Source organism: Diabrotica undecimpunctata, chromosome 9 (assembly GCF_040954645.1).
Source record: "Diabrotica undecimpunctata isolate CICGRU chromosome 9, icDiaUnde3, whole genome shotgun sequence".
Classification (NCBI taxonomy): Eukaryota; Metazoa; Arthropoda; class Insecta; order Coleoptera; family Chrysomelidae; genus Diabrotica; species Diabrotica undecimpunctata.
Window position 1 is genome coordinate 43334457 of NC_092811.1, and position 72089 is coordinate 43406545.

The 72089-nt window shown below is 32.6% G+C and overlaps 3 protein-coding genes across 3 annotated transcripts in view; 1 reads left to right on the forward strand and 2 right to left on the reverse strand.

Moving 5' to 3' along the window:
- Positions 1-21787: 21787 nt before the first annotated feature.
- Positions 21788-46718, forward strand: LOC140450009 (venom serine carboxypeptidase-like). Its single transcript, XM_072543432.1, has 3 exons — positions 21788-22240; positions 27780-28196; positions 46065-46718. The coding sequence occupies exons 1-3, from the start codon at positions 21829-21831 to the stop codon at positions 46637-46639; spliced, it is 1404 nt and encodes a 467-aa protein (XP_072399533.1). The 5' UTR covers positions 21788-21828; the 3' UTR covers positions 46640-46718.
- A 23275-nt stretch (positions 46719-69993) lies between these two features.
- Positions 69994-70869, reverse strand: LOC140450575 (ATP-dependent DNA helicase pif1-like). The gene has a single exon (XM_072544229.1). It carries the CDS (start codon positions 70867-70869, stop codon positions 69994-69996), a length of 876 nt encoding a protein of 291 aa, XP_072400330.1.
- A 30-nt stretch (positions 70870-70899) lies between these two features.
- LOC140450576 (uncharacterized) overlaps positions 70900-72089 on the reverse strand; it is a 3552-nt gene continuing 2362 nt past the window's right edge. The window contains exon 3 of the mRNA XM_072544230.1: positions 70900-72089. This exon is cut by the window's right edge and continues 1164 nt beyond it. Within this exon, the coding sequence (XP_072400331.1) occupies positions 70900-72089 (1190 nt within the window).

Below are 72089 nucleotides of genomic sequence, written 5' to 3' on the forward strand. Positions count from 1 at the left end.
GTTTTATTTGTTCTGCATCTAATAGCTTCAACAGTTCTACAGGAATTTTGTCAAGTCCCGGTGCCTTTCCATCCTTCATTTTTCTGACGGCTGCCGTTATTTCTTCTGGTAGGATTTCGGGACCTGAATTTTCTTCAATGGTGGGCTCTTGTATTGTTCTAAGGTCATAGAAAAGTTTCTCCAAGTATTCTTTCCAAGCTTTCGTTTTATCTTCTTTGGTTATGGCAAGATAATTATCATCTGTAATTTTCCGCTGTTGCGTTTTCGGAACTTTCCAGCTATTTCCTTCATTTTTCGATGAACATTGAAGCTATCATATTGACTCTGATGCTCCTCTGTTTCTTGACATTGTTCTGTTTTTTGCTTCTCTTATTTTTCTTCTAACAATGGTATGTATTTTCTTATAGTTTTGGAGATTTTCTTTGTTTTTTTTTCTCTGATTCATAAGTTCAAGTATTTCATCGGTCATCCACGATTTACGTTTCTTGGTATCTTTCTTCAGGTGTTGTTCTTTTTTTTTTCTCTCACTGTTTTTTGTATGATGGTCAGACTTTCCTCCATAGTTCCTGCATTTTTGCATTGTAGCACCTTTGTATTGAAATCTTGACTCACCTTCAGTCGAACATTGGGATCTTTAAGTTTTCTAACATCATACTTATTCATCGACTTACTTGTAACCCTCTTTATTTTGACTTTGAAATTACCTACAACTGGTACATGGCAGAATTTATGTCTGCCCCCGGGTATGTTTTGACAGATGTACAGCTGCTCCTATACCTCTTATTTACTAGCATGTAATCAATCTAATTACTGACAATCCTTCTCACAGAATCTTGTGGAGATTTTCAGATGTACAGTTTCCTTGGGTGTAGCTTAAACCAGTTGTTTATTATAACTAATTGATTTGCTTTCACAAAAATCTCCAACGTATCTCCCCGATTGTTCCGGTTTCCTAGACCAAATGGTCCAACTGCAGATGATGTTTTGCTTACTTCAACTTTGGCGTTGAATTTAGCTACGACAATTATTAGGTCTTGCTTTTTTGTCTTTTTCACGATATGATTAATGCTATGGTATAGTTCTTCTATCTCGTCTTCTTTTCCTTCTGTTGTAGGTGCATACACTTGGGATGAAGTTGTCAACAGATTTTGCCACTTCTTTTGTCAATATAATGCCGACACCCAATTCATATTTGCTGTTATCTGTTCCAGAATAGTAAACGCGGTGTTCCCCGATATTTGCGGTTCCTGAACCTGGATAAACGCATTTCGCTTATTTCCAGAATATTTAATTTCATGTGTGCCATTTCTTGTATTTCATTATTGATTTTACCTTCCTGTGCTATGGTTTTTACGTTCCATATGCCTATTCTAATGTCTTCTTTGCATTTTAATCTTTTTGTTATAATTGCAACTGCTCCTCCCGGAGATCCGATTGAGGAGCTTACTCCGGAATTGAATTTCTTCCTCATCTCTATGCCGTTAACCGCTTTCACGGTTCTTCCGCCTTTGAAGCCAGTTTCTTTACTCCAGGACAAAGGGGTGCCCTACCCTTTACTAGCACCTCTACCCGAAGCTGTTGGCCAGTAAACGAGGGATTGCTTATACCGGCAATCGCTCGGTGGAATTTTCGCCATATCTGGTTTACCGGAGTGTGGCACGTGGTCATAAGTGAGAGTTAATTGTCTTATGAGGACCAGTTATCAAGAACAATCTCCCGTCTATGACGCTCGATAAAAGGTGCTACCTCTATAACACAACTCTACACCCCAAAAGTCCTTAATTATGTTAAAAAAGCGCTGGTTAGCTAAACTTCTTCCTTTGGTCTGCTTACGCCGAATCAAACATCCTCCTTTTCGATCCTCGAACGTCCTTTCGATCTGTATTGACTACCAAAAATCTCCTTTTCTATTATTCTCCCATTTAGTAATAACTGGGTTGTAATTATAATAAATACTGTAAAAACTTAGTCTGCAGTTTTTTCCAATCAGCATTCATAGATTACAACTGCTATTACTTTTAACTTTTGTTCACTAATTTCTCATTCAACCGTTCATACCTACGGGTACTCAAATACCTCTCAGGATGTTATTCCTTCTAAAACAGATAATCTATCCTTCTTCGTTTTCATAATTCGTCATCATCCAATATCTCTTTCTTCCCCTTTCTTTTTAGCCAACTATCTTTCCGTATTTCGAAAACAAGACAAACTTTTTAGTTTTTCAAGAAATCACTTGATCTATCTATCTATGATGAAATCTATCTTATTTTTTGTTTTCGGTAAAAAAATATTCAATGGACCTCATAACTCTTATCATATAATAACTACCTTTCTACAAATTTCCAGTCACAAAAAGAACAATATCACCCAGTAATCGCTTATATCCCGTTTTACTACGAAGAAAACGTAATTTTAAACATATTTGTAAAATGATAAGTTGAAAAAGGATCACTACAGGAGCAATGCGACCAATTTGTGGTATTAGAGTTAGAAGACCCTGATAGTTTCCAGGTCAACAACTTACACTAACTACGTAGAAAACTACAGTTACCTGAAGAAAGGAATGCCAAACGTTAAAACGTTTACAACAAAGTTTTTTTTGCTGGTATTGCTTGGTACGCTAACTGACACAAGTTCAAATTCTCCTATACAAAAAAAAATTAATTTGATTCCAAAGCTAGTATATTATGGCATTTGTGGCATCTTCTCCACTTAGAAAGAGAAAAGTACCACATAATTTAGGGAGAATATAAGCATAAAATGTGAAGAAAAGAAGAAAGCCTTACAATATAAAACACAACAAACAGGCATACAACTACCATAAACGAATCCGAAATGAGATGAATAGATTAATTAGACAAATAATAGGGAAACAGTGGCAGAACATCTCAAAACAGTCGGAACGCGACTTCTACGGAACACAAAGAGAAATATGAAGAAAGTTCAGCTTATAAAAAAAAGATGAACGAAATAATAAACATTAAACACATTGATGACGGGCCCGGACATACTTAAATCCGAGGTAGAAGAAGCAATAAAACGGATGAAAAGCAGGAAAGCTGTAGGGCCTGATAATATCGAAGCTGAATTTTTAAAACTCTTGGAGGAAGAAGAAATAAATTGGATTACGGCTGTCTTCAATAAAATATACAATACAGGAATTATCCCTAATAAATGGCTAAAATCAGAATTCATAGCGATACCTAAAAAACAGGGGTCTAAAAAGTGCGAAGAATATCGCACAATCAGCCTAATGAGCCACATGTTTAAACTGTTTCTTAGAGTCATCCATCGAAGAATTTATAAGAAGTGCGAGGAACAAATATCGGACAGACAGTTCGGCTTCATTAACGCAGTGGGTACCAGAGAGGCATTTTTTAGGAGTACAGGTACTGATTCAAAGATGCAGGGACGTTAACTGCGACGTATACGTGTGCTTGATAGACTATGAAAAGGTATTTGACAGAGTTCAACATCAAAAGATGATAAACATTTTAAAAGAAGCAGACCTGGATGACAAAGACCTCAGAATAATTTTAGAACTATACTGGAATCAGACCCCATACATGAAAATTAACGGAGAAGAAACAGATCACAAAAAAATACTACGCGGAGTTAGACAGGGATATATCCTATCGCCGTTGATATTTAATATGTACTCAGAGAAAATTTTTAACGAGGCTCTTTACGGAATAGACGAAGGCATCCTTCTAAATGGTGAAAGAGTAAACAATGTTAGATATGCCGACGACACCATGGTGATAGCAGATAATTTAGAGGGACTTCAGAGGCTAATGGACAGAATAAACGAGTACAGTCAACAGTACGGACTAAACATTAATACCCACAAAACGAAACAAATGATTATCAGCAAGGAGAATATATGTAAATGGGGCTCATCTTTACATTAATGGGACGCAGATAGAGCGAGTAAAACAGTATTGCTACCTGGGAACTATTATAAAGGAACAGTGGAGCAATGTATAGGAAATAAAGTGCCGCATAGGAAAGGCAAGAACGGTCTTCAACAAAATGAGCGCCATCTTCAAAAGTCACAACATATCCCTAGATACAAAAATGAGACATTTGAGATGCTATGTTTTCTCTGTGTTGTTGTACGGGGCGGAGGCATGAACGCTTACAGACACCACTATTAAAAAACTTGAAGCATTTGAGATGTGGCTTTATAGAAGAATGCTGAGAATATCATGGACAGCAAGTATCACGAACAAGGAAGTTCTAGAAAAAATGAAGAAGGAACCAGAGATTGTGTTTACAATCAAACGCATACAATTGCAATATCTGGGACACTTTATGAGAAATCAGCACCGTTACTCCCTGCTGCAGTCTATATTGCAAGGTAAAGTCAAAGGTAAGCGAGGACCCGATAGAAGGAGAATATCATGGCTGCGGAATTTAAGAACATGGTTTAAGAAAACCTCAACGGAGCTGTTTCGAGCCACAGCGAGCAAGGTCATGATTGCCAATATGATTTCCAACATCCGAAACGGATAGGAACCAGAAGAAGAAGAAGAAACACATTGAGAAGAAAATATGAGCAGATTCCTTTCGATTTCTATTTAGTAACGGCGACGATAATATACTACTAACACCAGAAGTGGCGAGAAACGAAGAAATAGACATTGAGGAGGGAGAGGTAAAGGAAGCATGAGGGAAATAAAAAAAAAGAAAATTACCAGGAAAGGAGAGAATATCGAATGAACTCCTAAAGTACGGAGGACCAAATTTAAATATACAACTATTAAAACTAATCCAAAAAAAAAAATAGAACAAAACAGAATACCACAAGAATGGAGATCAAGCATCCTAATACCCCTCTTCAAAAAGCAAGACAAATCGGACCCGGAGAATTACAGAGAAATTAATTTATTAAACACAATACTAAAATTAACAAGTAGTAAGTTTATTGACATAAGTTAATATAATTTGACAATGCATAAGTTTATTCACGTTTCAATTTCCACTTCAGAAATCGTTCTCAAAATATAAAACATTAATAAATTTGTTACTTAGTGAAAAATTCTTCTAATAATTTTATTTTATCTATCTTATTCATATTGACAATTCAGACATATATTATACATTTTAAAGTAGACAACTTTAAAATGATATTGCCAATAGGCAAATTGGACATTATCTTTTTACGCATAAATTTTATCAAAAATATGTGCAAATACATGTTGCGTATTTGGTTGTGCTAATAATAGCAAAAATAGTAAGTGTAGTTTTTATAGGTTCCCAAAGATTACATATAAATTAGAGAAAAGAAAAAGATGGATCCGTGCTATTAATATGAAAAAGGAAATATCACGTAACCTCATTTTTATGCAATTGAAATATTTAAATAATTTACCTTAAATGATATTTTATAAGGCTTCAAGCTAACTGCAGAGTGCCTGATGACTTTAGCTTTTATATCATAACTTTTACTATTACTGTTTTTAATTATATGCTCTTTCACGTGAAAAACTTGATTTGCCAGTACTAGATTTTTAACTTTTCTTTTCCGTTTGGGCTTAAAAAGATATATTATGATGAATTTTGAGAAACCCAGTTTTTAGTACTACTTTTATTTTGTACATAAACTGAAAAAATATAACTAAAAAGTTAATTATTAATAATTATCAATTTCGCCTGTATTCCATATAATATATTATATGGATAATTTTTATAATAGTGTTCCATTGTGTAAAAAACTACTTTCGGTTAAAACTTATCTTACAGGAACATTGAGAACAGGAAGAGCGGAAAATCCACACGAAGTAGTTTCTCGAAAATTAAAACAAAATGAACTGGTGAATGCTTACAATAATAAAGGGATATGTGTGTGTAAATTGAAAGATATTTTAATGATCTCTTCCGAGTATGGTCATGAAATGGTTCCAACAATATCTAGGAAAGGAATTGATAAAGAAAAGCCCCGTTTAGTCGCTGAATATAACAAAAACAAAGGTGGCATTGACTTAGGCGACCAGATGTTAAATTATTATAGTTGCGAACATAAAACTATGAGGTGGTACAAAAAGTAGACATACATATTTTTTAAATTATGCTAATCAACGCATACTATTTCTATAATAATTCGAATACAAAAATATCATTGTACGACATTTGATTATCGGTGATTGATAGTCTTTTGGGACCAAACCCAAAAACCCCTTAAGTCAAGAAATAACGTTTCATTTGCCATCCCATTACCCTAAATCAGCTAATGTTATTACAAAACGACGACGGTGTAAATATTGCTGGCAAACTAAAAAAGAAAGAAAGGACTCACTGTTTTATTGTGCGGAGTGCCCTGAACATCCGGGATTGTGCTTAGAAAATTGAAAATTGACGTTTTCATGGAGAAATTGAAAATTAGGTAATTAGTTTGTTTTCTTGATGTTGTTGCCATTTAATAATTACTTAGTTATGTAAAATATGTTAGTTCATACTTATATTTTTTCTCAATCAGATTATTATTATTTTTTTTAAGTTCAACCGATACATTTTCTGCCCTGTGGTTACCAACGCGACTCACGCAGTGAGTTTTTTTTGTGACCAAATTAATTTTTTTTATACCCATATTTATTATAAATGACTTTTTAAAGTGTACCTTAAAAATTAATTAGTTTACACGACTCAGTGGCCTACTGTTTTTCCTTAAAAAAAGGGACGGAGCTGAACGTGTTAAAAAGTTCGATAAAATAAAAAGAATTTTTGACGAAGAATGAAGCATTTTCGGTGAGGGGTTGTAGAGTTTTGACTAAGTACTTGATCAGTGGTTGTGTAGGACAGTTGTATGCACTGATAATGCCTTGTGTCCTACACATACAAGTATGGCGACAACTGCTTTCTAAAAACTTTAGAATAATTACCAAAAATAAATAGACGCACGAAGACGGCCACCATTTATAAATTATTGAAACCTTACAGAAAAGAATAATAATATAATTATTTAATATCCAATTAATTTTTCAATCTGATTCTATCTTCTTATTGTTAAAAGATATTTAGAACATAAGTAAAATGAGTGTGTTGTGTTTATTAATATCAAGTGCATTTAAATTAGGTTTTAAGATATCGTTTTTGTAAATACTTTTAAAGAACACTTAAAAGTTATTATTAAAAATTTATATATAGTTTAAAGAGATTTTCTTTATCTAAATTAATGTGTCTTGACTACAATGACTTTTGACACAAACAATATTTGATATAAATCATTAGATCGAGTACTTATAACTAACTGCCTTTTACAGTTAATCTCTAAATATTAAACAACTAAAAACGATTGTAAAACAAATAAGTCTTATTGTGTTAGATAACTGAATGATTTTCAGAAAACCAATTAGATTATGAACTTAAATGGATGACACCATTATTGGATAAGCAATCATTACCATAATGACTTCTTAACATACTTAGGCATATGTAAAAAAAGTGAAAAATATGCACATAAATATGCATTTCTTTTAGAAAATATGCATTATGTATGCAATTTTTTTAGAAACTATGCATACTGCCAATGGAAACATATCTATAATAATGGTGTATTAACAGATATTTAAAAATTAGAAAACAGTATAAATAAATTTAAAAATTAAGTAGGTACAGTCGTTTGATGGAGTAGATCGACAAAAAAAGTTAGAGCAACTATCTATGTTAGGGATACCCAATAAGTTGTTTATTAAACTTATACGAATGGCTCAAAAGGGTTCCAAAGCTATTGTGAAAATAGATGGAGATATAACGCAGGCCTTTGATATTAAAAATGGAGTTAGATAAGGTGATTCCTTATCAACAACATTTTTTAATCTAACTTTAGAAGAAGTTGTTAGAAAACTGGATATAAACGGCTGTATTAATACAAGATCAATGCAAATATACACATATGCGGATAATGTTCCCATAATAAGCAGCAACAAAAGGGAATTATGCGAAAAATTATATAACTGAATAGAATAGAACAGTTAATCTCTAAATATTAAACAACTAAAAACGATTGTAAAACAAATAAGTCTTATTCTGTTAGATAACTGAATGATTTTCAGAAAATCAATTAGATTATGAACTTAAATGGATGACACCATTATTGGATAAGCAATCATTGCCATAATGACTTCTTACCATACTTAGGCATATATGTAAAAAAAGTGAAAAATATGCACATAAATATGCATTTCTTTTAGAAAATATGCATTATGTATGCAATTTTTTTAGAAACTATGCACACTGCCAATGGAAACATATCTATAATAATGGTGCATTAATAGATATTTAAAAATTAGAAAACCATATAAATAAATTTAAAAATTAAGTAAGTACAGTAGACGCCAAATCTGACGAACCAGTGCACAAACTGGATTTCGTTTACTTAAAAGTCGAAAAAACGATAATAATTCGAAAGTTACAATATTTCGGTCATGTAATGAGACATCCAGAGATGTATAACCTTCTACACCTCATAATACAGGGCAAGATCGCCGGAAAGAGAGGCCCAGGACGACGAAGAACATCCTGGCTCAGAAATCTCTGAGAATGGTATTAAGAGACCACCGCTAATTTATTTAGAGCCGCCGTAAACAAAGTTATTATTGCCAATATGATCGCCAACGTTCGATACTCGGACAGGGTACTGAAAGAAGAAGAAGAAAAGTCGACACGCCCAGTTACATTTAAATCTTATTCTGGCTTACTGTCAGTAGCGTAACGATTGTACATTGTACATGTATAGATATAATTATGTAATATAAAGTGACTTTGATTTGGACAATGTCTACCATCGTGGAACATTTTCTTCTTCTTCTTCCTTTTTGTTTGTAGACTTTAGAGTCTGTTTTTTCTTTAATATTAGCCTCCTAAATTGTTTAAATTATAGTACCATCTTTTTCTTGGTCTGATAATACTTTTTTGTATATTTGGTGAATTATCTCGTGCTATTCGTACTATCCTATCCTTTGCCATTCTACTAATGTGTTCGTTACACACCTGTTTCCGTTTTGTTAACTATCCATTTATGTCTTCTATATCGCATGCTCTTCTTATGTTTTCGCTTCTCTCCCTATCCAACAGACTCTTTTTCCTGATATTCGTCTAAGTATTTTCATCTCTGTTGTTTCTAGTAGTCGTTTTTTTTTTCGATCTGTCAGGTCTTGTCTCCGTGTATGTTAATATGGGTCTAATTGCTGCTTTATGTATTCTTGTTTTTGTGTCTTGTCTTAAGTGATTGTTCTTTCAGAAGAGTCATTAAGAGGTCCCTCCGCTTGCTTTTAAGCTTTGTTGTCGTACTTCTTCTTCAACATCTCCGTAACTAGTTATATATATTCCCAGATATTTAAACGTTGCTTCCTGCTTTATTATTTTCCCATCAATTTCGATTTTAAATTGTAGTGGGTATTTAGATGTTGTCATACATTTAGTTTTTCTGCTGATATTATCATATTGTATCTATTAGCTGTTGTTATGAAGATATGTGTTAATCTTTGGAGCTCGTCATCTGTCTCGGTGATTAATGCGGCGTCGTCTGTATAACATAATTATTTGGAATTCTTTGTTCCACATTCTGTAAACGTCACCTTTACGTGCTGCTTGTATTATTTCGTCCATTATTATATTAAAGAGAAGAGGGCTTAACAAGTCGCCCTGTCTGACTACGCATTGAACTGGTATTTAGTTTTTCATTTATCTTTGCCTGTATTCGATTATGGAAGTAGATGTTTTCGATGGTTTGTATAATACGGATAGGTATGTTTCTTTTGTGGTATGTAATTCTTTTAGATAATATTGAAGGTTTCCAAATTCTGCTTGATCGTATTCACGAGGTAGGAGAGGAAATGGGCATAAAAATAAACTCAAACAAAACCAAATTTTTAGTGTTTAGTCGTGACCCACATCCCGATGCAAAGTTTCAATTAAACGAAGTCCAAGTTGAGAAAGTCAACAAAATGACATATTTGGGAACTGAGCTAACGGACCAACTAGATCCAGACATAGAAATAAAACGTAGAATAGCAATGACTAAAACTACTTTTATAAAAATGAAGTTATTGCTTTGCAATAATCATCTCAGTTTAGAACTAAGGCAAAGAATGGTTAAGTGTTATGTTTGGTCCGTACTTTTGTATAGTACAGAAGTGTGGACGCTAAAAGTATCGAACAAAATAGAAGCATTGGAAATGTGGGTTTATAGACGAATGCTGAAGATACCTTGGACAGCAAGGAAAACTAATGAGAAAGTACTAAAGAGCGTCAACAAAGCGTTATTCCATATTGCAGAAGATCGAAAAGCCTTCGCAATGGTGATCACCAACGTCGGATAATTCTGATATGGCACGCGAAGAAGAAGATGTTTCTTTTATACAATAGGTGTAAGACGTCTTCGACTTGGATGGAATTGAAAGCATTTGTCAGGTCTATAAAATACAGATATGCTGGTTTATTGTACTCGATGGCCTTTTCTGTGATTTGTCTTAGTACAAATACGGCGTCTACTCAGGATCTTCTGGATGGGAAACCTTGTTGTTCATCTGATAAAGTTGTTAGTTTATTGATTTTGTTGGTTAGGTCTTTTGTGGTAAGATTAAGTGCGGTGTTCAGTAGATTTATACCTCCATAATTATTGGGGTCTTCTTTATCTTCTTTCTTGGCATTGCTATGATTATTCAGTCTCTTAATGCGTCTGTATCTTGCAGTGAAATATTAGTTTTGTATAAGTTTTATCATCTCTAGATATACTTTTTCTTCCGTATTTTAGAAGCTCGTTGGTTATTCCGTCTAGTCCTGGTGACTTTCTATTTTGAAGTAAATTTATGACTATCTCTAAGTCCTGAAAACTGATTTCTATTTCGTGTCTTAATTCAGGTACGTTATTGTATTGATTATTATTTTCCTGTCCTTTCAAAAGAGTAGTAAGGCGCAATACAAGGTGTTGCTTCCAGATAACACCTCTAGCATATCGTTCTGAAGCTATTTTCTTGTGACATTTTAAAGTAATTACTAATTTAATGGGAATAAGCCACAATTAAAGATTAAAGTACGTTTATTGACGTTTCAATTTCCACTTCGGAAATCGTTCTCAAAATACAAACATTAGTAAATTAAACAAATTTTGTTTTTTTTTTTTGTTACTTAGTGAAAAATTCTTCTAATAATTTAATTCGATCTGACTCATCTATATTGACAATTCCGACATACATTATACATTTTAAAGTAGACGACTTTAAAATAATATTGCCAATATTGTTGAGTTGCGTTCCTGGGACTACTTTACTTATAAGATAGTTCATTCGATTACATGAAATCAACTTTAACTTGAGAATATCCGTCAGAAAAGATCATAGCATGTAATTCGTCTATGTTTGTCTTTAAAAAGACAAACACATGCCATGATGACAGTAAAATTCTCCTTTAAGTGATTCCATAGTAAATTATGAGGGAAAAAACCAGGAAAAAACCTCATAATACTATCCCGACATGGTAAGTATTTGGTCGTGCATTTAATGTACCTTCAATAAACACCAAATTCTGATTTTATATGTTTGTTATTTAAAAAACATAAATGATTTATCCTCTATATGTTACTGACTTACTAATACTGGTATTTTCCTCTTAATAACTTCCTCTTTCAAAAGGGTAACCAGATCCTACTACATTCTGCCGAGGAATTCGCGACACAATTGGTCTCATTTAGCATAATTAGAGCCGCTTCTTTGATTTTTTTATCTTTACCATCCGTTTCTTTTAGGACTACATTTGAATCATTCCATTGAACCCTATGTAATCAAATGAACTATCTTATAAGTAAAGTCGTCCCAGGAACTCAACTCAACAATATTGGCAATATTATTTTAAAGTCGTCTACTTTAAAATGTATAATGTATGTCGGAATTGTCAATATAGATGAGTCAGATCAAATTAATATATTAGAAGAATTTTTCACTAAGTAACAAAAAAACAAAATTTGTTAAATCTACTAATGTTTGTATTGTAAGAACAATTTTCGAAGTGGAAATTGAAACGTCAATAAACGTACTTTAACCTTTAATTGTGGCTTATTGCCATTTAAATACTAACACCTCTAGCCTCTCCTACTAAATTCCTATCCTCATCTCCAAGAAGTGTGATCTTGATCATATGGGTGAATCCCGGTAAACCTGAGCAACCCTATTGGAGACTGGGTAACCAACCCCAATGGAAGGTAGGGTCATGGCGGACGAGGAAGTCAGGAAGTCAGCAGCCCTGGCACTAAACTCGGGTGCAATAGGCCGATAACCTGTTTACCTAAACTTAGCTATGACGAATGCTACGAACAATGATCTAACCGGACGGACCAACGGACAACGACCAAAGCTACGGAATAAGGACTTCATGATGGATTTGCGATTGGGAACCTGAAATGTCCAAACCATGCTGCAGGCAGGCAAAATCCAAAGTATTGCATAGGAACTACTGAAGTACGAAATAGCAGCCCTCCAAGAAATCAGATTAAAAGGGCATGGTTGCATAAATAAAAAAAAATACAGTATGTACTACTGTGTAGCAGAAAGACAAGGCGACTTTGGAGTGAGTTTTATGGTGAACCATAAATGCCGCAGGTCAGTATTGGGTTTCACTCCAGTAAATGAAATAATATGCAAAATACGTCTAAGGGGAAAATTTCATATTATTACAATTATTAATATGCATGCCCCAACAGAAGCAGCAGATGAGCTAGTAACCGATCAATTCTATGACCAACTACAAGTAGAATGTGAAAACGCACAGAAGAGAGATGCAGATATAGTCCTGGGTGATATGAACTCGAAGCTGGAAAAAGAGCCAATATATGCAGAATCCTTTGATAAGCATAGTTAACATGATATTACCAGCAACAACAATGTAAGAGTGGCACAGTTGGCAATGGCAAACAAACTAAGAGTTGTTAGTACGTGTTTCCATCATAAAAATATTCATAAAGGAACCTGGATAATACCTGTACTAACAAATTTAATCAAATAATTGATCACATATTAATATCTAAGCGGTGGGCAACCTCCGTAACTGATGTTAAAACTTATAAAGGCGCAAATTGCGTTTCGGACCATTTCTTGGTTATATCGAAGATAAAACAAAGAATATAAATGGTAAGAAAAGTGAAAGGTGCCAAACAAAGAAAATGGAACACATATATGTTTAAAAATCCTAAAAAGAAGAATGAGTACCAGCAGAAAATAAAAGTAATATTAAATAAAAGAGGAAAACAGAACAACATTGAAGAAGAATGGAATGTCATCCAAACGACAATTACAAATATGGAAAAGGAAACATTAGATGAAACTTAAGCAAAAGAAACGAGGAATGGTTTGACCAAGATTACCAACAAGTAATAAATAGCAAACATATAGCTAGACAGAAATGTCTACAAAGGGATACCCGATTGAATAGAAGAGAATATAAATAACTCAGAAAAGATGCAAAGAAAATATGTAGAAGGAAAAAGAGAAAAATGTTAAATATAAAAATACAACAAATAACAGATTATAATAACAGAAGAGAGACAAGAAAATTTTACAAGAAAACCAAGCAATACACCCAAGGATACATGACAAGATCAGAAGTTTGCAAGAAAAAAAAATGGGGCAATTATCAGAGAGAAAGAGGAAATATTGAAAAGGTATAGGGGGCAATTTTAGGAGCTGTTAAACCCAGAAAAAGAACAAAACGAAGATGAAGAAATAATTTACCACACAGCAGAATAACTACTTGAGCAACCAACAGTGGAAGAAACGATAAACGTCATAAAACATCATAAAAATAACAAAGCACCTAGCACAGATGGAATAACTGCAGAACTAATAAAGAATGGTGGACATGCGCTATGAAGGCGTATCCATAAACTAATCGACCGCATATGGACACTAGAAGTCTTCCCAGAAGATTGGAAAGTAGGAATCATACTTCCTATGTACAAAGGGGGAGACAAACGACTCTACATGTCATCTACAAGATATTTTCAGTAATTATATACAGCCGCCTGGAATCGTTTTCGGAGGAGATGATTGGTAAATACCCATGTGACTTCAGACCAAAGAAGTCAACTATAGACCAAATACATATGTTAAGAGGTATACATGAAAAATGTGTGAATCTAACATACCTATTTACAACTTGTATATCGATTTCAAACAGGCGTTTGATGAAGTAGATCGACAAAAAATGTTAGAGCAACTATCTATGTTAGGGATACCCAATAAGTTGTTTAAACTTATACGAATGACTCAAAAGGGTTCCAAAACTATTGTGAAAATAGATGGAGATATGACGCAGGCCTTTGATATTAAAAAATGAGTTAGATAAGGTGATTCCTTATCAACAACATTTTTTAATCTAACTTTAGAAGCCGTTGTTATAAAACTGGATATAAACGGCTGTATTAATACAAGATCAATGCAAATATACACATATGCGGATAATGTTACCATAATAAGCAGCAACAAAAGGGTATTAAGCGAAAAATTATAGAACTGAAACGAGAAGCTGCTACGTTTGGTCTATATGTAAATGAAAGCAAAACAAAACATAAGGAGTGCATAAAATCGAACCAACATGAGAATCTAAAGGTAGGCAACCATACCTACAAGTATGCCTCTACTGTTCCCTACCTAGGCTCAATAATAAATGACAACAACAACACCAGTCAAGAAATACCAGCACTGAATCGTGAGTCTAAGCTTAGCATCTACAAAACAGTAATTAGACCAGTGGTCACATATGGATGTAAAACTCAACCACTGATAAAAATCAACTGAGCATATTTGAGCACAAAATACTAAGGAAGATATTTGGACAAACCCAATGCAGCGATGGTTCGTGGAGAATTAAAATGAACCACGAGCTAGATGAACTAATGCAGAGCGAAGATATTGTTAGATTTGTAAAGTCACAAAGACTTAACTGGCTTGGTCACCTAGAAAAAATGCCAGATAATCGAGCTGTAAAAGTAGTCCAGAGATGGAAGCCCCAAGGAAACAAAACAAGAGGAAGGCCCCGTAAAAGATGGATAGACGACGTAGAGCGGGATATTAATACCATGAACGTCAGGCAGTGGCGAAGGAAAGTATCTGACAGGCCAGAATGGGTCAAGACTGAGAAAGGGTTGTAGCGCCATTAGAAGAAGAAGGGTTATACTTTCTCCTCTGTGTTTTAGAAGCTCGTTGGTTATTCCGTCTGATCCTAGTGACTTTCTATTTTTGAGTAAATTTATGGCTCTCTCTACTTCCTGAAAACTAATTTCGTGTCCCTATTCAGGTACGTTATTGTGTTGATTATTTTCCTGTCCTTTAAAAAGTTCCGTCAGGTATCTGTGCCATTCGTTCAGTGGCTCCACTGTCACTGAAATAAAATATTTGGGTAGTATGGTTTAAATTTATTAAAATCTAATAAAAAAATAAATTCACCGACCGTTAAAGTAAAGGGATATTAGAGTTTAGATTCAAATATTTGAATAAGTAATGGCTTTTCTAATTAAGTAGAAAGTAGGTAAATAGGAGAATAAATATTTGTACGATAATATATTATAACAATAGAGGCATTGCAATAGCAACAGAAATGGACTTCTGGCGCCGCTCGGCGGGAATTTCCAGACGCGACAGAATAACAAACGAGAGAGTCCGAGAAATCATGGGGGTTACACATAATATTGTTGATGACATCAAAACGACACAACTCAGATGGTACGGACACGTAAGGAGAATGTCGGAGAATAGAATACCAAGACAAATTCTTGAATGGCAACCAAGAGGTAGACGAAGACCAGGAAGGCCTAGAAGAAGTTGAAGAGAAGGAGTTGATAAAGAAATCAGAGAAAGAGAACTGGAGGACGATCTATGGAACGATAGAATGAGATGGAGATTGGAAATCGGAAGACGTCGAAGAACGTTGTAAACCGAAATTATATATATAGAGGCATTCTCATAAACGATTAATGTTAATGTCCCAAAAAATAGCAACTTTAGAATATAAGGTTTAAGTCTTTTGTTTAAAGAGAAATTGGACAAAGTATTAGAAAGTTTTGTGGTCATGCATAAGTATACAATAACCGAAGTAGTCTTAGCTGCATTGTCTTTAGAAACTTGGAAACAAAGAGAAGTTGTTATTTATGTAAAATTTGGCAATACCAAGGTTATGTGATATCATAATAGCATTGAGCTTGTGTTTGACAAGTCACAGAATTTAATTCGTCGACAATTATGTAGGATATGTGTGTCTGATTGGTAAAAAGGAGAAGAAGGAATTAAAGTAAAGGAAGTCATGGTTTGCTCAGGAAAAGGAAGATTACTGTGATTTGAACGTCGGAATAAGCAAGTTGTGTTTGTTGCATAACTTGCAGTAAAAGTTAGCAGAATTCTTGTTAAATAATAATTGTGACAGAAGTTTTGTGTATATATGGAACGAACCCCAAGGATTGGACGCAGTAGATAACGAAAGTACTTTCTGTAATAAACAAACAGGTATATAGTGTATTTGGTACTAGTCGATTAAGTGAAAATCCTTTCGAGTAGAAAGAAATTGGGTTCCTGTGAGATAGGAGTTTGGTCCAGAAGCTTTTGGAGAGACTGTTGCGACGATATTGTGTGCGAGAGACATTAGCAAGCAGAGGAGATAACAGGTGGGTGTAGAGCAATTGGGAGTACGAGCAAAGAGTGAGCAGATCACAGTCGTAAGAAGAAAAGGAGCCAGTAGAGAATTCTTGAAAATAAATCGTTAGTTTGTCATATAATCAACAAAGACTTTTAACCACGATCATAACTAGATCATATTTAATTTGGTTTCTAATATTTTTTACATTTCACAATAAATATAATCTTTTATTTAAAACATTATAAAATTAAAAGAAGTAATATTTCTTGAAAGAAAATTCTTTATGTTGATTTAATTTAACCCATTAACGCTTGGTATTTTCTTTTTGGATGTTGTCTATTATGATCGATTTGACGACTTGAAGATACCTATGCAAACACCTAAAAATTATTTTAAAAAATTATTCTTGATTTAGTTATGATTTAAGGTGTGGTCTGATTAGGAACCCCTGATCGTTTATGTACTTGAAGTGAAAGAAATCTTGGATGGTATTAATAAAAGACCACTTATTTTAAAATAAAATATATTTATTTTTTATAAAATGTTTCTAAACATGATAAACATAGTCTTACACTACATTGTTTACATTTAATTTTTGTTCTCTTTACATTTTTTTTTAGCGCTATACAAAGCACATCGCCGTTTTGTTCCAGGTGTTGGCATATGCTTACCTACATCATATTTTCGAGTTAGGTTTAGTACATATAATTTGTGCCAATAGATTTTATTTATTTTATCTTTACCATAATTTGGCAAACAAAGGACCTTTTATTTTGCGCCTTATATAGTCTCCTATTAATTCATTGGCTAATATGTTGCGAAATGATAGATGAGTCATTGGTTTTGAATTGTTGTTCTTTTGAAGAACATTGCATCGATACAAAATGTAACTATTTAAAATAGCAGCATCAATATGAAAATAGAAGAGCTTATCCACCAAGGGATCGTGAAAATTACTACCAAGTAGTACAGCTTTTTGGCCGCGATTTTTCTATTTGCAAATGGATAAATCATCATTTATGCAATAATCGTACCACGTATACACGTAATAAAGGTTCTACAAGCAAAAGTATCCGTTTCTGGTAATATACGCAACAAAGAAAAACTATTTAAAAAATTATCAAAATATAAGCAGTAACCTTTACCCTGAAACGGTTGTGACATTAGCAGAATACTTATAATACCAAGACCCCACTTATTGTTGGTAATAGGTTCCTTACCTTCTTAAATTTTAAATCCCAAATTATACCCTGTTACGGAACAAGCCCTTTCCCTTGGTTTAAAACATCGCTTGATAAGTTTTTGGAGCATGTATTGTTTTATGGCCGTGCGCACTTTGAATTCTACCATACTTTCATCAATTGCAATATGACGAGAAGGTATAAAAGAATTTAAAAATAAGTTTTTAAGAATATTAATCAGAAGATGAATTTTATACAGTTTATCAAAATTTTGACTGTCACGTGAAGCCATGTCTTCATTGTCATTCAAGTGTAAATGTGTACAAATCTCTTTTGTGTCATTACTTTACTAATCCGGTTTACGTGAAAATTCGCTTTAGTTGATTAGTGTAATCTTACACCAGCTAATTTATGAAATCCCATGATTATTAAAATACCTAAAAACGCCTTTAGCTCATCTGTATTCAAATCTAAATTTACTCTTTTTTGATCTGTGTACTAATTCGATTCTCTGATAATATTATCTAATACAGTTTCGTTTAAAAAATTACAAAAATATTGAATAGGTTTTTCTAAATTTTCTGGTACAATGCGTAATGTGTTTTCGTTAAAATTAAAACTATTGTAGCCTACCGGATGTTTTGCTATTTTCGAACACATAAATTCACAGTTTTCATTATCCAATCCACCTTCATCCTTTTGTTCGTCTTCTCCATCCTCTTCTTGATTTTGCTGGTAAAACTAGCTTTCCTTAATTTACTGCTCACTCGTAATACTCCTGTCATTAGATTTTTCTAATTCAGATGCAGTATCAGGAACGTAGTCCGGATCCTCGACAGAATCATCAGAGTCATAAATTATTTTCGACGTGTTTAGTCTTTCAGACAGTCTTTGTATAGATGATATTCCTCTTGATGTTAAAGCACCATCGATTAAAAACGATAAAGGCAAAACATCTTCTGCCAAGTTTTCTAACTCCCTAAAGGACCACTGTTTTCTAGCCATTCTAACTGAAACAACTACAAATTAATAGTACCGCAATATACTGGGCTAGTGTCACTTATCGAAGTATTATCGATAAATATTATGTCGCTTTTATCATCATACTTTGTGTGTAAAAGAAGTAAAATGAAGTTTCTTCCGTAAATATTCGTACCCGACAGCTTGAAACGTGAAAATAATACTATTGTTCCAAGTCACATTTAGAATTTGGTCTTCAGTTACTATTTTTTTTTGTTAACTTTTAAACTTTGCATATTTTCGCCTACTACTAGCCCTTGGATTACTTATTGTGTACATAATGTAGGATGATGATTAAGATCACATAAGTTTATTAATGAAAATTTTCACTAGTCACCGGTCTATAACAAATTAACAAAAAAAATTGGAAAACTGTCGTATGGGCTCTTTGATCTGATTATAATGTTAATAACATCTGAGCGGTAATTTCTTCATACAAATTTTAACCGTTTGTGTAAAGTTGTACCCTCTTGATGATCGATTGGAGGTTACACAAAGAACGGTACTAGGCTCGGGCTTCAGTCTGGTAGAGGTATCTTGGTCGGGGTTCTTGTTACAGCTCAAATATCACGGATCAATTAAAGAAGTACTTACGACACAAAGACAAGAAGTTAGAAGAGAAGATAAGAGATAAGAGAAGAAAAGTTATTTGGGCACCACCCTATTTTTAGAGGAACAGGGAAACCTTAAGGCACATAAAAAAGGACGACGAGAAAGGTAAGCTACAGCTAGAGAACTCACGCGAGGATAAAGTAAACCGTGAAAGAGAAAAGTATCGGAATTATGCGGTACACTCTTAATATTTCGACACATATACTTAAAATATACGATCAAACAAATAAATATAATAATATAATTCAATAAAAAATGCCTGGAAGAGAAACACAAAAATATAAATCCAAATTGTATAAAAAAAATATAAAAGAAATAAAAAGCAAATAGTTCTTTAACAAAACTATATTTAGGTATATTTGTTAAAGTAAATGTACCATATTAAATTTTAATAAACAGTTGATTAAATAGCATGATTATTGCGTAACTGATTATTAATTACAAACAAAAAAATATCTCAAAAAAATAGTTATAAATAATTTAGTATCCTCAAGAATTAGAAAAAAAAGGCAAGGAACATTATAATTATATCTACATATATAAAGTAAATGGTCCGTTAATTATACGTATATATTATCCTGTATTTTCACTATATTACTCAGTCAAACCAAACCTCCATAAACAAGAAGGTACACTGAACTGGAGTCATAAATCAACTGTTAAAGATTTCGTTACCACAGTTTAGTCAATAAAACTTATACTCACAGGTGTATTCAAATAATGGTATGACGCCCTGAATAAGGCACTTGACTTCGGTCCACCACAACAGGTAGTTGGGACGACACGACCACAATAAATTGCAGTCTTCCTAACGTAATCCCTTAGATTGTCTGTTAGGCCGACGAAAAGAGGCAGCTACCGGTATCGGGGTACTACAGGTGGTCGAGGTAACATAAAGATGACTGATGTTCAGGTGAACTAACTTTGCGGTGAATGCTTGAAAATTGTACACGGATGGACGGTGTATAATAGGAATCGGTATACAATCTGAATTGGTGTACAATCTGAATTGGTGTACAATCTGAATTGGTGTAAAATAGGAACGGCAAACAGAAGTGACTTCAGTTGGAAGACGTCGCCGATTGTCGAAGATAAGACCGCTTGCCACAGGAACCAACTTGGAAATGAATATCGGATTGTGAATTTAGAAGGGCTTAGACAAGCGAAGGTTGAAAATAGGGAGGGGATATTGGCTGAAGGATGCCACGCGAAATTGACATTAAATATCCGGGCTACTGGGGTTCATTTTCGTAGCGTTTACCAATAGAAAGTAAAGTTTCTACGAAAAACAACTCTTCTGATTTTCTGAGAAGGTAGCTCGGAGATTTCACAATAGGTCCTTTTTCCTTTGTTATTAGGAAAGATTTTTATGTACCAAAACAAGATAAAAAGAAGAAGAAACATTGGGCAAAGTTATTTCTTTGTTAAAAAAAGGCGTAACAAAACGAAGGTATGCAGGCATGGGCGGCGTGAAAATAGTTTATTAAAGGGAATAATTTAAAGAAATTATGAACATGCTTCAAAGTATGACTCTTGTATTAACGATTTATAACAAAAAATAATCAATTGTTTATATTTTTTGTATAAAAACAAGAGACTGAAAAAATTAGCTTCTAGGTTAGAAACGTAAATTACAAATTTTCGTGTAATTTACTCGAATTGTACAGAAAAATTTGCGTGTTTAAAATATTAGTACTTACCTTATATAGTGTTAGCTTCACAAAGTAATGGGGTTTGTTTATTTGTTCAATGTTTTTTGGCGTAAAATAAAAAACTTGTGATGTACGTCAACCTGGTACAAAACTAAGGTACATAAAAAATTCGAAATATTGTACGCGTTTCGGAGGTGGTCCTAATAGGAATCACCAAGCGTTAAATGGTTAAAAGAGAAAACACAGGGAATAGATATTTTATTTGAGTACAAGTCCAAACAATTATTGTTAATTTGTATAGGTATTTTAACGAATTTGTAATTTTAATTTTACGGATTAGCGCATTAGGATTTATAATTTTGATTAATTGTAAAATTGTCGGACTTTAAAAATTTTTTTTTAATTAAAATTAATTAATTTTTTTTGCAAAATTAAGCCTAAGGCATATTAAATCATTTAAACAATTAATATATATATATATATATATATATATATATATATATATATATATACATATTCCATTGAAAATACGTTAATTGTAATGTTTCGATTACCACTTCAGAAATCGTTCTTAAAAATAATTATTTTATAAATTTGTAATCTATAAAAATAAGATAATAAAAATCTAAGAATCGAAAATAACCTCCCACCTTAAAGTCATTTAATATTTTTTCTGAAATAAAGATTTAGTTATAAATACCGGCACCAATAAATACTTTTCACACATTTTTAAGCCTTTCAAGATGAAGAGTTTCCTCAGTATTAGTTTTGTGCTTTTTCTATTTTGTTTAATAGATTCAAAGTCTGTGAAACCCAATAGTTTCAAAAAGCGAGTATTTGTGGATCTCTATGGAAAACTTAACCCAAAAATAACGGGAGATCCCGGAGAACCTCTCATATTAACCGACTTGATTGAAGCTGGAAAACTGGATGAAGCTCAAAATGAAGCACTTGTAAAAGGATTGGACACGGATATTAAAAGTTACTCTGGATATTTAACTGTTGATAAAGAACATAATTCTAATATATTCTTCTGGTTTTTTTCTTCACAAGGCAATGCCAGTTCTGATCCGGTAATTCTATGGCTACAAGGAGGACCAGGATCTTCTTCAATGTTTGGACTTTTTAAAGAAAATGGACCTCTTCTAATAAAAGGTAAATATTTTGTTAACTACGTTTCTGCCGCTACTTTTGACAATTAATTATTATTTGTAATTGTAATAATTATTCTTATAGTAGACCAGTAAAAAATTGTATAAAGGTTTTATGAAGGTTCTAAAAGGTATATGAGGGATAATTAATGAGAAAAAAATCCTTGAAGTCGTACCGTACAATCATAAAAGGTGAAAAAATAATTTTTCCCCATAAAACGTTTCCTATAAAACAAAAATACCACATGAGTCTCTTATTTATTATTTTCTTTAGTAGTTAGCCCATATTACAAGTAAGAGATGTTGGCCTATATTTTTTGGGGTTCTGATTTTGATTTATTTTGTTTAAGAATAATAATTAATATTGAATTTCTCTGAATCTGAATTGTTTAAGAAAATTAGGTTGTAGATGCTAAGTAAGTGTTCTTTAAATGGGTAGGTGAGGTTTTTTAGAAAACTAGTGGGCATATCTATTTTTTAAGACAGTTTGTGAATAGTTTTCGTTGGGTTTTCAGTTTTTTCATAAAATAATGCCAGTATATTTCAGATTTATGGACTTACGTGATTTTGTACCAAATATTAGTTTTACTTTCTTACATAGAGTTGTCATATTGAAGTAGAACTGTTAATTGTTGAAACGTGTTCATCCAAAATTCTTGCTTTGCTATTTGATAATGAATCTAGTTATAGCATTTAGTAGTTTAAATTCTAATGCGTTTTGTAAATTTCTCTATCATTTAAGTTTATTAAATGCTTTTTTGGATTGTTGTACTGCTTGTTTACACTCATGGTTCCACCAAGAAACTGGATGGAATTTACTGGTGAAGTTAATTTTCCCAATTAATTTTGATTTATGACATGCAAGTTGAGTTGGATATGGTTTTGAAATTTCGTCTAATCCACATTTTTTAAGTTTCATCTCCGCGATGAAGGTTAGCAATCATCATGGCTATTCTGACCTTCAAGGCATCTGCTCTGAATAATTGCCTTGAGCTGCAACCAAATCACTATATCAGGTTCTTCAACCAAGAAACGCGTCTTCTTCCTACGTTTCTCCTAACCTCTACTTTTCCTTGAATTATGAGTCTCAAGATGTTGCATCCTTCGCCTCTCATCGTATTTTCCATTTTCCTCTCTCTGCCTATTCTCCTTAACACTTCTGTAGTCGTGACTTTATCTACCCATGTAATAATTAACAATCTTCTAATTGTCCACATTTTAAACGCGTTAAGTCGATTTATTGTATTCCGGTTAAAGTCCATAATTCAGCTCCATAGTAGAGTACACTGTGTACCGGGTTTCTCATTAAATTTTGACCCCCATTTATTTTCCTTATTTTCGGGAAAACAAAAAAAGTTTTAAATAAAAGTTCTGTTATTTTATCTGTACCGACCAACAATGTAGCAAAAGACCAAATTTTGTATACAGGGAGTGCCCAATAAAATGCATCTTTAATATTTCAAATGAGACACCCTGTATTTTTTTTAAGTTTTGAGTAGCTTTGCATTTCCTGATACCAATATATAATATTGTGTAGTATTAGTTTTGTTCTATAATGGCATATGGTACTACAAAAGGGTAACCACAGGTGGCTATGCAACTGACATTTCAAAATGAAACAATTATTAATTTATTATAAACTGTCAGTCCTCATACCGAAATGGGTTATACTGCAGATAAAAAAGTAGATATATTCTCAATTTATGTAAAAAATAATAAAACCAAGCAAGCGGCAAGAAGAGAATATAGGCTTATTTATCCAAATCGACAGACTCCTTCTGCAAATACATTTTTATATAATTATCGTCATGTCATAAATGAAAAAATGTTTGAACGGAAGAAACGTACTATCGTAGGAAATGATGATGAAGATCTTAATACTTTACTTTACTTTGAAGGTAAAAATTAAATACTTAAATAATAGATTAAATCCATAATAACCTTTTTATTTTAGAAAATTCCGAAACTAATCTAAACAATGCCACTAATGCATTAGAGAAAAGCCGTGCGACGATATACAGAGTTTTAAAAAAGCACAACTATAAGCCGTAGAAAATATTACCGGTACAAGAACTTACGGATATTCATAAGAGAAAGCGTTCACAGTTCTGTCAAGACATGCTTATAAATTTGAACAATGATCCACTTTATTTGTATAACATTCTATGGACAGATGAATCAAATTTTTCAACTTCAGGAATTTTTAATAGAAGAAATAGGTATTCGTGGGAACAGAAAAATAATAGAAAAAGAAAAATTAAGCAAATAAAAAAGTCAGGAAGAAAATCAATAAATATGTGGTGCGGGATATTTCAAAACAAAATAGTTGGACGATTGTTTTATGATTATAAATTAACTGGGGAATCCTATTTGGACACAGTCATTACAGAAGTGGTTGAGTTATTAAATCAAAATTATACACAAAATCAATTAAATAGTATGATATGGCAACAAGATGAAGCACAGCCACATAATGTCGTAGCTGTTCAAGAACATTTAAATAATCAATTTAATATGTGGATCGGCAATAAGGTTACCATTACATGGCCACCACATAGTCCCGACTTAACACCATGTGATAGGTTTTTATGGGGGTTTTTTAAAAGAAAAAGTGTATTTTGATTCAAATACAAATATTAACACTATCACGGCAAAAGTTCGCGCGGAAATGGAAAATTTTAATCGTAATAATAACACAATATCTGACGCATTAGAAAATTTGAGACGAAGATATTACTTGTGTAGTAATAACAATGGAGGGCACTTTGAGCATCTATTGTAATCTTAAATGTAGTATCATACTGTCATTAATTTTGTTGACTTTATAAATATATTTTTTCTAAATATATTTTTTTCTTATCTTAGTATAGTATAGTAGTACCATACGCCACTATAGAACAAAACTAATGCTACACTATGTTATATATTTTTAATCAAGAAATGCAGAGATACTCAAAACTATAAAACATATAGGATGTCCCATTTAAAATATTGAAGATGCATTTTATTGGGCACACCCTGTATACAAAAAGTCGGGGATGGTGTAGAAAGCTCAGAAGCTGTGCGTCTTTGTGGTACTGGATCTATTTCTATTTGGTTAGTTGGGAGTTTTTACTTGGTTTTTCATGTTGCACAGTTTGTTCATTCACTTGGGTTTGCTTTTGTTGGATGACACTAATTACTATCTAGTCGTATGGTGCCCAAACTATATATGCCTTCAGCTCGGAATAATACCAACAAAGACAACGGTGTATAAAAATTATCGAAATACAAGATGTGATGAACAAAGTCTGGAACTGTTTGTGACAATCGCACAACAACGTTGAATGTGGCTCCAAGATCAGGCTAGCCCAGTAGGATCACATTGTCGCCAGCACCGTTATGAACCTGAAACCAATAAGCGAATCCACTCGTACCACATAAAGCAAATAGCTTGATACCCCACTTGTGTGGTTTATTTGGCATGTATTGGCCCTAACGATGTTTTGTTTTGGTGCTGCACATCTGTTCATCGATGCACAATCGAACAGTCTTTGGAACGGAATTGAATCGAGTGTTTAGAATATCAAGCAATGTTCGAATGTGGAACAACGCATCGTAGCCGGGTGCGCCTTTCTTGACTCGAGTGCTTTCATCACGAAAGGAAAAATGTTGTTTTATCGCCAGGAATTTTCCTTTGGGCATTGTCATTGGGCATATATTGCTGGAAACGCATTTTGTCCCCAATAGCTTTCCAAATTGGGATAACGGTAAACACTCATGTAAATGAGAATGCCAATGTATCTAAAAATATCTTCACTGATAGTAGTAAATTTTGTGTTGATATCGGCTTGGCGAGCTACTCGATTTGTTTCAAATGCAATCAAGTCAACCAACTCCTTAGTGAAAAAATACTGAAATAGTTCCATCGCTGTCTCAAGCTCTTTTATGGACAATGGTACGCTTGAGTCATCCCGGAAGGCTACTTGATTGACATGCAAACGCATTGATTGTTTTCGCCATACGATTTTGGAAAACTCAGCCGAATTTTTAGCTATTAATTCAATACCTGCGAAAAAGTTATAATACCAGTTTAGGAAACTCATCAATACTCTTATGTCAAAACAATTCATACCTGCACCAGTGAAACCTTCAGCAGAAGGCACAATTGATGGACCAGCAATTTCGATTTAGGGCAATAGAGAACGAGGGCGTTTTCATTTCTTGAAACGTGGTGTTGAGGTTGATGGCACGTCGTATTGATCTTTTTCTTCTGCCGTAACCTTTTCGTGCAAAACATTCTATTCGGGAAGTAATGTTGACGAAGCTGATGGAAGTGCTTCGTCGACTGCAGTCAAGTTCAATGAAAAGTCGGCCGCTTGATTGACCAAAGCAGATTAGTCTTCATCTTTTTGCCGAAACACCTGTAAAATATACTGTTTATCCTCGTGGGATATTTCATTAAGCACAAAATCTGGATCGTTCACATCATCGTCGCTACTGAAATCAGATTCCACATCTGATTCGACCGATTCAATAAATGCCCATTGTTCCTCTTCGCTCATTTCGCTGATCTTTACTTTATTTCTGCTTCGAAAATCCATTTTCTGCCACAATTGAACTATAAACAATGACACAATTAGGCAGCTGAACACAATAGAAAGAGTACACTAATCTCCATATAAACTGTCATAAGTGCCTTGAGGCACTTAATTTTACTTTTAACTTCCACTCATAATATATTAAAAAAATGAATTCTTACCTTTTCAACGGTATAAATCACGACGAGATCTAATATGCAAAACTGTATATTTTTTTTTTGAAAATTGGACTGTAGCAAGAAATAATTTTCTATTTGAACACTACGAAACTTCTCACCAAACTGTTCCGGCAAACGAAACAAAACGGTAAAAAAATCTTGCTTATGAACCAAGATAACAATGAAGGTACTGTCTGTAGTCACTGTTAGCAGTTTTGGGAATAAATATTATTGCGTGTAATAACTATTGACACTTAACCGGTAGAGGGTTAACTACCGGGTCGTAAGTGAACTTTCTGCTGTTCACTTTACTTTTGGTACGTTTTCTTCTTATAACTTGTCTATAACAAAGTATTAAGTTTAATTGTTGGAGATGGAATTTGCTGGATAGCCGTTTGCTGACTTCTAGCTCATTTAAAATTGAAATATTTGTCCTGTGGTCGGTTCACGGAATTTGTAACTTTCTTCTCCAACACAACATTTTAGTGGCGTCTACCTTTCTTCTTTTCGCTTATAGTAGGGTCCAATATTCACATCCGTATGTTAGTATTTGAAATATGCGGCTAATTTTTAAAGTTCGCGAAATTTGAGAGTCCTTTCATATTTTGGCCGTCTTTCTAACAGTGGCTTTTGCACTATTTGGTGTACTTGCTAAAAAACCTGATAAAATTGTTTTATTCTTTGTAGTTAGTATATATAATACCCCGAAAATAGACATTAAATAGACTCCATAGTTGCTTTAATTTCAATTTGATTAAACAGTTTCATTATAATTTTCTACATTAAATAAATATTATTTTTTCAGATGGTGAGCTTGGTATTAGAGAGACATCTTGGAATAAGAACAACTCAGTTATATACATTGATCAGCCAGCTGGAACCGGATTTAGTTTTACTACTGACGGATATGCTTCCAATCAAACTAAAGTAGCTACTGATCTTTATAAAGCTTTACAGCAGTTTTTCACCCTATTTTATCAGTACCAACATCAAGATTTTTACGTTACAGGAGAATCTTATGCAGGGAAATATATTCCCGCTATAAGTTATAAAATTCATCAAGAAAATCCTGAAGCAAAGCTAAAGATAAATCTTAAGGGTTTTGCTATTGGTAATGGTTATACCGATCCTATTAATCAGATTCATTATGCTGAGTATGCGTATCAACTTGGACTCCTTGATTTGTATTCGACAAATCTTCTGAAACAAACACAGGAAAGAGGTAAGACAACATTTTGGATTATTTTCTGAGTTGAAGCTTTCTTTAACCACAAAAATTATTTTTATACAATGCACTTTAATTTAAGTCACTAAATGCTACTAAAGATGAAAGCCAATATCATTTAAAGAAATAGTATAACTTAAATATAAATTGGATTCTAAATATCACTCTTAATGGGCATATATTATCTAATTATTTTTTAAAAACTACCTTAATTCTTAATATTGTTCTGAAGCTATTTTCTTGTGGCATTTTAAATTAATTTATATTTAAATGGGAATAAGCCACAATTAAAGGTTAAAATACGTTTATTGACGTTTCAATTTCCACTTCGTAAATCGTTGTCAAAATACAAACATTAGTAAATTAAACAAATTTTGTTTTTTGTTACTTAGTGAAAAATTCTTCTAATAATTTAATTTTATCTGACTCATCTATATTGACAATTCAGACATACCTTATACATATTAAAGTAGACGACTTTAAAATGATATTGCCAATATTGTTGAGCTGCGTTCCTGGGACGACTTTACTTATAAGATAGTTCATTCGATTACATGAAATTAACTTTAACTTGAGAATATCCGTCAGAAAAGATCATAACATGTAATTCGTCTTTAAAAAGACAAATACATGCCATGATGACAGTAAAATTCTCCTGTTAGTGATTCCATAGTAAATTATGAGGGAAAAACCAGGAAAAAAAACCTTATAATACTATCCCGACATGATAAGTATTTGATCGTGCATTTAGTTTACCTTCAATAAACACCAAATTTCGATTTTATATGTTTGTTATTTAAAAAACATAAATGATGTATTCTCTATATGTTACTGACTTACCAATACTGGTATTTTCTTTTTAATAACTTCCTCTTTCAATATGGGTAACCAGATCCTACTACATTCTGCCGAGGAATTCGCGACACAATTGGTCTCATTTAGCATAATTAGAGCCGCTTCTTTGATTTTTCTCTTTTTACCATCCGTTTCTTTTAGGACTATATTTGAATCATTCCATTGAACCCTATGTTCATTATCCCATGCGTGTTTACAGATTTGAGATCTATCAAATTCTCTATTTTTAATATAGGATTGATGTTCACTTATTCTAACATTTAATGGTCTTGATGTTTCACCTAAATAAAACTGATCGCATTTACAAGGTATTTTATAAATGCAATTCTTTGTCCTTTCTTGTTCATTGTTAGGTTTGGTTTTGGACAAAATAGATCCCAACGTGTTTGTTGTTTTGAATGTTGTTGAAATGTTGAATTTATTTCCTATTCTTTTAAGCTTTTCAGATAATCCTTTTATGTATGGTATTGTTATTTTCCTCGTATTATTCCTTTCATATGCTGTAGGATCTCGTTCTAAGTTGTTTTGTTCTATTCGATCAATTGTTGAAAATTCCTTATTTATAAACGATAAAGGATAATCATCTTTTAATAAAATAGATGTTAACAAATGTTTTTCCTCCAAGAACGAATTTTCGTTAGAACAAGTAATTTTGGCTCTATCGTATAAGGATTTAATAATTCCCTTTTTAATATTAATATTGTGATTTGATTTGAAATTTAAATATCTGTTGGTGTGTGTTGATTTTCTATACACCTGAGTTTCGTATCCAGTGTCGTTCTTAGAGATTAAAACATCCAGAAAAGGTAATGTGTTATTATATTATACTAACAGGAGAATTTTACTGTCATCATGGCATGTATTTGTCTTTTTAAAGACGAATTACATGTTATGATCTTTTCTGACGGATATTCTCAAGTTAAAGTTGATTTCATGTAATCGAATGAACTATCTTATAAGTAAAGTCGTCCTAGGAACGCAACTCAACAATATTGGCAATATCATTTTAAAGTCGTCTACTTTAAAATGTATAAGGTATGTCTGAATTGTCAATATAGATGAGTCAGATAAAATTAAATTATTAGAAGAATTTTTCGCTAAGTAACAAAAAACAAAATTTGTTTAATTTACTAATGTTTGTATTTTGAGAACGATTTCCGAAGTGGAAATTGAAACGTCAATAAACGTATTTTAACCTTTAATTGTGGCTTATTCCCATTTAAATAGTAATTACCTTAATTCTTGTCATGAAGGTCTTGTAATTTCAAAACAATATTTACTTTCTGTTGTCAATAGTTGGATGTTATCTTTCAGGGTGTAAGGTTTCTTTTTTCAGCTGAAAAATTGTATGTTCCCCTAAAAAGTGTAATCCTACATCATTGACCTAGTATCTTAAGAATTATAATGTTCGTTATTCAAATTATGTAATTTAAGGGTCATTTCAAGTTCAAATTCAAATTCAAAGTATTTATTTTCTTTCTGACAAACATAGTTTGTATAGAATTAGTCATAAATATACATTGCATAAATATACATAGTCATGGGAAGTACTGAGAGCATTGAAACAAAACTCAAAAGAAAAAATTAAATTGGGAAATATACAGGACAAAGAATGGAAGGACTACTACAAGGAACTATTAACAGAACAAAGACCACAATTCATTGGAAAAGAAAACAGGAGAAGACGAAGCAGATTCCCACAACAAGAAATAGAAATAACAGATAGAGAAATGAGAACGGCCATAAAAGCAATCAAAAATAAGAAAGCACCGGGACCTGGAGGCATCTCACCTGAGCTTATAAAATACGGATAAAAAAAATTACACCGGATGATACAATGGATATTTTAGAAAGCCATAAATGGAGAACAGCTCCCAAAGGAATGGACGGCGGCATATATGACATCTATATTTAAGCAAGGAGATGGAAAATGATGCGAAAATTACAAAGGAATAAGCGTAATATCATCAATAGGAAGATTGTATGGGAAGATACTGCGAGAAAAGATAGAGCAAGCGATAAAAGGCAAAATCGGGGAGGATCAGGCAGGCTTCACGGCAGGAAGATCATGCATAGACCACATATACACACTGGAACAACTGTTAAAAAAGAAAAAAGCAAAAAATAGAGATATACACTTGGCATTTGTGGACCTGAGAAAGGCGTATGACTCTGTACCAAGGTCAGAACTATGGGAGGCAATGTACAAATTAGAAATACAGACGGAACTCATAGAAGCTACAAAAGCTCTGTATAAAGAAAATAAAGTGTCCATTAAAATAGGAACAAGAATCATAGCAGACTTCACCACAACAAAAGAGCTCCTGCAGGGTTGTTCCACATCTCCAACCCTATTCAAAATATACGTAGAGAAAGCCTTGACCACATGGAAAAGAAAATGCGAAGGCATGGGAGTACCGGTACGGAACGAATACCTATATACGTTAAGTTTTGCAGACGATCAAGTAGTGATTGCACAAGACCAAGATGACCTCAGCTACATGATGAAGAAACTACAAGAAGAATATACCAAGGCTAGCTATTAACCTCGCGAAAACAGAGTACCTATCTACAAGTGAAGAAGACAGAAGATCTACAGATTGATGACAACGTAACAATCAAAGGAAAGGATAAATTCAAATACCTGGGGTTTATAATCACAAAAAAGGCAACAACAGAAGAAGAAATTACACAAAGATTAGGACAAACAAGAACAGCAATCCGACAAGTTAACTCAGTATGGTGGGATAGACACCTACATATGAAGACAAAAACGCAGATTTATAAAACATTAGTGCGACGTATTATGACATATGGGGCTGAAAATTGGATCATAAACAAGAAAAACAGCAGTAAGATAGTAGCAACAAAGATGGAATGCCTGCGAAGATGCTGCAGAGTAACAAGAATGGATAGGAGAAGTAATGACGAAATAAAGCAAAGAACATCAGTAGAAACAGATATATTAACATATATAGAACAAAAAAGACTAAAGTGGTATGGACATGTAAGAAGAACTAGCCACAGCAGATAGATAAAGAGAATAACTGAATGGAACCCTATAGGAAGGAGGAAAAGAGGACGACCCCGAAAATCCTGGAGGAACGAAGTAGACGACGCCATGAGTAAGATAGGACTAAACGATGGAGAATGGAATAACAGAGAGAGATGGAAACGGTTGAGCGAGGGAAGGCAGTGAATACTGTAGAATCCCTAAATATATATATATATATATATATATATATATATATATATATATATATATATATATATATATATATATAAAATAAAGTTTTATTTTGAGGTTGCAGTCATTAATAGGGCAGGAAAGTAAAACTCTTTGTTCTTAAATCAAGCTTTCGCAAAATTTATTTGCTTCTTCAGGATATGCTAAAATATGGTATCAGTAAATACAACGAAATTAGAACTAAATAGCATTGTATAAAACTAGTAAAAAAACTTACAACATGAGGTTAATCCATTGAATTTTCAAATTTGCAAAACATTAAAACTTAACTTATTTTAAAAATTATACAGTTATGTAAGTACAATATTTCAATTTAATTTAATTTTGTAAAAATTCATTTTGACATTGATTATGTTGATGTTTGATTTATGTCAGAAAGACACTCGTTTCTGTTTATTATATTTTTTGTTGTTGATAACTAGCTCTTGATTGTTATTATGGTTACGTAATGGAAACGAGTGTCTTTCTGACATAAATCAAACATCAACATAATCAATGTCAAACTGAATTTTTACAAAATTAAATTAAATTGGAATATTGTACTTACATAACTGTATAATTTTTAAAATAAGTTAAGTTTTAATGTTTTGCAAATTTGAAAATTCAATGGATTATCCTCATGTTGTAAGTTTTTTTACTAGTTTTATACAATGCTATTTAGTTCTAATTTCGTTGTATTTACTGATACCATATTTTAGCATATCCTGAAGAAGCAAATAAATTTTGCGAAAGCTTGATTTAAGAACAAAGAGTTTTACTTTCCTGCCCTATTAATGACTGCAACCTCAAAATAAAACTTTATTTTACATAACGTGTCAGTCAATAATACCTAACTACTTTATATATATATATATATATATATATATATATATATATATATATATATATATATATATATATATATATATATATATATTGCTAAAAACTAAACACTAAACTAGACTAAACAAGACATAAAATGAATTTAAAAGCTTATGAAATACAGCTAATATCTAAGATCTAAATAATTCTTCGACTGTAAAAAAAAACTTTTTCACATAAAAATTGCCTAAGATTCCTCTTAAATACATTTATTGAACTAGTGGACTTACAACTGTGGGCAAATGATTAAACACATCTGGTCCGTATACCCTGGGCGATTTAAATTTAATGTTACCTTTTGAAACTGGGATATAAAGTTTAATACAATATCTAGTATTTAAATTATGCCTATCACCACTCGTTTTAAACCGATGTAAGTTATTAAAAATAAAAACACATAATTCAAAAATGTATAGACACGCCAATGTTAAAATTTTATATTTTTTAAAATATTCTCTACAACTAGTTAGTCGGGAGACACCAGCGATACAACGCAATATTTTCTTTTGTATGACGAAAATACCATTTGCATAACCAGACATACCCCAAAAACATATCCCGTGTCTTAGCCTGGACTCCACGATTACATAATATATCATAATAAGCTGATTTTATGTCAAAACATATTTTTAATTTCTAATTAGATAGTTAAAGGAATTCAACTTCGAAACAAATGCTCCACAATGCAATTTCAAATCAAAACTTTCGTCAACCTTTATTGCCAAAAACTTGCCTGACGACACCGTAGCTATTTGCATGTTGTTAAAAATAAACTGTAGATTTTCAAGGTATTTTTGTTTATTGTAAAAATTTATAACTTGCATCTTTTCTGCATTAAGATGCAACGACTTATCGCGAAACCAAGAATATAAAGATGAAAGAAAATCATTACATTGATGTTGTAAGATTACGTTGGATTTGTTAGATAGAATAATTGACGTATCATCCGCATATATATAGCGAAATTTACCGCTCTGTCTACTTGTACGATGTTGTTAATGTAAACTACGAAGAGAATTGGTCCTATTATACATCCTTGGGGGACACCCAGGTTTGTAGTAACAAGAATAGATCTACAACTGGTCACACAATCCTCGATCCTCATCTGCAGGCTCACATATTGTTTTCTATTGTTTAGAAATGACATAATCCACTGTAAAAAAATTCCTATAATACCTATCTGGTTTAGTTTTTTAAATAATATTTCATAGTTGATACAGTCAAATACCCTACTAGGATCACAAAATATTCCAATAGGACATTCGCCTGCATCAATCAAACTGATTAAATAGGCATAAAATGCATGGACTGCCGTATTAGTAGATTTATTTTCTTGAAATCCATGTTGATTTATAGTTATGATATTATTGTTTTTTAGATAACCATTTAATCTCTTTAAATATCCATACTCAAATCCCTTTGAAACTATACTGGGAATTGTTATACATAGTCCTATATTGCTGACCAGTTTTGGATCTCCTTTTTTAAAAATGGGAACTGTTTTGCCTGTCTTTAAGTAATTAGGAAAATCCCCATTGCAAAAAGACAAATTGGTGAGATAAGTTAAGGATTGATTATAAAACGTAAAACCTTTTTCATCAAAAATGCAGGTATCTATGTATATGCAGGTGACTGACTGTCTTTGTCTACTGTATTACATGGAATTTTTCACACGATATCAATGGGTGCATTTTTAAAAAATATGTTAAAACTGCATGCTACCTCTTGGGGATCTGTCATTATACATTAAACAAATATTAGCATTGTTATTAGCACTTTTTGAAAACTCATTGACGATTTTCCACTTGATTTTATTGGGATTATCAGACGAAGTAACGATTTTCTGGTAATAATCTTTTCTTGTTTTGGTCAAAAGTTTTCTATGTTTTTTCCTTTGTTGTTGATAAAAATCTCTAAGAATTGCTACTGCCCCTTGATAATGCGTGTAAATTTCTTAATTCAAAACTTGACTTTCGCACTTCACTATTAATCCATTTATTTTTAGTTGTTTTGATTTTTTCCTTGTTGATGGAAAGCTATTATTAAAATGATACGAAAAGATATTTACAAAAGATTGAAATGCTAGATTAGTTTTTAAGATGCCATAAACACTATTCTAGTTTTCGTTAATGAGATTAACAATAAAGTGATTTATCGAGTCCTCACCAAATTGTCTTTTTTGTGTAAAGTATGACAATTCCGTTTCAAAGTCAATTTCCCCCAAAACTGTTCTGTGATCTGATACAGTGTTATCAAGTACAGGTGATAAACCGGAGTTCGAGAAATTTACAAATACATTATCTAATGTTGTAACGCTGGTATCCGTGACCCTAGTTGACCAAATAATAAGATTAAAATTAATATTAAAATTCAGTAAAACATTAAGTAGATTAACATGGTTGTTAGTCATATTTCTGGTATCTACATTAAAATCACCATATATTACAAAACGTATATTTGGTTTATATAAATAATTTAAAATACCTTCGAGGTTATTCAAAAAAATACTTAAATCACCAGATAGTGATCAATTCATTATGTTTATCAACACAATATTGCTTTATCCTTGAGTTGAGTTGAGTTTGTTATTAAAATTAAGACCTTTTCGAACCCAAATTCCTACACCTCCCCCTCTTATTGAGTTACCTCGCAAAAATAATAACTTGCTAGGATAAAACCTTCAATGTTGACGTTTCCAATAGAATCATTCAAGTCCACGCTTCCACTTCATACAGCAGGACAGAAAAGATGTAGCAAGATGTCATTCGAACTCTAAGGTCAATGCTAAGATCGTGACTGCAAAGTACGTTTCTCATTTTTACAAAGGCTTGTTCTATTCGGCTTTTAATTTCTGCGGTTGGATCCCAGCTCTCATTGATATTACTGCCGTGATACACGAGTTTCTCTACTCTGTCCAGTGTGTCATCTCCGACTTTTATACCGTCATCCTGTATATAATTTTGTTTGCTAACTATCATATATTTAGTTTTCTTAACGTTGAGTTTTAATCCATACTGATCACAAGTCTGTTTTATTTTGTTCATTAGATTTTGAAGGTCTTCTCCGCAATTAGCAAGTACTAAAGTATCGTCGGCATATCTAATATTGTTGACGGTTACTCCATTCCCAATAATACCTTCGGTTGTCTCCATTAAGGCTTCCTTAATTATTTCCTCCGAATATAAGTTAAAAAGTAAAGGCGACAATATACAGCCTTGTCTCACTCCTCTTTTTATATTTATTTCATCCGACAGTTCTTGTTCAACCTTTAATCTTGCCACTTGATATCAGTATAGATTTGTAATTATTCGTAGATCTTTATCGTCCAATTCAGCTGTTTCCAATATTTCTAGCATTTTGTTATGTCGGACTTTGTTAAAAGCCTTTTCAAAAATCGATTGCACAAATGTACACATTTTGATTTATATTTCTGCATCTCTGTATTAGCACCTGTATACTAAACAAGGCTTCTCTTGTACCCAAGCCACTCCTAAACCCAAATTGAGTATTGCTAATTCTGTCCTCTAACAGCGTGTAAATTCTGCTGTGTATTACTCGCAGTAAGATCTTCAAAACGTGACTCATCATACTTATTGTCCGATAATCACCGCATGTCTTTGGACGATGTTTCTTAGGTATTGTGACAAATGTAGACTTTAACCAATCAGTTGGTAATATCCCAGTGTCATAAATTCTGTTAAAGAGAATTCACAGAGCTTTAATTCCATTTTCTCCCAAAAACTTTAGTATTTTAGCACTTACTTCATCGGGGCCAAGTGTTTTTTCATTGTCTGCCGTTTGTATTGAACGTGTAACCTCACTTTCTCTTATAGATGGACATGATATAGCAATCGGTGTAAGAACAAATAGAAAACTAAATCCTAAATCATTTACTACAGCAAAACTGTCAGAAGAAAATATGATTGCACGCAAGAGTAATACTTATGTTATAGTCGAAAAATAGAGAGATAAACGAAAAGTCTAGTTTCTGACATTTGTAGCAGTTCCTAAAATAATAAGGGTTACAACAAAAGACGGAGTTGTCCAAAAGCCATTCACGATTGCAAAGTATAATAACATTAAATAATTTATAAATGTTTCAGATCAAAAGGCATCTTATTCAATTACTGTACGTCGATGTATAAAATGGTACAGGAAAATAGCAGTAGAACTTCTAACAAACACTGCAATAGTAAATTCGCAAATCGCCTATCAATCCTTGACTGGAAAAACCATCAGCATCACTAATTTCAGAGAAGAAATTGTCAATAAGATTTTTGAAAAAAGGCATACGGAATTAAGAATTCCATATCCCTCTGAAACCGCTAAAAGTAAAAGTCAATTAAAACAGTTTAATTGACATAAATCTAGGGGAAGATATACAAGGTGTTATAAAATAAACAGCGAGAATTATGGCTAAGCCTACGGAGTGTTTTTTGGATAGCTAAAATAACTGTACTGTACGCAAGTGATAGGCATGGCCAACTATGATACACATAATTTACGGTAACAATATTCTTCTTCTTCTCTTCTTCTACTTTTTGGAGATCTTTCGATCTGTTTAATTCTGAAGCTGCCTCTGGTTAATTTCCTGGGAGGTAGATTGCCAACTATCCCTCCATTTTTAGTTGGTCTTCCTGGAGGTCTTGAACCGGATGGGTTATTTTCTAGGGCAATTTTTAGGAGTCTATTCTCATCCATTCATCTTACATGACTGTACCACATCCTTTTACGCTGCCCTCCCCATCTTACAATATCTTAAATTTTGCACTGCTCTCTAACGTTTCTATTTCTCACACTATCTCTTTTTGTTTTGCCCACTATTGTTTTTAAAGTTTTCATCTCGGCAACCTTTAGCATCTGTTTCGTTTTGTTGGTATCTTTGAGCACTTCTATGCCATATGTCGTCGAACAAGTGGACAAATATGCATACCTGGGAACAATGATTAACTCCACAAATGATTACAATCAGGAGATAAAAATAAGAATAGAAAAGGCTAGAGCAAATTTCAACAAAATGAGAAGAGTTCTATGTACCAGGGATTTAAAACTGGAACTAAGAGTTAGGTTGGCGAGGGGCTATGTTTTTTCGACTTTATTTTATAGAATGGAATCTTGGACCTTGAATGCGACATCAATGAAAGAACTGGAATCATTTGAGCTGTGGGTGTACAGAAGAATTCTGAAAATATCATGGACAGAACACGTCACAAACAAAGAGGTTCTAGGAAGGATGAACAAAGAAATGGAAATTTTAAATTCAATAAAAACAAGAAAGTTAGAATATCTCGGACATATTACACGTAGAGAGAAATACACCTTGCTCTAACTGATTATGTATGCAGGGAAAGATCCAAGGAAAGAGAAGCATAGGAAGGCGTAGAATGTCATGGCTGCGCAACCTGAGAGAGTGGTATGGATGTACATCAAATGAACTTTTCAGAGCAGCCGTCTCAAAAGTCCGAATAGCTGTGATGATTGCCGACCTCCGCCGCGGAGATGGCACTTGAAGAAGATGCCATATGTGATGATCGGTCGTATGCAAGTCTTGTAGATTCTAATTTTACTATCTGTGCGCATATACGGATTTGACCAGAATCTCCCGCAGACATCCCGACAATGCAGATCCTTTGTTGATCTGACTCCTTAGGTCCTTTACTGGGTCATGTCTGCTTGATATATCTATGCCCAGATATCTGAATTGCATCACCTGTTCTATGGGGTTGTTCTCAACCACTAACTTACATCTGAGCGGATCTTTTGCTATTGTCATATATTCAGTTTTGTTGGTAGAAATGGTCATAGTCATCAATCAGTTCTGATTCGGCAAAAATTGCTGTATCATCTGCGTAACACACCATACCAATTCTTCTGTTGCCCATTTTGTATCCGAGATTGAGAGATATTACTTTATTTTTAATTTTGCCCGTGAGTAGGTTCAACAAGAAAGGGCTTAAACTGTCGCCTTGTCTAATTGCTCCCGGTGTTAGAATATTTTCAGTGAATTGGTCTCCTGCTCTAACTTTGGTTACATTGTTGTTATTTTCATATAACAATATTACTTTTCTTTATCCAGGAACTGTATGTACCATGTTTTGACACAGCTATCAAACAATAATTTTTTTTAATTAATATTTAAATGGGAATAAGCCACAATTAAAGGTTAAAATACGTTTATTGACGTTTCAATTTCCACTTCGGAAATCGTTCTCAAAATACAAACATAGGTAAATTTACTAGAAAGAGGTTTAAATTGATGCTAATATTACTTTAAGTTAGTTGCTAAATTCGGCTTGTAATAAATAATGCTTCGCTTATCGTCTCGTATGGTAGATTTATTTAAAATACACGAGATACTCATGATTTAGTTTATTGGTTATCTAAGTACAATACTAGATAGTACTCAGTTGACTTTGACTAACTTAGACCGTTCTCTTGATTCTTCATTCTTAACAACATTGATAATAATAATACTAATCTCGTGATTTCCAGCTATTTACCTCCCGTGCGCTTGTTGATATATTATTGTTTTTACTTGTTTAGTTTGTACACATTATTTAATAAGCTTTTGATTACATTGCAAATATTACTAGGTCAGAGCGCGTTCCAGTTACACCGATATTTTCACTGTCGTAAACAAATAATATATTTTGGCAAATGTGTGTCACGTTATTAAAAAGATTACTTAAATCTGATGCTTAATTAAATCCCGTTACATCCCTATCCCTCAGAAGAAAAATTTTCTGAGTGCTGTTCGTTTTCAATCAATTACATGAACTGTTTTTACTCTTCCCTTCCGAAAGAAGAAAATTTTTCGTGTCATCATCAACTGATTACTGTACATATATACATTATTTACATTCAGTATTTACATATACATATTAATAGAATTATATACAAATTTTTGGTACATATTTCCTTATATCTAAAAAAATTTAGTAACCTAACCTAACCTAACCTCAGCATATTATAAGGTTACCCAAATTGTTCCCTTATAATATGCTATCTGGTATCCTTCATTATGCCTTACTGGTATATTAATTTAATATTTTACGTACGTTTTTTCTTACCTTACGTTAAATCATTTAGATTATATTACCTTATATTACCACCTATTATGTGGTTGATTACATATTATATCTTACCCCCTATTATGTGCACATAATATTTACAATAACCTTTACATACTTTAAATAATAAATAAAAATTTATATTAATAAAATCTTATATTAATTCTTGTATTAATTCTTGCATTAATTCTTGCATTAATTCTTGCATTAATTCTTGCATTAATTCTTGGATTAATTCTTGCATTAATTCTTGGTACCAAGTAATAGTTCTGTTTTCACTGTTCATATACACTATTAATAACTTTGACATTTCACAATAAAGTTTTGTCGTTTTATTCATTTATTTATTTATCCCTATTTCTTTTGTTTAACTACTACTATACAGTCTAACATTTTTCTTTTTGTTATACACATTTTAAATATATATATTGTACGAACTTAAAACTATATTTACACATTATATTCATTTAAAAATATTTTTATATATTATTTGCACTCAAAAGTACATGTATATATTACGAGTATATTCATTGACTCTAATTGTATCAAAGTATTGTTTCCTTAATTATTCTAGCTATAAACTCTGTGCCTTGGTCTGCTATTATTTTTCTGGGTAGTCCATACCTCAAGATAAATTTTTCTACCAATGATTTGGCTACTGTATTGGCTTATTTTATTTTCCATTACATATTATTCTACGTAGTTGCTTAATTCGCATTTTACGTCAATATATCTGTTTCCATTTTCATCCATGTACATTTTCATGGGTTCCTTGTTTATGATTTAGTGCTTATGACTTTCTCAGTCGTCGCATCTCTTCACGTTTCACATATTTCTCAACATTTTTTCGTAATTCATATCACAACTAGTATTAACTTATATTTCTGTATTTAATATATCCTATGCATTCTTCCATATCCTTCCTTTAACATGTGGAAGTCGTTAATTATAACTCTTCTTGATCTGCTTATCTTGTACTATATTATGTATTGATTGTATTATGTTTATCTTGTACTATACAAGCTTTTATACTTTCCTTAAAAAAAAATTATTATTTTTCTCTTCGTATTTCATTAAGAATTGGTTGATTCTTTTTTCATCACGTTTTATTCTCATTTCATTATTATCATTTTCTTTATAATCTTCTGCACTCACATTTGTGAGACAAAATCTCAACAAGTCTCCTAATGCTATTCCTGAAGCATAAATCCTTAAAATAAATTTGTTTTTCTTCGATAAATCGGGGAATTCCATAACCGGGGCTTATTAGATATATCTTCGGCTTATTAAATTTTTCTTGCATTCTGCGTAGGTGTAGGATACTGTTTATTCGAAAACTTATGTCTTAAGATTTCCTCTTTTAGAAAACATGAACATATATCTGTTCATCGATTTTTCTTCTCTGTCAAAAAAAATTCCATACTTGTTAGTTCTTCTTGCATCTTGAATAAAATTTTAAACATACGGATCTTAATAATAAAATAATTAACCTGGTCAGTTATCACTCATTTCAAGTTTATGAACTTGCTTACTACGTACATTCCAACTGTATCAAATATCATACTATTAACCTAATGTTATTATGTAATGTTTTTATAACTAATACTGTGTTTGCTTTCGTAATGAAATTATTATAGTTATGGTTTATTTTTGTTTATTGTTTGGTTTCTCGTCTTTTACAAACTAACTTTTGCTTGTACATATGGGTTTTTTCTAAATAAAAACATCTGCATATTTTGCACTTTTTCTATGGGCCTTTTTCTTCACATATTAATGGTTTTTACTGTGCTTAATAGTTGTTCGACTCTTTTTTGCTCTTTGCCTTGTTTCTTCCATATAAAATATATAAAAAATTTTTCCTGGTTTTGTATCTTCGGAATAAAACTTCTAATTTATATTTCTCGATTATTTACATTTATGATTCGTATAGGTAACATAATTTTAATCGGTTTATCTATTAATCCTACTGTAAATTCCTTCTCAACTTCTGGTTTCTTTATTACTGTAACTGTTTCTTCTGTTTTTCGGTTCGATCTCGAAATTCATTTCTCCAAATATGTAATAATACTGACATATACTTTTCAAAATAATCTGTTCATCATTTTTCGCCTTTGTGCGTACTTAATTTACTTAACATATTTTGTTCTCTTGCATATAAATAAAATAATTGTAGGGAATCGTCTTTCATTGTGACAAACTTCCTTTTCAATAATTTTCCATTTACATTTCCATTTTAATTTATTAAAAAAAATCATTATTCAAAATTCGTTCCGCAATTTTAATCCATTCTGTAGTTACTGTATTGTCGTGCTGGAGCCGCAGGACTCTCAGCGGGTTGGGATTCAAGTACCAACCTAGCTTATCCTCTTAGCAGCCTCCTGCTCGACCTAGGTTTCAACCATTAAGGTCGAACCATATGCAGTTTGCCTACATTTCTGTCAAAAATCTACTTCTGTCACTGTATTCGTATTCGCATGCGGTGCGTAATATGCTCTTGCTGTGCCTCTATTTCTGTGGCATCTCACCTGTGTCCATTGATTATTCTTTGTTCTTCGTTGTGATTGCCAATCTCCTCTATTTCTATTACGATATATCCTCGTATTATGTCTTTCATATTCACTTATATTTCTATAATTTTTATTTCTATATTGTTTTCTTTCGTCGAATTTATTTTTATAATATCCATATATTGTATTCTTACTTTCTATTCTTATATCAAAATCGTATTTGTTCCTGTAATTTAACACTTTTCCTTGTGTGCTATCTTCTGTCTCGTCGATCGATAAAAATTTGTACATTACCTCTTGTGTGGTTGAAAAGTTACATGCTTCCAAAATGAATTTAGCTTTTTCTGTGTTGACGTTGCGTTTCATTGTAGCTACTACTGCCTCTGTTGTGTATTTTTTCGCTAGTTCCAATGACATTCCTTCCGCTACGTATGCAACTTTTAGCTGTTCCGCTAATTCTTCAACTTCAGATGCATAGACGTCTGCATCTTTATGTCCTTGTCTTTTCTTCGCCAATTTAGCTATTACCGTCTTTGGACTGTCGCCTCTCAGTTCTCTTTTCAGTACCTCTGCTATTCTTGCGATTGTATCCTCTGTAGTTATAATGTTTCTGGCCTTATTGGTTAATCTTGTCTTTATTAATATTGTCGCTGTCTCCTCGTGTCCTATCGCTATTTTCTCAAGGAGTTCTAGTGCATCTAAAAATGACTGCAGTTTACCTGCTTTTCCATCAAACTCGCTGGGTAACACCTTGCTTGCGATATTTAAAAATTCGTTTGTTGTAAGAGCCATACTTATTTCTTGCTCTGTGTCGCTATGTTCTTCCTTCTTTATAGGTTGTTGTTTCTTTGTCACAGGTAGAGAAACTGGTTTAAAATCTTTTACATTTTGAGTATATTCTTTATCCGAAATTTCCATAATGTTATTATCATTTAAAACTTTTCTATCCCCAGTGAGTCCTTGTATTTGCAATGATTCGGCCGTTTCAATGAAGGTATTTAAATCTTCTTGTCTAATTTGTACTTCTCCATGGTATATAAATTGTAGTAAGTCTCTTAGTGCTTCGTAAGCCACGTTTGTCAAAATTACTATAGGATGTTGACAGGGATTTGACATAAAAATTTCTTTAAAATACGGGCTACAAACCGAAAGAACCATTTTATGCTCTTTTATGCATTTTCCTTGTGCTGAAAGCGTTACGTCTACAAAATCTTGACTCTTCCATAATGAATTTATTCCTGAACTGATATTTTCGTGGAAATTGTTCCAACATAATGAAAATTTTTCTGACGCCATGGTCAATTGTCTTTAAAAGTTCTTTTAAATTCGTTTTTCTTCCTTATAAATGTAACAATAATTCTAAATATCCTAATTTATTATAGCTAAATAGTAAAATAAAAAGTCATATCCGATTTCTTCGTCTATATTAAATGAAGAATTTGTCATTTAAGCAAATTCATGTCGTAATTTAATATTTTCCGACTTAGTCACAAAATATTTTCAGGGTCAAATATTTTTAAAACTATACCTTAAGCAAATAAAATTATATGTCACATTTGTTTTATTAAAAAAAATAGAATTTGATAAATAAACAGTTATTAGCGATAATTTAAAAATAAATTATATTCTGTACTTTTAAAAGCCATAAAAATTGTGTACTCAACATTCTGAACTTGAATTAGTTAAATTCTTATATTCAAATACTAAGTAACAATTTCTATCTGTTAGACTGCATAATTTATATGAATAAGGGATAAAAAATAAAATTTACTTACATAATATATATACATGGTTTTTTTTTAATTCACTTTTGTCCAATTATCCATTGTCCCCATTTATTGTCCATTATCATGAGCTGGGATTCTGTCGCGGGACTCCTGGCGGGTTTGGTTCGGAATTTGGCGGGAATTTCCTTACCTGCTGATGCATTTTCCACAGTGGGTTCCATATATCATCTATTATGTAAATTTCCATTTAAATTTCCAGTATGTGGTTGGCATTTTTGATTTGTTTCTGCGAATCAGAAAACTCCTTATTCGAAAGGTAGGATCGCCATGTAATAAATAATGCTTCGCTTATCGTCTCGTATGGTAGATTTATTTAAAATACACTAGATACTCATGATTTAGTTTATTGGTTATCTAAGTACAATACTAGATAGTACTCAGTTGACTTTGACTAACTTAGACCGTTCTCTTGATTCTTCATTCTTAACAACATTGATAATAATAATACTAATCTCGTGATTTCCAGCTATTTACCTCCCGTGCGCTTGTTGATATATTATTGTTTTTACTTGTTTAGTTTGTACACATTATTTAATAAGCTTTTGATTACATTGCAAATATTACTAGGTCAGAGCGCGTTCCAGTTACACCGATATTTTCACTGTCGTAAACAAATAATATATTTTGGCAAATGTGTGTCACGTTATTAAAAAGATTACTTAAATCTGATGCTTAATTAAATCCCGTAATCCCGTTAAAATATTAAATTAATATACCAGTAAGGCATAATGAAGGATACCAGATAGCATATTATAAGGGAACAATTTGGGTAACCTTATAATATGCTGAGGTTAGGTTAGGTTAGGTTAGGTTACTAAATTTTTTTAGATATAAGGAAATATGTACCAAAAATTTGTATATAATTCTATTAATATGTATATGTAAATACTGAATGTAAATAATGTATATATGTACAGTAATCAGTTGATGATGACACGAAAAATTTTCTTCTTTCGGAAGGGAAGAGTAAAAACAGTTCATGTAATTGATTGAAAACGAACAGCACTCAGAAAATTTTTCTTCTGAGGGATAGGGATGTAACGGGATTTAATTAAGCATCAGATTTAAGTAATCTTTTTAATAACGTGACACACATTTGCCAAAATATATTATTTGTTTACGACAGTGAAAATATCGGTGTAACTGGAACGCGCTCTGACCTAGTAATATTTGCAATGTAATCAAAAGCTTATTAAATAATGTGTACAAACTAAACAAGTAAAAACAATAATATATCAACAAGCGCACGGGAGGTAAATAGCTGGAAATCACGAGATTAGTATTATTATTATCAATGTTGTTAAGAATGAAGAATCAAGAGAACGGTCTAAGTTAGTCAAAGTCAACTGAGTACTATCTAGTATTGTACTTAGATAACCAATAAACTAAATCATGAGTATCTAGTGTATTTTAAATAAATCTACCATACGAGACGATAAGCGAAGCATTATTTATTACAGGCTAAATTACTTTCAAATTCATTGTACTTTACCGATTTATTTAGACGCGTTTATTAATGGCTTTTATTCTTTTTTTAGTTGTAGAAGAAATTAAATCAGAAGAATATGATGAGGCGTTTGATTTGTGGAGTGATATCATAGACACTTTACAAGAATTTACAGAGATAGACATATATAACTATTTGACAGTTAAACAAAGTCATGCAGATCAAACAGACTTAGATGAATTTTTAAGTAAAGAAGAGGTTAGAAAAGCCATTCATGTGGGTAACGTTGATTTCAATCAACCGGACCTAGTTTACGAACACCTTCAACAAGACTTCCCTAAATCAGAGGCATGGAAAGTCGCAGAACTTTTAAAATACTATCGAGTTTTAATTTACAATGGACAAACAGATCTCATGATCCCTTACGCTTTGACTGTCAACTATTTGCAAAAGCTTAAATTTCCTGGATCCGATGATTACCTTAAAGCAGAAAGAAGGGTATGGCATGATGAGGATGATAGAAGAGTGGTTGCTGGATACGCGAAAACAGCTGGAAAGTTAACGGAAATCATGGTTAGAAACGCTGGTCATATGGTACCAGCAGATCAGCCACAATGGGCGCTACAACTTATCAATACGTTTACAAGAAACGTTACTTTTAACTAAATGTCAATTAAATAACATTATCAAAAATTTACAAAATTGTACGATTACGTAACTAAAAAATACAAACTTAAGTCGATTATTTCTACATCCTTTATTGCTACTACATTATTTTATGCGTTTTGTGCTGCTAAACAACTTTATATCTATATCTGATAGAGTAGCTATGCTACAAATTAATACCACTATATATAGTAGATGATCCTACAGAAGAAAAACCAGAAAAAAAAAATACGAGAATTCTACCAAGAGATCAAACAGCTAATGAAGATTTCAAAGAAAAAGCTGGAAACATTATTATGGGAGATTTTAATGCCAAAGTAGGTGACGGGCAAACCGAAGACGTAGTCGGAAACTTTGGTTTGGATAGAGAAGAAATACGGGTCCAATTTTGCCAAAAAGAAAATCTAATGATCGGAAACACCTGGTTTAAACTACCAAAAAGAAGATTATATACATGGAAATCACCTGAAGATAATCAAAACCACATAATAAGAAACCAGATTGATTATATATTTATTGGCAAGCGTTATAGAAATAGGCAGTTAAAACATATCCCGTTACGGACATTGGTTCCGACAACAATCCTGTCATCGGTAAAATCTTAATTAAACTGAGAAAATCAAACACAGAGAGAAGATAAAACCTAGCCGTAAAAAACTAATAGACCCAGCAGTACAGAGATAGAGAAAATACTCAATGATACACTCAAAGAAAAATTCAGTGAAACACCCGCGGTAGCAGCAGAATCAGTAGAAAGTATTTGGCACACCTTCAAAGCAACAATCACAACTATACAAACAGAAAAACTACAAGACAACAGAAGAAAAACAATACGGCAAAGGCATGAAAAGTCTCAGGTCCAGATGAGGTATTTGTAGAGATGATAAAACCTATTAATGAAGAAAATCTTCAGTGTTTAACATTACTATTTAACAAAATATATACCACTGGAATCTTCCCAGAAGACTGGCTTAAATCGACATTTATACCTATACCCAAGAAAAATAAAGCAAATAGATGCTCACAGTTTAGATTAATTGGCCTAACGAGCAATTTTCTGAAAATTTTACTCAAAATAATACATTAACAAATATACAGAGAATGCGAAATAAATCTGAGCAACAATCAATTTGGATTTCGTATGGGGCTGGGTACGAGAAAGGCATTATTTTTTCTCCAGATATTACTACAAAAATGCCGAGATCAGCGAAAAGACTTGTTTCTCTGTTTTATCGACTACGATAAAGCGTTTGATCTAGTAAAACACACAGAACTCATAGAAACCCTAACATAACATGGTATAGAACATAACACGGTAGCCCTTTTTAAAAACCTATATTGGGATTAAATGGCGTCGATTAAAATAGACAATCGTATGACAGCAGAAATGTCAATAAAAAGAGGAGTTCGCAATGCTGTGTAGTTTCTCCACTACTGTTTAATATGTATTCCGAGAAGATCTTCCAAAATGCCCTCGAAAATATTGAACAACAGTAATTTATATATTATGTAAACAACGACTTTTAAATGCCATAACCAGAGAGGCAGATAGCTTGGTGCTAAATATAAACACAAATTTAACAAAAGTAATGGCCGTTATAAGTGCACCAAATGCCGACAATAATATTCGTATCTACAACAAACAGATAGAACCCGTACAAAAATTCCAATGTATTGGTTACTGGATGACAAACAATCTTGACTACGAAGTTAAAATACGTGCTCGTATAGAGTCTTCTGGGACCGCTTTTCAAAGAATGAAAAAAATTCCTAATAAACTCTACCTTATTGTTGGATAACCGATACCAATTTGTAAAAATTTATTATACCAATCCGTACACCAATTTATTTCTTATTGCTATACCGAGTGGAAACATGGACTCTCAGAATCACAAGTATAAGACGTGTAGAAGCCTTTAAAATGTGGGTTTTTCGAAGGATGCTAAAGATCTCTTGGACAGAGCACGTGACCAACAACGATGTGAAGTACAATGGGGACTGATAGAGAACTTTTAAATGTTGTAAAAACCAGAAAAACGAGTCATCTAGGACAAATTTACAGAGTAGAAAAATACAACTGTCTACGACTGATAATTGAAGAGAAAATGGAAAAAAAGGAGAGGTCCAGGAAGAAGCAAATGTTCCTGACTGTAAAATGTAAGAGACTTGACAGACATGTAGATTCGATACTAAAAACAGCTTAAGATAGAGAGCAATTTGCTATGGTTACAGCCAACCTTCAATAATGGAGAGGACACTTCAAGAAAAAGATTTTTTTTGTTATCCTGTTTATTTTGATTGCAACCTTATTATGTAATTAAAACCTAGATATGATATAACTGACAGTAATGTTCTCACGTTACAATTTTAAGAACTGTACTCCTAACATTTACTATTACAACGAATTGTGCAAACACTGGCAAACATATACTAAGTAAACTAGACCTTTTCTATAAAAATTTTAATTTAAATACTACGAATGAAAATATAAATTTAACCAGACCGTGAATATTAGAATAAGAAATCGAATATGCGATTTCAGTTTTAAAAAGTAACAAAGCTGTAGAACCAGATAACGTAAATGATCAATCAATCAATCAATAATGTCTTTTTATTTCCCATTAAAAAAATACAATTTTCTCTTTTAGTGACATTTGTTCTCCTTGGCACATGCCATCAGGAGGGTTGGCAAACTAATATTATTCCCTAATTAATATACAAAAAATTACACTAAGGCTCATTACATCTAACAAGTTCATTAAAATTAATAAAAAATAAATTAAGTAAATATTCATATAAATGTAAGTAATAAACTAAATGTGAATAACACTAACTCATATCTATACGCCCATGCTTTCCTACAATAACCTGCTAACTCAGCCTTTCCCTGTCTCATCATTGTAACTACTTCCACTCTACTAAGTTCATGTCTACCCAACCACTTTAACCTAATATGTCTCAACACCGAACATTTTCCCAAAAAATGTATCACATCTTCCCTTTCCTTCGTATTACACATTGAGCAAAACCTTCTTTCATCATTTCTGCCAGGTCGATCATTCAAATATAGAACTCCACATCTTAATTTGAAGAGCCATCGAATGTCCCCAAAATTTTCCATTTCCAGTAGATAATGCATGTTTACTCCTTCTTCTCGCAGTTCTTTGTAGTGTCCACAAAAATTTGATTCGAGTGCCCTATTCTCAGCCTGACGCTGTATCTCCTCCTTTTTTTCTATCATATTCTCAATCATACTAGGCCAGCTTTCTCTCTATTCCCATTCACACCTTACCTCAATTCCAAATTTGTCTCCCATGCTCATCCAATCTTTCCACCAGCCACACCTTGCTCTTATCATTTCTTTCAAAAGAAATTTTGGCAACCTATCACTCGAATATCCTAGTATTTTTTTAACATATTTTTGATGTAAATTCATTGTATATAGGCTGACTCTAGCAATACCTGTCTCCAAATCTAACATAAAGTTAGGACAATACCTTGGACAAGAGAACATTTTTTTTATATAAAATCTTCTGATTATTTCCACCTCATCATACTCAAAAAGACCCCATACCTGAGACCCATAAGTCAAAATTGATCTTATCACCGACTCATACACTGTTACTTTAGCCAAAACGGGTATATCAGCCTTAGACACTAACCTACTCCAAGTTGTGTGAATCGCTACTTTTGCCAAACTCTGGCGCTTTTTTAGATGAGCTTTAAACGACAACTTGGGTGTTAGTATCATTCCCAAATAATTATAGTTATTCACTACCTCTAATACTCGATCATTCAGCTTCCAAGATTCCCTGATCACACAAGCTCCTCTTCTGAATACAAGAATTTTGGATTTATCTAAATTGATTTTTAGATTCCACATCCTACAGTATTTTTCCAGTTCATTAATCATCCGCTTTAGCACCTTCGAATTGATTGCATTCAAAACCAAATCATCTGCATATAATAAAAGTCTTATAATTAAACCATTTATCTCCAAACCGCCTCCCAATGCGTCATGCAGGTCATTCACAAAAAGCGCAAACAGTAATGGACTTAAAAGACATCCCTGTCTCACTCCTACATTACAGTCAAACCATTCAGATAGACCTTCCCTTGACCAGACTGCCGATTTTGTACTTGCGAACATACTTTTTAACAAATTCAGCACTTTAGTAGATAACGTAAATGAAGAAATAGTTAACCTCTTTAATATCAAGCACCTACCCAAACTCTTTAATAACATATATAATTTAACTTACTTAACATATATACTTAGTTAAAAAATACCATCAGATTGGCTGAATTCAACTTTAGTAATTACAAATAAGCACAACGTTAGTCGCTGTGAAGAACTTGTAATCAGCTTAATAGGCCATGTACTCAAAGCGTTATTAAAAATATGTCATAAGAGGATTTATGACAAATAAGAAAAACCACTCCTCAGTAAGATTTTAAAAACATTTTAGGAATGGGAAAGGCACTTTTCTGTATGCAGTAACTGTTGTGTTGATACAAGATTGAAGGGAAATTAATGGTCTTGATGGAAAAAATAAGTCTCAACATTTGAAGCGGCAGAAAATATAGTAGAAGATACATCCTACCTGATACATGAAACCATCTCGTAACATTCCTAAAAAAGAACTAATGGTAATAGTAGGAGATTGGTATACAATAATAGAAAAAACTAAAATAGATGACTACTTGAAAGGAACGATGGGTAAGCATGGCTTAGGCGAGCGAAATGAACGAGGTGAATGGCTCCTTCAATTTGCCATCGATATGGATCTTAGTATAGTAAACACAATGTTTAAACATCATCCTCGAAGATTATTAACAGGGTCTTTACCTGAAGGACGATACAAGAACCAAATAGATTATGTCACTAAACGATGACAGAGCTCAATAATCAACGTGAAGGCGAAACCATATGCAGGTCAGATGTTACAAGCAGAATTTTGCATTAAGTTACACAGTAAAACAATCACAAATATAAGACAAAAATTGATTCCAAAACACCCAAAAAAGTTTATAGAAGCATTAGCAGAAGCTGACCTACCAGTAACTACCGAAGACCCTGACGAAACGTGGGAATACACAAAGAAATGGATCATTGAAGTCATCAACAATACTAATCCCAAAGACAAAACAGCTAGGAAAAAACATTGGATGACTGAAGAGACTCTCAATATTGTAGGAGAAAGACGAAGAGAAACGGTACTTCAAGACAAAAAGAAATAGAGATATGCACCATAAATACAACTATAAAACACTTGTGCAGAAGAGACAAAAATAATTATATTAAAAACATATATGTACAGCTAGAGGAACTTACTGACCGCGAAAAATCTAGAGAACTTTTCTCAAAAGTCAACTATCTAGCGAGAGAATTCAAACCGCAGACACAGATCATCAAAAATAATAAAGGAAATACCATAACAAACCCAGACGGTCCAGACTCTAACAACGACCCAGACAACAATACAGAGAAAACAAGTTATAAAACAGAACATCAAATATTGAAATCAGAAATTAAATCGGCAATTAAAAAACTAAAATTTAGAAAAGCAGCAGAAGGAGAAGATAAAATAACAGCTGAAACATACAGAGAAATGGGAGAATAAGGGGCGGAAGTAATGCTTAGAATTTACAATGAGATCTGGAATACCGGAAAGTGGCCAGTAAACTCACGTTTATTCCCATATATAGATAAGGTTCACCGACAGATTGCAGTAATTACCGTACAGTAGCATTGATATCACACACGAGCAAAGTAATTTTAATCATCATCAATGACAGAACCGTTTTCATCTCTCTCTGTTATCCCATTCTCCATCGTTTAGGCCTCTCTTACTCATGACGTCGTCCACTTCGTTCCTCCAGGATTTTCGAGGTCGTCTTCTTTTCCTCCTTCCTATGGGGCTCCATTCGGTTATTCTCTTTATCCATCTGCTGTCCATCATAGTTTTTCTTACATGTCCATACCATTTTAGTCTTTTTTGTTCTAAATATGTTAGTATGTCTGTTTCTATTGATTTTCTTTGCTTTATTTCGTCATTACTTCTCCTATCCATTCTTGTTACTCTACAGCATCTTGGCAGGCATTCAATCTCTGTTGCTACTATTTCACTGCTGTTTTTCTTGTTTATGATCCAATTGTCAGCCCCACATGTCATAATACTTCGCACTAATGTTTTATAAATCTGTGTTTTTGTGAATAAATCTATTCCACCATACTGAGTTAAGTTGTCGGATTGCTATTCTTGTTTGTCCTAATCTTTGTGTAATTTCTTTCTCTGTTACCATTTTTCGTGATTATAAACCCCAAGTATTTGAATTTCTCCTTTCCTTTGATTGTTACGTTGTCATCAATCTGTAGATCTTTTATGTCTTCTTCACTTGTAGATAGGTACTCTGTTTTCGCGAGGTTAATATCTAGTCCAGCCTTGGTATATTATTCTTGTAGTTTCTTTATCATATACTGAGGTAGTCTTGGTCTTGTGCAATCACTACTTGATCGTCTGCAAAGCTTAACGTATATAGGTATTCGTTCCGTACTGGAACACATTGTTTGTATACAAAAACTACATATAAATAATACTGCTAATGTAAGAGTTAAACAGTTGAGGAGTTGAAGAGTTGAGTTAAATTAAGTTGACAAATATGGGTCAACCGTATAATGCGGTTTCGAGAAACTTAAAATTAAAATCTGGAGTTCGACAGGGATGCATAATATTCCCTGATATATTCAATATGTATAGTGAACATATTATGCGTCAAGTTTTTGAGGAATAGCAAGGTAGAGCAACGATAGGAGTAAGAAAAACCAAAAACCTACGTTATGCTGATGACACTGTTATATTGGCGTTATCACCAGGAAAACTGGATTAAATTATGAATAGGCACGTTGAGTACGGAATATGGTTTGGAAATAAATATGCAGAAAACCAAAGTAACTGTCATTGATAGAATCAGCAACAACCAAGCAGAGATAAGAAACATGTTAGGTTAGGAAGTGGCCAATCAATTTAATTACTTAGGCTATGTTATTATTAACAATGAAGCATGCAAGGACGAGATAAGAGCCAAACTCATAAAAAATTGGAAGAGCATTGACATCACAAAAAACACAAAATTACGCCTTGTTCGAGCATTGATATTTCCTATCGCCAATCATGTTTCTGAAACTTGGACAATAAAAAAATAAATAAATACTGAGATATTTTGGACATATAACTAGAAGAAGAGAATGCATAGAGCGAATGATAGTTAAAGATCCCAATTACGATGGTCGGATCAAATAAAGGACATGAATGGTTACATATTCTACGAAGCAAAACAACATACACATGAGAGAGATAATTAGACAGAAATAGTGAAACAAATTACCTGACGCCCCTACATCTTTATGAAGTCGAAAAAGATAGAGGGGGAGAGGAATAAATATGAGTACGGTTTAAGAGCTGTATTCTAATCAAAAGGCAGATTTACGGATCGACAATAATTATCTATATAGAGAACAGGTAGAAATAAGTAACGGCGGAAAACAGAGCTATAGACTGTGGAAAAGATCTTTTAACTTGTAGAGCAGACTGAAAAAGGTATCAAGATAAATAGAATAAAATATGCAATACGCTGATAATAAAGCTATCATAGCAGCCAACATAAAAAATTACGTAAATAATATAAATACAGTGAAAGAGAAATGTGGTCTGAACATTACCATCACATAAACGAAATTAATAATAATTAGCAGACAATATCATACGTAAACACAGGTAAAAATTAACAACCAACTTATAGAGATAGTTGAGTAATTTAACCCTTCTCCGGGCAACATATTATTTTACTTAAGTAACTAGGCAACTCGGGTCCTTTGCGCCCACCACTGTTCTTGAATGTACCATTCATATTTACATATATTTCTATTGTTTTTTGATTTTTTATTAAAGTTAAATTTAAATTGTCTATATTAAAAAAAGGTGCTACTATATTATGCGGTCTTCCTCGAGGGTGCGATCTACCTGAGAAATTTGCACAAAATAATAAAATGCAAGAAAACTTTTGCAGAAAAAATATTTATTTACAAGTAATAAACATTTGGAGCCAAATAAAGACTTAATTAATAAATAAATAAAAACTTTTGTAAATATACCAGGCCATTTTATTCGAAAAGAGGGGTTGATGTTTACGCATACCCTGGAAAAAGATTACGGTGTTGTTGCCGTTCATTATTGTGTGAAAACCCTTCTAAGAAAAGATTATGGTAATTAGCAGCTCATGTATAAAGTACCGACAGAAACATATATATACAAGGATTTCCGCAGTTTTCACTGTATTCCTTCACTCAACCGTTTTCTCCAATTTTTCCTGTTTAGCCAGTCCCCTTCCTGTAGGTTTCTTCTACTTATTGCTTCGTCCAGTTCAGCTCTGAAAGATGTTCGGGGTCTGCCTCTCTTTCTTCTTCCTATCGGGATCCACTCTGTTATTCTATTTATCTACCGATTTTAGTCTGCTCTTCTGACATGTCCGTACCAGGTTAACCTCTTCTGTTCGATGTAGTCTATTATGTCGGAGTTCATTCCCATGCTCCTCTTAATCTCCATGTTATTTATTCTATCTCTTCTTGTTACTCTGCAGCTTCTCCTTAGGAATTCCATCTCTGTTGCTCTTATTTTGTTTTTGGTTTTCTTATTTATTGTCCAATTTTCACACCCATAAGTGAGGATACTTCTTGTCATGGTATTATATAGTTTTTTCTTTGTTTTCATGCTGATGTTCTTATCCCATAGTTTAAATTTTCGTATGCAGTCTCTTGTTTGTCCTAGTCTATTTTTTATATCTTCCTCCGTTGTTCCTTTGTTTGATATTATGAAGCCTAAATACTTATACTTGTCTGTTCCTTTGACTTGTTTACCTTCGTCTATTTCCAGCTGTTTTATTTCTGTATTCTCCGTTGTTAGGTATTCAGTTTTCTTTAGGTTTATTTCCATCCCATTCTTTGTATATTCCTGCTCCAGTTTTCTCATCATAAAACTGAGGTCTTCCTTATCTTGTGCGATCACTATTTGGTCGTTGGCAAAACTTAGCGTATATAGATATTCGTTCCTTACTGGTATACCCATTCCTTCGCACTTTCTTTTCCATAGTTTCAGGGTTTTTTCCAGGAATATTTTGAAAAGGGTGGGGGATGTGGAGCAACCATGTAGTAGTCCCTTTGTCGTCTTAAATGGACTGCATATTCTATTGCCCGTTTTGATAGCTACTTCGTTATTCTTGTAGAGTGCTTTTACCGCGTTTATTAATCTTCGTGGAACTTCGATGTCTTTCATTGCTTCCCATAGCTTGGTTCTAGGTATTGAGTTATATGCCTTCTTAAGATCAACAAAAGCTAGATGGACGGATCTATTTTTATCCATTCTTTTTCTATTAGTTGTTCGACCGTGTAAATGTGATCTAAGCATGCTTTCCCCGCTCTGAAACCTGCCTGGTCTTCTCCGATTTTATCTTGTATATATATTTCTAATTTTTCCTTTATGGTCTTTCCATACAGTCTGCCTATAGACGATATAATGCTGATTCCCCGATAGTTTTCGCAGTTTTTTTTTTCTTTTCTTGTATATTGATGTCATATATGCTTGGGTCCATACTGCCGGTAAGTCTTCTCCATTCAGTGCTCTTTCAAACATTTTATGTATCATACGGAATAACTTTTCCGATCCGTTTTTATCAATTAATTTGGTATTCCGCCGGGACCTTCTGCTTTTTTGTTCTTTAGAGTTTTGATCGTTTTGTTTACCTCAGCTAGGCTTAATTCGATTTCGTGATGTGTGTAGATTTCTATTCCGTCTATTTCTGATACTTTGAATTCGGAGCGGTCTTCGGTTAGCAATTTTTTATAGTATTCTTGCCATTCGTTTTCTTTGATTTGACCGATCTTGATTTTCTGTCTTATTTCTTTGGAGCGACTTTAAGATGCGCCATGACTCTGAATTTCTTGTTCCTCCTATGTGCTGTTCTATCTCTGTGCATGGTTTTGCCCATCTTTCATTTTTTTCATTTGCCACTTTTCTTTTCACTTCTTTATTTATTTTTCCTGTACAGTTCCAAGTCCTCATAGTTTTTTATGTTCAGGTATTTTATATGGAGTTCTTTTTTCTCTTTTATGCATGTTAGTGTGTCTTTGGTTAATTTCGTAGTTTGGTGGGTGTATTTTTGGTTCACTTCTCCAAGAGCTTCTAGGGCTGCTGTCTTCATGCAGGTTTTTATGAGTTCGTATGTTTGTTCCAATGATTTATACCGAAACTCTTTTAGCTTTTGGTTTAATCTTCGCTTATATAAGTCTTTAATTGAGTCTTCTTCTAATAAATTGATTTTGAATTTCTTTTCTTGTGTTGAGCACGTATTGACAGGTGTAGCCGGAGCAGTAACTTGGTCAGACTCTCCCTGGGTCGGTTTCTGTTGGGTCCATATGAAGGGGAATTCCATCCAAGCGATTACTAGTTTGTGATCTGTGCCGCATTCTGCCCCTCACTTTACTCTCACGTCTTTTATTTTTATCGAGCTTTCGTGGTTTACTATAACATAATCAATAATAGACCTCAATTTTCTTGTTTCTTGTGTCCAAGTGTATTTGTGTATGTCTTTATGTTTGTAGAAGCCGTTTGTGATCTTTAAGTTGTTTATTTCGCATAGCTCAATCAATCTCTCCCCGTTATCCTTCATTATATCTTCTCCAAATCTACCAACTGTTCTGTTGTTTTCTTTTCTTCCTGTTATTCCATTTAGGTCACCGGCAATAAATATTTCTTGGTTCTTCTTTCTCTTTTCGATTTCTTCTTACAGTTGTTCTTGCCGATAGAAACAATCTTTACAAAATGAATAAAACGCATAAGTCAGAAGAATATTATTATTTTACTTTTACAAATTAATACTTTGTCATATCAGTTTACTATTTGAGCTAGGACTTAGCTACAGGATTTGCTTATTCCCAACTAGAATAGCAGAATGATATGACAAATTAAATTATTCTTCTTCTTCTTTAAGTTCCATCTTCTATCGAAGGTTGGAAATCATCATGGCTATACGGACTCTGTTGACTGCCGCTCTAAAAAGTCTGCACTACTGCATTCAAACAATTCCCTTAAGTTCTTAAGCCAGAATATTCTTCGTCTTCTAATTAACTTATTATTAAGTATTAATTAAAAAAAAAACGATAAAAATAAAAAAACCATAGATTAGTCATTTATTTTTCTTTATTGCAATATTTACAAACTTTATTAATTATAGAGTGATCGTTACATATATTTCTACTGCATATTTCACAAATTTTCTTTTTGGTTTCTGTCCTCTTTTGCTGGGCACTGTGTCTGATATATGTATATACCCTCTTCCTTTGTTAACGCTTTTGATGATTTCATTCATGATCAAATGGAAGAGCATGGGGCTCAATGAATCCCCTTGTCTTATTCTGCTGCCTATTTTTATAGGTTGTGTAGGTTGTTCATTTACTCGGACTTCCATTTTGTTGTTTTAGTAGATGATTTCGATAGTTTTTATAATATTTAGGGGAACTTCTCTATCATACAGAAGATAGATTACGTCTTTGAGTTTTACTCTGTCAAACGTTTCCTTTATATCAATTAGACACAGAACTGCTGGTCTATAATACTTTAGTGATTTCTCAGTAATTTACTTAATAACGAATATTGTATATGTATACGATCTTCCACTACGAAAACCCTCTTGTACATCTACTAAACTTATCATCTGATTTAGTAGCACTTGTAAAATTTGAGTTGTAAGTTTTAGCGTAGTAATTAACAAATTTATACCTCTGTAGTTTTCTGTCTGTTTTTATCTCCTTTTTTGAATAGTAGAATTAGTTCGCTCGTTCTCCATTTTCCGGTATTTTATAATTTTATTAATTAATATTGTTAATTGTTCTATCATTACTGCTACACAATATTTCAGTAACTCGTTTGGTATCTCGTCTTTACCTTCTGCTTTTCTGTTCTTGAGGTTTTCAAGTATTTTCTGAACTTCCTGTACGTTTCGTATCATGTACATCAATTTAGGGTCCCAAAATTATTATTGTCAGCAAAATTTAACTTATTACCGGTTGACTAACACGAGCATGACTAACAGCATTTTTCCAATTTTCTGGAGTTACTTTTGATAAGGAATGTTCTAATAATTGTTGTAAGTCTTCTAATTTAAAAGTTTTGTTGTTGCGTCCGACTTCACCCTTTAGGGATACCCTTGACACCATATATTTTCTATCGGATTCAGATCACAGTGGTATGGGGGTAAACGTAAAACAATTACATCACAGTTTAATGCCATTCCATCAATTATATATTTTTTATAAGCTGCTTTATGTTGCCTCACAATAGGCAATAATTCCTTTTTTGTCGAATTCTCCTTGTACTCAATTGCGTGTTTATCCAACCATTCGATTATTTCTCCTTTTTTCCATGCCGTTGTTGGCAATTTTTCTGCTAGTCTTGAATGATAACTAACATTATCCATGACTATGACAGAATTTTTTGGAATTAAATCCAACATTTGCTCAAAATGTTCTTCAAAAACGTCAGCAGTCATTTCCTCGTGGTAATCTTTGGTTAATTTTGAAGCAAAACTTAATAATCTACCATTGACAAAACCGTATTCGTTTCCAATATGGGTTATTAGGAGTCTGCGTCCTTTTCCAACGGGAATATTGTTTATTCCAGTAGATACACTTTCGATGAATGCCTGACGGGAACTTTTCACATTTGTATCAACCCATAAATATGGTACAGTATGACCTTGACTTAGCCAAGTCTCGTCCAAATAAAAAATTGTTTTCCCTTCTTCTCGGTACTTTTTAATAGTTCTTAGATAATCTCGTCTCCAACATACAATGTAATCTTTTTCAATTAAAACGGATTCTCTTCTATTCTTTTGCCAACGAAATCCCATCTCTCTCAATAGTCCCCATAATTTCTTGTTGCTTATGATTGGTAACTCTTCGTTTTCTCTAATTAATGGTTGGATTTTGTCGAATGTTGGAAATTCTTTGTTAAAAAAAAATGAGTGAACGCTGCGTCTTATCATGTTTTTATGTATTTCTTCAATTTCCAAGGGTTTACTCCTTACACTCTTCTTGGGAGATGAAACAGTTCCTCCTTTTCTTTCTTTTAGGAATCTATAAATTGTTGCTTCTTCAACCCCTGTCATATTTGAACACATGTTAACGATTTCACGAACATTACTTAAAGGGCGTTGATGTACAAGTGCATCGTGTACATTTAATATTATATTTTTCTCTCTTAGACTTAAGGCACCTTTAAAACTACACTTTACCGGGATAAAACCTGTTGTCGAGATCATTTTTAAATGCAAATAACAAAATATCGACACCAAAAACGTAGGTAGGTCAGACATAAACAATGTACATCTACAAACTAAATAGAAGATGCAAACAATTTCTAATTTATATTATTGGCATAAGCTGTAATCATGGTACAATGAATACACAAGGTATGATACATAATGTTCCAAAATCGGTTCGCTTTCGCGCATGACGTAGTCAAGATCGCTTATTCCCGCAACATTTGAATGTAGTTGTATAGGAAAGACTTTTAATTTTAAGTTTTTTTATATAATTTGGCTAATTTAATTATAGTAATTATAAAGAGATGATAAAATTATGTTATTATAATATTTATCCTTTATAAAACATAGATATCCTTTATAAGACAAGTTTTAATTACCTTTTATTACACGTAGGTACAGGTTAATTAACTTATACTCCAGAGTTCGATATTTCATGTTTAAAAAGATACAGAAAAGTGGTAATGGAGGTACACAAAATTTGTACGTATATATACCTACTGAACTAAACACAAAATCAAAATAAATAATGACAAAGTCAACTTTATTTATATCGAATGAGCTAGCTGGCCATCGAATATGAGTGTAGTGAGGGCACACAATATTGCACAACATTTAAAATGACATTTTTGTAATATTCACACATAAAATTATCTTGGTATTGTTTATAATAATGATAAAATTGTATATTTTTATAATGATAACATGATTTAACAAAGAAAAATATGTTATTTTGGAAGATGCTAAATTGATTTCCTGCGTAACAGTTCTTATTGCAAATTGCATAGCAGGCTGAGGCTAATTTTTTACTTAACAAATCGATATGAAAAAACCATTAAGGTTTCATGACTAATAATTAATAAAAATAAAGATTTAGACTTACGTCGTTGGCCTAGAAGTAGTAAGAAGCTGCTCAACATACTTTTTGGACTCTCTGTGTTCGCCTCCTTGTACGCGTTTCTCTTGGTTGGTTAAAAGGGTAGCCGATGTTGATTTAGGCAAATAAAGACTAGGTACTGCCTCAGGTTTGAGTTTTAGACCCTTTTTAGAAACGTAATTTAAAAGTTCCTGTTGTAGATTTCTTTGGTAATCTTCAGTTTTAAAATGTTTACAACAAATTCTTGCAGTATTACAATTAAAATTATCCTATCTACAACAAGATATAATCCACAGTTTTCTGGTCACGCTATCTTTAGGAAATGTATGAAACCTAAAGATTTTATCTTCATTGTCACTATTGCAACAAGCAATTGTACAGCGTACTTTGAAAAAGGTACAAAACCAGATATACAATGGCAAATAAAAACTTTCAGTTTTACAAAAAAATACTATACAGTATAAATAAATAGTAACTAAACACCATTTGTATAAAGACACATATATAAGCATATATCTAAATTATTTTTCTATTATAAAATAGATGACTCAGTCAGTATTGAGATACTTTAAAATATATTTATTATCTCATAACTTGCAATTTGCAGTAGTCACCATTGATAACCGATATTATTGTTGAACTTGTGTTTTTGTACAAGCTTTCTGTCTTGCCGGTGTAAAGTCGTCTGAAGTCGATATTTATTGTGTTTTGCGTTTGAACTAATTTGTGTCTTATTTTCATATTATTATATTTTTTGATAAGTAAATTTTGCATATAATAATCGGTAGGTTATAGTAATATGTATATTTTTTATTTTACTAAATTTCATTATAACTCATCTAAAATACCATATTGAATTGTAAAACAGATTTTTCTCTATTGTACTCTATTTTGTTTTTATTTCAGTAAAACTGCTTAGAAGTGAGTGACAGTGAATCAGAATAAGCAAATCTACTACTATTTACCTATTCACACTATTTCCTCTGCAGAAAATCTTTAAATTTCAAGGGATTTGCATACAAAAAGAGTACTTATATTATTAGTATATGTATGAAAACAAAAATAAATATTTTGCCTGAATCTCTAGGAGAAGTAAAGGTTTTATGCTACTGAAAATATATTTTTTATTCAATTATAACCAAAACAAAACATTTAAAAAAAATTAGATCACTTTTTAACCATAATTTCAAAATTAATGTGTACGTTAAGCTGTAATAATGGGTTCGAGGTGGTTCAGGCACTCTTAACTACGTCACACTCCTGGGCCAGCTGTCAAATGTCATGCGCAATATCATACCTTGTGTATTCATTGTACCATGAGCTGTAATGTGGCATAAAAACTACTTAAACTATTATTAGTGAAGCCTTATCAGTAATTCCAGGTAATCGTTCAAAGAAGGTATTCTTTTTGTGTCAGGCGATAACTTGTATAGAAAACAATAATCACCTTCAAACTACTGTTTACATTAATTTATTTCGTGAAACATTGAATTCTCTCGTTAATCACCTGTGTATAATTAACAATAATCGTGTGGCATATATACCGACGATTTTTAAGCACAAAAAAGGGATAGTGAGATTAGTGGACACTTATTTTACATAAGATTTTTTAAAAGATAATGAATTGTTGACGTCATCTTAAAATATTAATTTTTTTTATTTATTTCAAAACAAGTATAGGGTGACGCCTATGGTTTTTTGACCTGTTGAGGATTTGCATACATAATGTGCTATCAATATGTATACAATATTTTTTTTTAATATAATTATGACAATAGCCATTGTAGTCGAAACCCATTAATTGAAATAATAAAAAAAATTCTGAATAACTTTATTTATTATATTATTAAATTATTTAACCGTGTTCTTTTTTCTCGCGTATTATTCGTAAGTATAATTATAATTTTTAATAAAAATTCAAAACTTAGTATCCCTAAGAGCGTATTTTCATACACTAAGTATCAAATTGGTTGTAATATAGTATATTATTCTAATACGTCTCCAGTGTGTATAATCCAAGGAGCTGCGTTATATTACAAATTCCTTCGTTTGTAAGGTATTCAATGTAATATATATCACAAAGATAAAAATGAAAAATACTTCACAGATATTAAATTAATTCAGCAATATTAAAGCAATATATTCTCTTCTCACTATAGCACTTCAACATTTAATATTTTCCTCTTGTTGTCATTCTAAGCCTTGGCAAGACCACTTGTTATGAATTTTTAAGTTAAAAATTGCCTTGTTCACTAGTTAAACGTTTCAAATTTTAAACTTTTCTGCTTTGTCTCCTTTATGAAATTTGTTATGTTCGTTAATATATAATATTCTTTCCCGAAAAATTATATCAACTACTTTTAACGATTTTTACGGTATTTTTTACAAGTTTATTTAAATATTACATAATAATATTATGTAATAATATAAAAAAAAACGTACTTAGAGTTATTTTAAGTAACTACATCATTTTTAAGTATAAATAAACTTATTTAGAATTATGGTAACAATAAATGACCAAGTGGTGTTCAAAATTTTCTAACAAAAACTTGTGGCTTCTGTCTGAGTACATATATTTATACATGGAAAAACTTCGTTCAACATCAACTGATGTAACGGGAGCATTTTTCAAACTAACCAAAACATTTGGTTCTAAATTAATTGTTTCCGAAATATTTCCAGCTAGAACACTGACTACTTCAGAAAGAATATGGTAACCTTTATTTTTTTCCTAAGTAGCTTCAAATTTTTTTAAAATATCTTTTCCAATATTACCTCTAACGTTCCGACAACATGACGCAAATTCTTTTATTAATGCTGTACTTTCGAACAATGACAGTTTTGGTGATTCTAACTGAGTAATTGTTTTTTGAACAAAACTAAAATTTGATTTTATAAATGAAAGTTCTTGTTGAAGCAAGTTACTCTGAAAAGATTGTTTAGAATCCAAAAGAGATTGGGAACTTTCATCTGTTAACGTATCAATTATGTTCTTTATTTTAACAAAATGATCTGCATAAAAATTAGCTGCTTCTAACCATGTTCCCCATCGCGTTAAAATAGGTTGTGGTGGAAGAGGAATGTTAGGTAGCATTTCTTTATAAAGTTGAATTCTTATAGGAGATTTAAGAAATACTTTTTTGACACTGGATATCATGGTATTTACAAGAGGAAACTTTTTTCGTATTTCCTCTGCAACTCTGTTTAATCCATGCGCTACACAAGTAACATGTATTAAATCTGGGAAAAATATTTTTAAATTTTGTCCTGCTTTCACCATATAAGGAGCAGCATCCGATAAAATAAGCAGTAATTTATTAGAAGGAATAGTTGTCGGAAGAAAAAATGTTCTTAAGTTCTAATGTTTCTTGTATAAAACGCGAAATTGTTAAGGCATTTGTTTTCTCAAGTTGCTGGCATGAAATAAGATGAGATTTTGGTAAGGTATCTTCTTTAAGAACACCAATGAATAAATGAGCAATATACTTTCCTGAGGAATCAGTGGTTTCGTCCACAGATATGTAAAAATAATTATCTGCAATTTCTTCCTTAATATTAATTAACACCGACGAGTATAGCCCGTTCACATTATTTCTTCTTGGAGACCGATCACTTGGAACATTAAGTTTGCAATATTTTTTTAGAAACGAACTAAAATTTACATTTGCTAATTTGGAAAGCGGTATGTTTCCAGACACTAATGCGCGACACAAGTCTTCATTAAAAGTTTCTTGCTCATCTAATTTTTTTGAAGTAGATTGGAAACATTTAGCCATTGAAGTTTGATGTTTTCCTCCTATTTTTCCTTTTTTTGCAATGTGTGAAGCAGTTCTCACATGTTGGTCTATCTGAAATTTCTTCTCACAGAAATAAAAATAAAAACCTTTATTTTAACCCAACCTTTAAAATATAAAAATATACAAGGTGTTTTTGGTTAACCAAATAACTGGTTTGAAAAAAAAAAACACTCGCTAAGTGTTTTAAATGCAGTATTAATCCACAAATTAGTTTTTGTTACTAACCATTAGTACATCATATAACTTATTTTAAAATTCAACAAAAGTTTTTTTTTTTGTTAATTCAATTACAATAAAAATAATTGTGTTTTAGAATAGCTGACTTCATAAAAAAAAGTAAAGGTGAAAATTTTTTCTAAATACACACCATTGTATTGTACCATGGACAATTTTTTCTCACTAAAGGAAGCTACTTTTCATTTAAAAACAACCTACGAGTACTAAATTTCAAGTAAATACGTTTATTGGTTTTAAAGTTATTGTTGTTATTAACTAAAAGAATTTAATTTTTTTTAATTTTAACACCCTGTATCTCGAAAAGTAAATAAGTTTGACCCCTCATTAACTATATCGTTTTGTTAAATTTTTCGAGAAGTATCTACAGTCAAACGTTGTAAGTGTCATTTGGAAACACCCTGTATGTATGAAATATTAGATATTTAATAGAAAATATTAGATACTTACAATTTTGCCACAGACTGAACAGTAGATTTTTCCCATATCCATAGACAGCTCTTTATAAGGTTTAATCCAAGTTGAAGCACTGGTTGTTTTAGGCATTATAAAATCACAATCTTCCTTTTTGTTACGCACAACGAGTGTTTACGCTTTGAATATCAAAACAAAAATGATTTACAAATCTGAGCATCAAATTAGAAATGTTTAGGTAACTAATTCAATAAACTGGGAGATTTTGGAAAATCCCTAAATTAGGAACAAAACTATTAGCCGTTTACCTGCTGTTAAGATACAATAAATTGTAGATAGATTTGGGGATTACATCATAAAATGCAAATGAGCGAACCCTTAGCAATTATCCAATAACTGAATGCCTCAGTGACTGAGACTTTCTAAGAATGTTGAGGGCTACTTAAATTGATCTTCTTTGAAATTGTAAATGTTTTGTACCTGTAGAGATTACGTACTTAGATCATTTATTAATTAAAATGACTACAAAATTTTATACAAGAATTGAAATAAATTGGTATGTTTAAAAATTTTCAAATACAGTATAAAAATCTGAACTTTTATGCACTTTATGCAAACTTTTATACAAATATGCCAAAATATGAAATATTTGCATAAAATATGCACAATATGCAAAATATGCATATTTGCCGAAGTCTACTTATAAGCATGCATGTTTGGCACTTTATATTATAAGATGTGTAGTTTACAATGTTTTTATTTTTTCTTGGGAATAGATTTTCTGATTATTGAAAAATAAAAAAACTTTTTCGACGTTTCGCTACATAAAGTGTGTATATTCATATTAATGTAGAATAATAATAATGTCTTTTCGTCAAAGTTAAACTTGATAATTAAAAGTTCTCCTATTGGTTTTTAATAATTGTGTGTATATTAAATAGTAATTAATATAGTCGGTCTAGAAAGTATCCGGAAAAAAGAAAGCAGAATTATAATTTTACGGTATTTATTTCTATCACTTAAAATATAAAATTTCAACAAATAATTTATCTCATTTACTTATACAATCTCCATTTAAATCTAAACACTTAATTAAACGTCCAGGTACACCCGAAACTAGGTCAAGGCCATAATTTTCGGTAATGGTGTTCCAGGCCTGTAAAACTGACCGAATCAAACCTTCTTCATCTCGTAGCGCTGCTCGTTCCACTTCAATCTTCATCAGTTCCCATATGTTTTCAATGGGGCTACGATCTGGAGATGCTGCTGGCCACGGAATTGTTGCCAACTCGTGTTCTTGCATCCAAGCTTGACTATAAGCAGAAGTATGGCATCTTACATTATCTTGCTGAAAACGCCACCCCTTTGGATATAAAACATGAGCCGTTTCAAGAAGAAAAACGATCTAGGATGTCACAATATTTCGCACTATCAACAGTACCATACTATACAGACAGGTGTAGCACAATGCTGAGATATTGCTCTCCAAGCCATTATTAGTGGGAAGTTTGGAAGTTTGAATGGTAACATTCTCTTTATAGGACTTTTAGATGATTTGCACCAAGCTGGAAACAACTTTTATTAGATATAAAGACAATTAAGTTCTCGAAAACGTCGACAAAAATCTATTCTTTGTTGCCTTTGCAGAGGTGTCATTGTAGGAATTTTTTTTGGATTTCTTGATATGTAGCCTTGCTGTTTCAGTGGCATGCGGACAGTCTCTGGGCACACTTTTATTCTTTGTTGATTTCCAAATTTGTTCGATAATTTTCGAAACCCTAGGTGCGGATTTTGTCGTCCTAAAGCCACTAAAGCATTTAAATTGTTTCCGCGAATCTTACGCGGTCTACCCGAAACTGATTTGTATCTCATATCTATGCCATTTTTTATTCTCTTTATTGTCTCATACACTGCACTTTTTCCGAGTTCAGCCAATTGCACTATTTTTTAACATTTCGGACACCCTTTCTATACAAATATTCCACCACTTTTATTTTTTCTACTTGCGACATTATTTCACAAATCTTAAGTCTGTTTACAAACAACAATATTTGACAGATGGTGTTGTCATGCGATTTTGTCCATAACTTATTATCGGCACAACCTACTTGACGCATTACTTTTGTCTTAAAATGTTACAAAAAGGAAATATATTAAAATTAGGAAAAACATAAAATTCCGGATACTTTCTAGACGGACTATAGTTATATTACAATTAATTAGTATTCAAGTCTGGTCTTTCAAGAGATATAATTGAATTCGTATATCGGACAAGCTTAATTAAGTAATTAAGTATAAAAGTGAAAGTGATTTGTATACTGAATATTGGAATCGTGAGTAGATAAAATATACTTTTTTCCATAGGTAATATTAAAGTGTTGCTATAGCAACTGTTTTAAGTAGATAAAGTATCACTTTAACCGCAAGTGTAGATAAAGTGACACTTTAACAGCAAGAGTAGATAAAATGTTTTAATTTTTTTTTATTCAATAAAATTTACAAATTCAAACACATTAAGGATTAGAAACAACTGAAATTTTACAATTAACATTATTAGAAATATCTATTTTTGAAGCGTCACAACTTGTACTCGTTTGCTTAAACACTTGATTCGAGGTACTGACGTACGACATATAAAATCGCATTATCTTCTCGAGTATAATTAGCGTCTCGACTGACGTCTCGACGCTAACAAACGCTCTCGAAGATAAAGTACAATTTTATCGTCTTGTACAATAAATAACTATTTTTCATCTATTTGGATTTATATACTAAAGTAAATCTCTGCAATTAGTTATAAGTATTATCCAATTTCCATGAACTGGTATTAAAACGAAAGCTGTAAAACGGCAACGGTTTTAGTCGGATTTTAAATCCATTTAAAAGATGTCATCTTCCAGTGAGCTACCACAAAATGCATCATACTCAAAAGCACTTAGTCAACTACGTACTATATTAATCCCAAACAGATATCAAGCTATTCTATTTAACACTCTAGAGAATTGTACAATTAATGACTATCTTGAAAGATTGAGTCAGCATATAGAACCAAAAAATATAATTTTCGCATCCCGTATATCCAACGGTAGAATATACATATATTTTTCATCCAAAAACCTAGTAGATAAATTCATAGCAGAAACAAAGGAGATCATAGTAAATGGAAATATACTAAAATCGTGAAGATTAATCCGCTTAATTCTGTCCAATGCATGTACAAGCATACCTTCAAACTTAATTATGGACGCATTAATAAAACTAGGTTTAAATCCTCTCTTAGACATATCATACCTACGGATAGGAGCAACCAATCCTGCCTTTAGTCATATTCTAAGCTTCCGAAGACAAATTTTCGTTTCACCTTTTCCAGACAACTTTGTACTACCTGAATCTTTTATTATCGAGTTGGAACAAACATCATACCACATATTTATAGCCCAAAACGAAACATGTTTCAAATGCAAATTAACTAATTGGCAGCTAATTGTCCAAATATTTCATATTTTAACCATCCTCACAATGATAGTGCAATGCAAACAGAAATGAGACAAAATTCATCAATAAATCATACTCAACAAGATAATCTACAAAATACTCCCACAATCTCAAATACCACACCCTTCACACTTACTACGTCTTCTCAAACCACATTACAAACAGTAGCAGTCCCAAATTTATCAATAAACCAAACCCAACAGTGCTCACTACAAAATACATCTATACATTTGACCACTTCTTCAGTTAACACTACAATTGCAACACCTACATCGTCTGAGTAATCCTCTAATACCCAAAAACATAAATCAACCTTACCCGAAAGAAGTCAACACTTACCTTCAAATAAAAATACACATATGAATTTTCACGAACCCCAGATAACTTCGAACAAAGCAACCGAAAAAAGAACCCTAGAAGATGCAATCACGCCACCCGCCGAAGAAAACTTTGAAAAACCTAAGCTTCAGATAAAGAAAAAAACCAATTTTGATAACAAAAACTTAAGAGATGAGACACCAAATCTTCAAACATTACTAGAAACAGTTAGAGAATATGTAGAAAGCGAAAAACAATTGTTAAGCTTCAATCAAGAAGTGGATCTATTCAAAAATATACAAGGATCAAAAGACATAATCAGCGTAACAAGATTGTACTCAGAAGACTCTCATGTACTTATAAAGTTTCTATCAGAATTAAATCCATACTACATCGACAAAAAAATGAAAACCAAAAGCACCAAATTAATACGAAAACTTGGCAAACACATAGGTTTTCTCCCTGCAGTGAAAACTTCATTGTCGGAAAAAGATTCCGACTCATCGGTAAATAATTCCTCTAAAGAATAATTACATTCACTTCTCTGCTTCAATGGAACTTAAATAGGTTTTACACCCATTTTGACAAACTAAAACTTGTTATCTCTGAAACACACCCATCTATTATCTGTCTACAGGAAACAAATTTCAAAAATTCAAACCATCGTAATTACTCATGTTTTTATAATAACAGACTAGCTGACCCGGCGAACTTTGTTCCGCCTTAATGGCAATAAATAAGCAGATTGTGTTTTTTTTTTATTGGAAAAAATACAAAAAAAAATTAAATAACTACATTAATCATTCATTATTATTTCTGTATTTTAGTACATAGGTTGCTCTTCACTTAAGTACCTTGTGATACACGACATTTTTTGTTTTATTATCAGGCGCAAAAACAAACAACGCAGATGGTCTTCCGACCCGTGAACATGCCACGTATAATTGACCATGGGAAAAACATGAATGTTCTAGATTTAAACCACAAACTTTTAAGGATTGGCCTTGTGATTTGTTGATGGCCATGGCAAATGCAAGACGTATCGGAAATTGAAGTCTTTTAAATTCAAACGGCATATCGGTTGGGATCATCGGGATCCTCGGAATGAGAACTTCCTCACCTTTGAATTTTCCTATCATTATCGTAGCGTAAATTACATTGTTCATCAATTTACTAACCACCAAACGCGTACCGTTGCACAGTTTTGGTTGGTTTATGTTTCGAAGCATGATTACTACGGAGCCAACCTTTAGGCGTAAATTGTGCGGTGGTAAGCCAGGCACGTCCAAAGAGTTTAAAAATTCAATTGGATAGTTGGTGGCTTCATCTTCATTTGTGACACAGTCAATAGATTTGAATGAATGCATTGTTCCAATGATCTTATTTTGAATTATGTAGTTCAGGTCATCTACATCTTTATTCTTAGCCGCTAAAATTGCTCGCTCACTCAACCATTCATTATTTTTGTAGTTAGAAATAATATTTGGAAATACATTGTTGATAAGTTCGTCTTTTGATGAGACAAAATTACAGAAATTATTTGGAAATGATATTAATCCGGTCGATTCATCGACAGGTACTTGACCATTACCGATAGTCAGCAATTGCTCCGAGAAATCTTCAGCAGATGTATCATTAAGCAATGTAACTCTCATGTTTGTTGTAGATCTTGGAATTACTGGCAGTATTTGGCGGAAATCGCCAGACAGTAAAATCATTGCTCCTCCAAAACATCTCGAGTCATTGCTTTAATCTTTTAATGTTCGGTTAAGTGCTTCTAATGCACGTTTATGCGCCATTGTGCATTCGTCCCAGATGATGATTTTTGATGCTGCTAAAACTTTGGCCATTGCTGAGTGTTTTGCAATATTACACGTTGGTTCTTCAATAGTTTGAAGATTTAACGGTAACTTGAATGCTGAATGAGCCATACGGCATCCTTTTAACAATGTGGCTGCTATTCCAGAAGAAGCAACTGCAACCGCTATATTGGATCTCGCCCGAACAGTTGCTAAAACTAATGACATAAGGAATGTCTTGCCAGTTCCACCAGGGGCATCTAGGAAATATAAACCACCATTTTCATCAGCTATTGCCTTTATTAAAGTATCATAAACTTTCTTTTGTTGGTAATTCAACAGGGGTACATTGCTTTGAACTACTAAATCTAATTCCTGGTGATCATATTCATGTTCCCGTTCCAATTCTCGATTAAATGCGCCATTCATTTCACGATTTGGCGCTGGCATTCCTAACCTGATTAATAAATTACCGCACATGAGGTAACACATATCTTCGATTAAGAGTAAAGCACGATTATGTATCTCCTCATTCATCTCAATATCGTGATTTCTGGAACTGACACGACTTTGATGTAAAATATCTTCTGACATACTATCCTTGTATTTGTGCCACAGGTTACATGGGTTTGATGGAAAACATGTCGAAATTATGATAGCGAATAATGTGCGTATCTGACTTGGAGATGCAGAGATAATGGCTTCAGCGATTGTCGTATCCCAATCGGTATCGTTTTCTAATAAGTTCAATTCTTCACATGCAGCACGATATGTTGGGAATATTACACCATTAACAGTTCGTAGTGTCTCAAATGAAGTTGGCCCACGCACATTTACCAGCAACAACCGCAAATAGAAACATTCATCATTCTTTGGATGAACTGTATACATACGACCAAGAGCATCACTAGAACGCACATCTGGATACCCAGAAACCGCATCACCTTGCTTCCGTCTTTGAAAATTCTTGGATGAAGCATTCCAAGTATAATAACGTGGCATCTCCGAGTAAAGCAAAGTTCGTGCAAACTGATCGCTTTGGCAGATTGCAAAAAAACTGGTCAATGTCGTTGCTGGAGGTGTTTCAGCACGTTGCGTAGCATTCGAAGCCGTGAAATATACTCGTTGACCATTCTCCA

Bases quoted from the DNA above. Each gene is read 5' to 3' on its own strand.
- LOC140450009 (XM_072543432.1), top strand. From the start codon at position 21,829: ATGAAGAGTTTCCTCAGTATTAGTTTTGTGCTTTTTCTATTTTGTTTA. The intron at 22,241-27,779 runs GTAAATATTTTG...TTATTTTTTCAG, and splicing joins TGGACCTCTTCTAATAAAAG to ATGGTGAGCTTGGTATTAGA. The intron at 28,197-46,064 runs GTAAGACAACAT...TTCTTTTTTTAG, and splicing joins GAAACAAACACAGGAAAGAG to TTGTAGAAGAAATTAAATCA.
- LOC140450575 (XM_072544229.1), bottom strand. From the start codon at position 70,869: ATGATTTTACTGTCTGGCGATTTCCGCCAAATACTGCCAGTAATTCCA.